This window comes from Homarus americanus, unplaced genomic scaffold (genome assembly GCF_018991925.1).
Source record: "Homarus americanus isolate GMGI-L3 unplaced genomic scaffold, GMGI_Hamer_2.0 scaffold25827, whole genome shotgun sequence".
NCBI lineage: Eukaryota > Metazoa > Arthropoda > Malacostraca > Decapoda > Nephropidae > Homarus > Homarus americanus.
Window position 1 is genome coordinate 4337671 of NW_024738300.1, and position 71630 is coordinate 4409300.

The window sequence follows — 71630 nt, forward strand, 5'->3', positions numbered from 1 at the left end:
CCTCCATTCTTATGTTCTTATAACTTGAGTAACACATTTAGTAGAAAATAGTGACATCGTTCAGTAATGTATTATGATAAAATTGATTCACATACATATATCTATTTACAACATCATGGAATTTAATAATTACAATAATACATTATTCCAGTGCACAAAATTCAGGATGGCTTCCATAATACACAATTCCCCACTATAGCCATTCCTGTTGAGTGTCACTTAATACAGAAATATTGTTATAGCAAAAATTCTGTCAATTATTAATTAACGATACAAAGGGACATAAATGTTGATTACAACAGTAGTATATAACCTAACCTAACTTAACCTAACCTAACTTAACCTAACCTAACCTATATAATCATGAAAATAAAAATTAAAATGTTTATTATCCATTCGTCATTGCTTTCAAGTTCATCATTCTCAATTTGTTGTACCTGTATAGTGTACTCGTTGTAACACACATTGTCTCCTTGGCAATCACAAAATATTTTACAAACTAAATTATTGTTCTTGCAGACACATCGTTGACTGTTGCAAGCCTGTTCACTGCTACACGAACACTGTTGTTGGGGACAGGCAGTTAGAGCCGTCTGGGTCAGGAACGGGTCGGTCCAACTCAAGTGAGTTGCGCCTTTTAGGAACCTGGAGATGCGCTCGTTCCACATTCTCCCGGAATGTCTCATTGGTGGGAGGAAGAATCTCTTCTTTTGGAGCACCAGCAGCCATACTCTTGCTCACCTTGGCGTACCACTCCTTTAGACGTGCTCCTGTCATCGAGACTGCCCATAGCAAACCAAAATGAACTGATCAACCTGGTCTTCAACATTGGGCATGGTCTTGGTTGTGTCCCCTAGGTAGTTGAGGTAGTTGAGGTGATAAGCACTAGAACATAGAACCTTCAAGACTACCCCCCCCCCCCGCCCCTTACCTATTCTGAAGAAAGCTGCAACGGTATTACAACCGGTTGTTTCATGAGCAGCCAGCAAGTCAGGAATAATGGCATGGTGCTTGAGTGCTGTGTCGTTGATGTTAGTCAGAGCCTGGCTTTGGGGTGTAGCCATGTCATGTCCTCTTACCACTATTCCATTGGCGAATTCCTGTTATGACAAGCTGTGGGGTGTGATGTCATCTGTGTGCGAAATGAGGTCTTTACAGATGAGAGTAATGAGTTAGGACTTGTTTGTAGAAACAATCAGGATGACCTTTTTGTGGTGGCAGACGAGTAGATTCACGTAATGAGTACACTCTACTGGCTCCCTGATCTCTCCAGGGACGCGTGGACTCTTTGATGCTTCCTTCTTGTACCTGTCAAACACAAGGTAAAGATCATTCTTCTTCTGCTAATTGGCGATGAAGCTTCGGAACAGATCCAAATAATCCTGCACTGTACCACCATATATACGAGCAACTTACCTGAACCAACGCAACATAGCGAACACATTATCTTTGCCGAAGACATCACACAAATCATATCATATCCCGGAAAATCAGAAGCAATGATGGCACTCCATACGGCCTTAGCAATAAAAAACATAAATGACTACGAAAAGAAATGGAAAATACGAACAAACATCAACAAATTAAAAATCATACCAATTGCCAAGAAAAAGGTCGAACCAGTAATAGTAGATGGAGAAATTTACCCATACACCAACGAAGGCAGCATCCTGGGACTGTGTCATGGTTTTATGTGTATCCGGTGGTATATGAGTGGATTATATTATATAAAGATAATAATATGTCGTATTTCTTATTTCTTACCGTAGAGTCCGATACCTTCACACTGATTACTTACAGGAGATTATGGCGTATCTACGTAGAAGTTCACTCCACCGCTCGACATTCCATGATTTATACTTGATAAATGATGATTTAATGAATTCATTTAATTTTCAACATCCATCTAAGTTACTGGTTATACTTTGTCATAACCAATCAGTCATTACCTTTAGTAATAATAAGATAGGATCACAGATACGGGCAGATAATTGCACTTACATTTATTTGTCAAGCTTCCATACAATGATTTACAATTTGCATGGATATATGATTCACTCACGTTCACGCTGTAATAAAATTAATCTTCTAAAAGAGAATTTTAACTTGGGGACACATGTGATTACTCTACTATGGGTATAACTTAACAGAGCCTTAATTCTTCAAGTGATACATTTACTGCCAGCCTGGATTGCTTTTGTTGCAACCAGGCTTCCGCACAAGAACTTCTTTCCACGGGCCACAGCAACAAAAAGTACTCTTGGGTTACCACACATGGTGTCGTGCAGGAGAACTCTGTAAGCGTGACTTGAATTAACCATTTAGGTGCAATAGACCAGCCTGGATTGCTTTTGTCGCAACCAGGCATCCACACGTGATATTTCCACGGGGATAACAACCTAGGTTAACACGCTTAGTCTCGCGTCGACGACGGTTCACAGGACGGAGTGGCGGTGGAGGACTCTGTGTGGTGTGGTGTCCCGCCCCCTTCCAGGAGCGAGAGGATGGAGACGACGTCTTAACTAACCCATGGCTCAGGGGATACTACTTAAAATGAGGTTTTTGGGTGTGAAGCGATGAACAGTACAACACTGTTTCACTGCCCACCCCCCTAAAGGCTGGCTAACATACACTAATTGAAAAATACATGTCCCAGTTATGCCTCGCCGGGCGTCTTATCTCTGGTAAAACAAACTTTGGAGTTGGTTGCATGGGTAAGCCTAACGCAACCCATGACAGACTGAAAAATGGTTACCAGAGCTTCATTAACGACAGTCCACAAACTACGTAGCAAACTCTGAACAATAAGAACATTAAAAATCCTGAACATACCAAACAAAAGAAAATTATACACGGCACTAATAAAATCAGTAATGTACCAACAAACTCATTAAGTGCAACGAGAATCAAGAAACTTCAAATGGAACAAAATAAAGCCTAAGATTCATATATAACATCAGTTACGAAGAAAGAGTAACAAACGAAGAACTCCATAGAAGAGCCAACATCAACGCAGTAAACGTAGACATCTACAGCCAAGCCAAAAGAACATGGGAAAAAGTACGAGAGTTAGACTCAGAAACTGTAGTTAACTGACTCGACAACGAACCAGTAAGAAGAGCAAGAGAAGAACACGCTTGGTTCAGATTAAGCAGAATAAGAGTCAACAATCCACCACCAATACCAAAATACAACTAAAAATTATTATATTTAATACAAAAACAAAAAGAACTGTATAGTCAACTAAACACTGTACCTTCAAGTCAAGCTTCAATCTTTCAATTAAACCAAAAGATAGGACCACCTCCTTTTGAACAAAATTAGCAAGTTGGATCTTACACCTCTTCTTAGAAATTAAACCTCCCTACTACAAACAAAAGGCTTCAATTTTATAAAACAGAAATATGTTTCATTAAAAAGATGAGTGACCAAAGGACACTATCCTTGGCCTCTCCAACACTTGTCATCTTGCCCCTTCCTTCCACTCTTATTAAAACAAAAGATACGTTGCTCAGCCAGCTCCACAAGAACCTGGCTAGAGGTCGTCACCCCTTCCTTGGAACAATGGCTACTGTAAAAATAAACATATATTTAACTAAATGAAAAAGGCTTGAGAGCTAGAACCTAATCACACAAGATGTAAGATCAAATATTATTATTATAACCTCAGCACATCTGGTTGAGCCCGGACACTGTTAACCTCTTACTTTCCTTCAATTTTCCTCCCTCTTTTACCTTGATCCTAAACCAGTCCCCTCCCTCCCCCCAATTGCCACCAAAGTACTTTGTAAAGGCCTGGGACTTAGGGATAGAAATCCCTTACCAGACTAATCAGGATCTTAATAAAGGAAAGTCAAGGACCATCTCTTTATCTCTTTACTATAAAAAATATAACACAAAACTCTGACACCACTCAACAAACATCAAATAACAATTACGGGAGTCAAACAATTAATGGAATCAAACATTTAATGGAATCAAGCAATTAATGGAATCAAACAAGTAATGGAATCAAACAATTACTGGGGGTCGACAACTGATACAATCAAACAGTAAAAGGGAGTCAGCAATTAAAGGAATCAAACAACAAAAGAATCAAACAATGAACAGATATTTCCTCCGGCAGTGGCCCTGGGGAAGGTTCCAGAACACAGTGATCCACTCTCAGGGGGAAGCGTCCATTCAACTCCTCACTCGAGCTACAGCGGCCGATGTCTTGATACAGCGGACGAAACACCGGGGCCCAGACGGTGGAGAGGAGCTGGCGGTCGTGGCGGCTGCGGTAGTGGTTTGGGGTAGGTGTCCAGAGATTAACAGACTAATTGTGAAGGTCTGGGCAAACAGCCCACGAGTCCAGGACCTATGATGAGATCACAGCCAGAATTTGACGAACAGCTGGGTAGCTAGATAGTGACTGTATGGCGGCTGGGGTGAATCTGACGGCGACACAGGTAGAAGCGCCGTTCTCGCCTCTGTCCAACCCCCCCCCCAAGTGTTGGTCGCACCAGCAAACGAGCGAGAAAGCAGCAGTAACGAGCAGGAAGATCGTTTCCGCCCTTACATACTTCAAATCCTAGTCTCCGTTCTCCCACCCAGCATTACAAGCAATAGCCCTCTACCTTATCTACAGACGTCAAGTCAAGTCACGTATGTGTCCAACCTGATCAAACATTGAGTTTGGATGAGGGATTAGCTCATGAGAAAGCCTTAAAAAAAACATGTATTATTTGTATTTACAGGATGTGTGGTTATGAAGAAATGCCGAATATTGATTTTCGGGAATACTTTCGTATTCTTGTCTGCCATCTTGTATATCTCAAATTGCCCGTTTCGTAAGTGCGTTTTTTTTTTACGGGGAACAGCTCACCCGGGCACTGATCATCGACTGACAACGGGGCCTAGGGGGTGAAAAAATAAGAGTAAAAATAAATTAAAAATAGAAAAGAAAAAGACTATATTAATCTACTTCACGAAGATGGCGGAAACCATCTTTTTAAAGTGAAACAGATTATAAGAGCATGGAAACACAGAAGAAGGCAGAGCATTCCACAGTTTGGCTGTGTAAGGAAAGAAGGGTGTACTATAACGGGATATTCTAGTGTGACCGACATCCACACAGAAACGGTGGACACCGTGGGCAAGACGAGTGTTACGAGTGCACGGCCTTACCGGCAGTACACAGGATACCAAATCCTCCGAACATTGCCCGTTAAAGTACCTGTAAAAGAAAGAGAGTGAAGCAACATTGCGGCGAAGAGAAAGGGAAGAGAGATTGTCGACTAAAGGAGGAGAGTGAGTGTCGAGGGTTTAGAGTCCTAGATGATTGATTTTCCCTAGGTTTATTAATTGATTAAGGGCGTTTAACACGGCGTTATTATTTGTATTGTCTAAAATCCTGTGTCTGGCGTTAAAGTCTCCTAAGATGTACATCGGATGACTATTGTTAGCCAATTTTAATAGGTCTTCTATAGGTAAGTAAGGTCGTCTCGGTGGCAGATAAGTAGTAGCAATAATTACGTCTCCTTGAGTTGTATTTATTTTTATTGCTAGAAATTCATCCTGGAAGTCATCAATTAGTTTAAATTTTAAGTTTCTTTTAACCGCTATCGCTACTCCGTCATTTTTCTCGCCCGATTTATTTCTTTGGTTTACATAATAGTTAAAGAGTTTTATGTTGTTGTTTTCTGTCTCACCGTGACTGTTTATTAGTATAATGTCAGGGTCAATTTCTTGATATATATTACTTAGGTTAATTCTCTCGGTCTTCCAGTTTCTTACGTTGTGTTGTATTATTCTTAAAGTTCTTACTGTTTGTCTATTGTCCATTATTTCTTATACTTGGATTGTGCAGTTGGAGTGGAGACCTATCGTCCTGTTTCCCGCTTCTGACTCTTCTAAACTCTGACGGGTCTACTATTTTAAAGTCATTGGTCGTAATCTTTAGTTTGTCCGTAGTAATTAGTGATCCAGACATAATCTTCACTTAGGGATTTTTCTTGATATGTCCACTTGTATATCCCTCCTTCACAGTTTTTTACTATTGTCCCTCCTGTTGGTCTCGATGTTGGGATTCCATGTTTTGTTGTAGTGATAACTTTTAATCCAATATCTTCAGCAGATTCAGGTTGTATATTGTGATCAGTCTCCATCTTATCTTCTCTCCTCCTTATCCTTTGTCTTGTAGTCTGTCCTTTTGTTATTTCTATCTTCTCTTTGTCACTTCTAGTCATTTGTCTGGGATCTCTATCAGTCGCTTGTGTTCCTTGTGTATCAGCTGTTGCTCCTTGCTCAAACCTTTGTTTGTCTAGCTGTAGTCGTTCTTTCAGTTCGCTTGAGTATGTTGCCTGAAATAATTTTTCGGATTCTGGATTCTCTGGGAATATCATCTCTGGTAGGTTATTCAATTTAAACATTTTCCTTAATTCCTCATTGTATGATCCGGGTGCAATGATATTGTGCAAATGTGCATGGATCATACTAATCATTACCTAATCATGTATTGGCTCACTTAGGTTTAATATGGTGGATTCTGGTCTGTGAGCCTCTTGGACCGCTCTCTTTGCTATTTCGACGTATGTCGTATCCTTCTTGCCTTGTTCCTTTTTCCTTGTTTCTTGTTCCTTGTACTTTATCATGTGTTTTTTTATTGGGCATGCCTTTGCTAACGTCCTATGTCCTATATATGCATTCCCGTTTCTCTTACAGTTGAGACAGCCAACATGTGTGTTCTTACATTCAGTGTAGGTATGGTCGTCGCCTGCACAATCTGAACAGTATTTTTTCTCTTTTTCTGGACAGTCTCTCGTTGTGTGTTCTTCATATTTGTAACAGGAAAAGCAAGTTTGCAGACTGATAAATGTTTCCTTCTTTATTTGATGAAGTGTTACTGACATGTTAAATATTAGAAAGCCTTGTTGTAATACTTTTTCAGCCATTGAAACTTCTTCGAAGGTAATCTTGAAAACATGAGTGTAGTCTTTTATCTTGATGACTTCCTCGATCTTCATCCAACTGTTTTGGCGTTCCAGTTCATCTTTCAGGTCTTCAGATGTCTTCCTCCTGATCTCTTGGTCAACTTGGCGAACAAAAACTGATCTTTTTGCTTTTTGTTCTGGTGGCATGACAACAACAAATCCTTCATTGTAAAAACATTTCTGGCTTCTTTTGAGAGGATTTTGTCTGAGTCAAAGTAATCTGTAAAGATGACTTTCAAACCTTCGTTGGTGCTAAATATTCTTGTTAATGGGACTTGTAATTTGTTATAAGTGATTTCTGCCACTTTTCCTCATCCAATAGAGTGTCCCTTATCTCTATGTTTAATCCTAATGCTTGTGGTCATCTTCCGTGATTACATCACAATCCTACCTATAACACAGGGCTCCTGCCTGGGAGCACTGACCCCTCCCCCCCCTCTTGGACGGGCGTGGGGCTCGTAGGGTTCTGCGCCCAGGTTACCTGTGACTATAAGTTAAGTCTATATAAATTGCCACCTACCGGTGACCCCCGGACAAGGGGCGCCCTGCACTATCACAGGTTCCCTTGCCGGATCGACCGTATCGCTAAGTCCCGCCTCCAGTTCAAGGAACGGAGTGCATGAGGGGGATGAAAAAAGGAAAGAAGAGGACTTAGAGAGTAGAGACAGTCTCCCTACCACACCACGTTCGATTAGCCAATCAGAGCACCGCAGTAAACGTGCATGTATCACTCCACCGTGGGGCACCGCTGATTGGCCAATCCAGGACGTAGACGCACGGGAAGTAGCCAAAATTTGGGGAGCCCAAATATATGTTTTCCAGAAGTTTGAATGTTGCTCGTACAATCTGAGATGGTAATTGCACAGTCGCTATGTTGGGTAAGGTCAATCACTAGGATTGAGTGTCCAATCACAACGAAGTTGCAACTGCTCAACCATGCAGCAGAAAAGGCAAATCTTCGCAGCTCCGGGTCTAGCAGTCCTCAAAGCCGGCTCTGAAGCACTCGGATTTTATGGGTTGCTGACTGACCCAAACATCGTAAATGACATAACGTCTCATTGTTAATGTTATTACAGTATTACTGACTTTAATAATATAAATCATTCACATGCACAGAAACAAAACAATATAATATATATATATATATAATATATATATATATATATATATATATATATATATATATATATATATATATATATATATATATATATATATATATATATATATATATATATATATATATATATATATATATATATATATATATATATAGAATTATATATTTTCCAGACTAGAATTACATATGTGAATAATTTATATTATATTCTATATATATATATATATATATATATATATATATATATATATATATATATATATATATATATATATATATATTATATATATAATATATTATATTATATATATATATATATATATATATATATATATATATATATATATACATACATATATATATATATCAAGAATACATACTCATTTACAGTACGTCTGGCAGAATACAGTTCATTTGGTAATTGGTTGTTAAGGGCAGCTCTATACTACGTTACAGGTAACAGTATTTATACAATTCTCCTGGCGTTGGTAAAAGGCATTTGCCTTTTACCAAAACAGAGCAGCCTACCTCTACCTGATGCAGAATATGGTAAAAGATGGAAATGTTTCTGTATCTGGTACCTTGTTGTGACAGGGCTTGAAAGAGTGAAAGAGAGAAAGTTAGCCGCTTCGGCCAGACGACCAATTAGGAGCAATGCGAATACAAGACCAAGAAAACACTCAAAGCTATTGATATTATTATTTAAACCAAAACTAATACAACTAATATTTTGACGAGACTTATCTAACGAACAAAATTTAAATTCTTCAAGTGCGATGCTGTAATATTGATCCAATATCTTTAAAATAATTTGTGTCATAATGATTTTGGATATATATAATATTCTGTCAGACAAGTACATACTGTAAAAAGGACTTTCAAGTAACTAAATAACTATGCTCTAAGTTTATTGTCAATTTTTTTTCACTCGTTGCACTCAGTTACTTTTCCTGTTTCCCAGAATAATTATTGTTGGCCTGAGGCGAGGAATGACTATGGTTAACATTCTCCGCCAACAGGGTGAGAATGGAGAGGAAGGCCCCTAGGAAAAGTAGGTAGAATGCACCTTGAAGATGATTCAGCCCCAGGACTACTTCCGCGTTGTCGTCCTGTCGAAAACAAATACCATAAAAAAATATATCCTTGCTTGTAACAGAACTCGTTTTGCTAATTAACCAGTGTGTAGAGCTGAATTTGTTAGTCAAGCAAACCTAAACCATCAGATTAACACGCTGAGTAAAAGTGTGATCCACTACAATCTGACCTAATGTTGTTGGAATCATATTCTGATATATATGCACTACCTCTTAAAGGTCATCTATAGACCTGCTTTATGTGCTGTTACAGGCATGGGGCAATTGTAATTCATGATTATGATTACTGGTACTGAATTATATGATTCATGTATTTGCAAAGTATTTGTAATTTAACACCTAGAATGCAACTGTACTTGTAAATAATTAATTATATTGAAAAAATAAGTTAAGTGATGCAATTACTTTTAAATTAATATTAAATAGTACCAAATAGTGTACATTTATGAAAACTGCAATTATCTGCAAATTTATTTCCAACTGAATACACTTAATATACTGAGTAATCTTAATTGTAACAAATTTTATCACCGTCTACTGTAATTTTAATTGTATTTAAGGGTAAGGTAATTGTAGTAACAAGATTGCCCAAGTAATAATGTCATGGTTGGTATTGGTGCACTTAAATGGAAAATGGAAGATATGTTTACTGTCGAAGTAATTTGGGAATAAGCTCGTGAAAATTGTTTTTTTTAATTGACAGTAAGGGAGTGTTGCCGCGAGAGGTAAGCAAGACTAAAACTAATCTCATAGAAACTTATGAGGTACAGCACATTTGTTCCACTGTAGATACAGGTCAAAGTTTTGTTTCCTTAACTTTGTATCATAAATCATTTTATACATCTACATGTGAATAAGTATATTACAAACAAAATTTATTACCTAGAAATGCTTACCAATCAGTGCAACCTGTCTTTTAGATCACTGTCATATATTAAGCTACCCAAAGATAATTTTCAAACACTATGCTTTTTCCTTTTTATATTGGTACCTTATGGTGTTTCTACTTGACAAGTGACATACAAGACATATAAGACCCATAATATAAGATAATATGCAGACAAAGGAAAGAGCAGTACTGTGGAGATGCTCACCGGCAGAGTATTTCCAACAGCTGCCCGAGTCTCCATTGCTGCAGCTGCTCTGTTTTCCTTCACTCGCTGAGCTTGTAACTCTTCTGTCCAGTAAGGTATAATACCACAATCTTCTAGCTGTAACACGAGCTGTCTAAAGCGCTGATAGAACGGAGCGCCTTTCCTAAATAACAAAAATATATATTATTATCATTCCAGTGTTGACAACTTTGGCATTACAGATTAATATACTGTATGAATTAGAGAAATAAACTCCTCATCCGTACCTGAATCCCCATCCAAAAGCAGCGATTAGGACGAGACCCTTTTTGCTTATGTAGAAAGGAGACTGGCCGTAATTGTCTGTGTGGTACGAGGCGAGCTCTACTTCTATTTTGAAATTGACAGCGAGAAACGAGTAGCCACCTCCCTTCACTTTCTGAAGTGCCTCCGCCAATGATACAGTCTAGTAGACAAAGATTTAATGGACACTTGTAAAAAAACAAAAACAAAATAGAAGAAAATCCTTTGACTAATATTAAACTTATTTCAGCCGAGCAGTAAGTGCAAATAACAATTATTTTAACAATTATTTTATATACTTGTCTATCACTGAGTGTGTGTTTGAATATGTTATTATGTAATTCAATACTTTATTGAAATATGACGTTATGTGCAATTGTGTTTTGTACACATGCCTCGTGATGCTCAAGTTTATCATTGATATTGTGTTGCTCGTTCTGCCGGTATATTGTTTTTAGCTAAATAAAAATATCTGTTATAGCTTATGAAACTTTCCAAGTAGAACACATATGTGACTCTTGCTTCCTCACTCATATGTGACTCATGTCTCCCTCACTTATATGTGACTCGTGCTCCCTCAATCATATGTGACTCTTGCTCCCTCAATCCTCAAAATAAATAATTTAGATCAAGGTAAGAACTTAAAATAAGTTGGACTGACAAATTGACATAATCTATCACTATCAGGAGCAAAGGTTAATTTGATATACTTGGTGGACTGAAGATAAGAGACGAAAATCAAACTAAGACATGTGAAAACGGACGATAATTGCAATGAAACTTGGTCAGTATAATGAATGTTTAACACTAAAAAAAATAGTTAATATAGGAGCGAGAGAGTATAGGATAAAATACACAAAAAAAATCGAAGTCAGGAAGAAGGTTTGACACTAACAAGAGCCGTAAAATAATTCCTTGTATTGAAGGAACTCCCTCTGCGCCTGTGGCTGATATAGTGGTGACAAAAATCTATTCATATATCTTTTTATGTGTTTTACTTCTTAAATGTTATAACAAAAATACAAAGACTACAAAGTATTGTAAATCTTCAAAGAGATTTATTACATGTTGTGTGTATCAAACACCTCACCCTGCTACTGACACATACAATAAACATACTGAAAACCGTATGACGTTATATTTTGAGGTCCGTGAGTCATGGGTTTACAAAAAGAATAACTATGAAGGTTGTACTATACAATATCAGTAAGAACACAGTCATTAGTAGAATACTGGCTGATCATTATTGGTCCACACTTTCGAATATAGACCAAAAATAACCGAAAGGAAAGTGAGCACCGAGATTTTGTGTCCTTCAGTTGTCTTCCTTTAGCTGATGTTCTCAATTTTGTTGAACAAACTTACTAAATCAAGTAAGGAAACATGTGATTTTGATGTTATATACATACGATATGCTAAGTTGTGGGGGCGATATAGAAAAATCTTGCACCAGTTTTTATGAATAATACAAAGAGCCCATTTTAAGAAGGAAATAAGGGTAAGATGAAACTAAATTTCTTTAATACTTACCTCTATTTCTCTATATATTTGCTTTACCACAGGGTCAGTGTGCCGTGAAAAATATAACAAAACCCCTCCACTTAGCAGCCAAGGTTCAATACCCCACTTCCAATTGTTCCGAGCCAGCAAATCCTCGAAGTTTTCTGGAGGCGGTGACTTCCCCTGGACTGTCAGGTGTGCGATTAAGGACGAACGAAACCCTGTAGTGATGACGAGACAGAACACCAGCCACCATCCCACCAGCAACTGTGAACAAAAAAGAGACATATTCTTTTGATGATCCTGACGTGTTTAAAACCTCGGGTAACAAAAGAAGAGACTATTTTTACCACACTTCTCTTTTAGAGATATTTCTAAAGATGTTTATCTTAAATGTTCTTTTCCGCAATATAAAATACTTTTAATATTAAGTTTTTCATGATAAATGTTTTATGGTCGAAATGTCTTTAAAGTTGATTTTCTATTTATACATCGAGCAAATTAGATGAATTTCATGATCAAGCCTATGCACAGCACATCACCCTTCAGATTATACGTAGGTGAAAAGAAATGCTTTCTCCACATTCGCTAATATCTGATTTTGTAAGTCCGTTTTGGTTTTCCAATGTGTTATTGTAAAATATATAACGTATCAGCAGTATGAATGACACTTAATCATCAGAAGTCATAAAAAAACACCAACTTGGCCCGAGATGTTGATGGAGGGGTCGGGTGGTGGTTTCTCCAGGAGGGCGCCCCAGCCATACAAGAGGGCGGTGTTGAATTGAACACCTCTACCTCTCGCCACAAACCACCAAGCCCTTTGGAGTATCCACAGAGTCGCACCCCACGCCACCACACTCACCAACAACGCCAGCCACAGTTCTCCTGAAGAAGAAATGCAGTAATCTACGGTTAAGGTTTAGGAGATTTGGTATCCATACATCCTCTTGGATTGAATTACCTACAGTTTTATTCTACTCTGCAGAATTTAAAGAATTTGAGACATATTTACTCCCACAACTAAACCATCATCACAAGGCTTTCGAAAGACCCATTTTACAGCGAGGCAGCCAACTGTGTGATGCACTTAAAGTTGATCTACCCAGAGCAGTTCACCTACAATGATTCCAAGCAAGTCCACTGAGATAGTCTTTTCACTGAGTAAAATAAATCAGTATTATAAGAACCATTTCTTAATTATGATAGAGCCTATATTTAAGCAGTGTTGTATAGTAAGCAACTGTCCCTTGGACACTGATCGCTACCTAGAGGACCTGGGTATTACTGGACTGTTACCACTCTATACCATGGCTAACCAGTACAATCTGCATGACCTCTATGGTGACATTAATGGCTCAATAAAAGATACTGTTATCAAAGATCGGTGTCCAGCTCAAACATGGCCCAGGTTGTGGTAACTCTAGTCTGCATTTAATCATTATATGCATAAGTAACATGAAGTATGAGACCCACCTGCAAAGGGTCTTATCAGCGAGAGGTGTTGAGGAAGGGGAGTGGGCTTAAGAGAAACTATGCTCATCACGTCAACCTTATACGCAGAGAGGAACTCCATGACTCTGATGCGCTCTGCTAATGTAGCCATAGGTCCAGATACGTCTATTTCTTCTCGCTGGAGTTGACCCACCATCCCGCTAAACCTGCCGTCCTTTTGTAGGCCCCAGGAACGTTCAGGCTGCTCACGAATCTCAAAGCTGTTAAGTGATATTGATAACTTAAGACTTTCACTTAAATGAGTAATTAGGCCCGTACAGAAGGATAGTTAATTCGACCTGCTTCACGATGTTTTATCCCGATTCCAACAAAACAGGATGGTTAGGTTAGGTTAGGTTAGGTTAGGTTGCAGATTAAAACTTTACCTAATACATAAGGAAATAATCTTTATGTTCTTTCTTTAGGCTCCATATTTGTAATCCATTAAAATAGAGTCATTGCTGTTATGAGCATTATTAACGTAATTGTTTAATTCCTTGAAGACGACAGAAAATGTTTTCTCGTATGTCGATGTACGAGTATAAAATACTGTACTGTGTCAGAGATAAATAAACTGATCAATATTGAGGCTGAAAGTGAGGTTGATATTCATCATTGCTCTCGAGGGACAGTTTGGACAGAACACATTGTATACTACGCCTTTGGTGCTCGCTCAAGGAGGTAGTGTAACCGACTCTAATCTCGACCGCCTTCACATTTACTGCTGGGTGGGCTGAACGTGACCCAGCATTAAATCAATTACCCCTTAGGACAGGAGGCGAAAGCTATGCCGCGTCCCATATTTAAGGTACTTGGCACATATTCTAAGAGGGAGAGAAATATATACCCTTACCTTATATTAAGCTTTGTGGCGAAGGTAGAGAGTAGTCTGGCGTCAAGAGAGTCTTTGACTGTGACTATAGTGCCCGGCTCTTCACTGTGTCGAGTATAGTCCATGTAGGGGAAGTATGGTACTGTTGAGAACTGCATCTTGTGACCCATGAAGTTATGAAACGGTTCTGTTGAAAAGATCATTATTCTTGAGAAATATAATAAAAGCACTGCTCTGGAACCTCCAGGAAATACGAACACAAATTCAAGATGTACAGTCAGCCAAAGATGCACCGACCCCACCCTGGGTCTCGTGCTCGCAATTTTACCTGGCAATACTTGGTAAAGGAAGGCTGGATGTAAAGGTGATTGTGATTGGTGGATCTGTTTTCGGCTGTATCAGTCGGGATAATTATTAAAGAAACCAAGGTAGATTTTTTTTTTAATAATAAACTATTCGTTGTTATTTAAGTTCATGAGAAGTTTCCATTTTTTGTATATTTGCTTAAATAATGAAGAAAATTATATTTATGAATTGGCAACTCAACTAACACAGCTGCCACAAGATTCTCACATCAAATTTTCTTAATTATTTAAACAAATATACGTACATTTGGAAACTTTTCTTGACCTTAAATAACAATGAAGAGTTTATTATTATAAAAATGTTACCTTTGGATTGTTTAACAATTATCCTGACAGTGATACAGCCAAAAACAGATCCACCAATCACAATCACCTTTACATCCAGCCTTCCTTTACCAAGTATTGCCAGGTAAAATTGCGAGCACGAGACCCAGTGTGGGGTCGGTGCATCTTTGGCTGACTGTACATATTGCACACGTCGAGAAGTATTTTTTTTCGAATTTAATGGTTGGTTAAAATTGTTGAGCAAGAAATAGTAAAAAGACTAAGTAGGAAAACAGAGTTTTGGATAATGGGGAGATGCAGACTTAGTAATTCGTGGATGAAAATTTATTAACATAACTAGACAAATGTGTACGGGAGTCAAGTGGTGGAAAAAGATGCCGAAAACCTTTCTAATGGTGACTGAGCAAAGTGTTATCTTCAAGGTGTCTGATAATATGTGAATTAATTACAGTTTATTTTTTGGGGGGGTTACTGTGGAGGCGAGGTAAATAGGGTGATAATTCGAAGTGTTGGATTTATCACGTTTCTTTAGAGTTGGATGAATGCTAATACATTTCAAGAGGAGGCGGAGGCTGAAGTGAAAAGAAATAGTCTCACATCTCTCAACAGGACAAGAGACAGTTCAGTAGAGCAGTTTTCGAGAAGTCACTTTTTAAAAGTCTGTGATTTTTTTATACATATTTTGTGTTAATTCGAAGGGCTGAGATTTCAGACACCATTAGATCCAATTGAGTTACAGGTAAAAATTTTAAAGGAAAATTGACTTCATCGTGGGAATCTGAGGTCCATGAACCATCAAATGAGTTGACTGCTGAAGTTGGAGCTGACTGCATTAGGTAGACCAGAAGAGTGTACCATTATTTCTGGTGATATGAGCAAATACCGTAGTGCTCATCCTACTTTCCAACTTCCACTAACGTGAATGTGAATGTACAGTCTTGCTGCATTCACCAGGTTTCCTCACTCCAAATAAGACTGAAAGATGCAATTTACTTTATTTATGCACCCAGCATGAAGGCGAGTTGATAGAACCTCGTGGATTGAAATACCTTACCGTGATAGAAGAGGTCATCAACATATTGAGGAAAGGAGGTAATGTTCCTCTTGTGTATAAGTTGGACGTCCGCCTCCCCGTTGTTGCAGTACAGACACCGCCGGTACACCCACACACGCTCACTCACTGATGCTGCCAAGAGAAGGGGAAAAGTTGTCAAGTGTTTGTGGAAAAAAAAAGTATGCGTTAATGATTTTTGTAGACATGTTTACAAATTTACCTATGATTGTTGCCCTTATGAGAACTACTAAACAAAGACAGACCGTTATCGTCTTTTCATTTAAGTTTACAGGAACTTGCTGACCTTCTTGTTGGAAAATCTTCCTGAGGCGTGTGTTCCTGTACAGTAGTGGGGCTTGGAGGGGGAAGTGGACTGCCAGGTAGAGAGCGTGGACGATGTTGCGGAAGCTATTGTGGAGAAGGATGCCTTCCACTTCTTCTGTTCCACCCACCACCACTACCCGCGTCTCAGGCATCTTCCACAATTCTGCCGCCTCTGCCAATCTACGGAGGGGGTGAAATCATTAGTGACAACACATTGAGAGGAAAATGTTCTCTAATGTGTAATGATTCTAGATCCTGATGTTCCTTCATTTGGTTAAGTTACACCAGCACTAAATTCAACATAAATCATGAACGTGTTACTTCACAGAATAACCATTATATCGTTTTACTGTGCGTCTTTATATCCGTAAGCATTACCTGAAGGTAAGGTGAGTGTTATTGTTGCTGGTGGTGACGTCAAGGATGAGTGCCCGGCAGGCGGTTCTTGTGTCTCCCCAGAGCCCTTTGAGTAGGTGGTCTTGGGTCAGCTGGTCCTGAGACACCCAACCTGCCTCCGCTACCACAATAGCCTCCACACTTACACTCATGAGTCTAAGGGACACAAGTTTACTGTTTTATCGTCCACTTGTCAGTATAAGTTTTGAAGATAATTAGTAATCAATAAAGAAACAGAAGGTAGTATCATGAAGATAACTGAGCTACTCTTGGAACTGCGTGAGACTAACACGACTTCCACGCTACCTTATGGAAAAACAAGAAGTGTGTTGGAACTTTCACAACCACCATAATTATACAGTGTGGAGTCAGGGGGTCATCGTGTAAGATGGTAGGGAGAATTGACACAAAACACTGAGAGCATATTAGATGAATACAATATTATGGATATACACAACTGGAGTATCCCACTAAATAAATTAACCATTATAAGCTCAGCAATGGTCTGTATGTACTTTGTTTACCTTGTGTCAGTCACAGAGTTTTTCAGGATACACAGTGTTATTTGTAGCACCTTTAGACCAACACAGACAAGCTTTTTGGTAAAGGGTAATGAAGGAATATGACATACACATAGGTTTATGACGACCGAGACACCTTTTGTATTTCACCTGATTATACTGGAGAACACGTGAGAGTGTTGTGTAGTGGTGATGAGCACCAGGTGACAGCCAGTGAGATGGTGCTCCACCACCTGACCCACCATCACGCCCACATCCACGCCCACCTGCTCCACGGGTCCACCCATCTCCTGACTAATTAAATGCGCAGCGCTCATCACCGTGGCAGCCAACACCACTATGTGATATCCGAGTGGCATCATCATTACCTAGTGTGAGTGAGGAGACCGGCTGTCTTAGTATGGTCATTTACATTATCGTTATCAGTCTGCGTCACTCCCACTGCTGGACTAGGCCTCCCTAAACACACACACACACACACACACATCATAAGGTGAAGAAAACATCCAGTTTATAATGTGTGTGAGCAACAATATAGTTTATTCAATCTTTTTGAATAGGTTGATACGTGGGAGAACCTTTTTTAGTTTTATTCAAAATTATCGATTACAATTTTTTTTACAAAAATTAATAATCAGAGACTTAAGCTGATTAGCTTAAATGATAATACACAACAACGAATTATATAATGTAAGGCTGGTTACAAATATTGTAAGGTATATAAGGCAAACATAACTTACTTGTATAGATTTACAATAACGTAAACGTAAACTACACAATGAAATCGAAAACGTAAATTAAATGTAATCCAGGTTAATGCTCACTGACATCCTCTTCACTTGTGTGTTCAAGAGTGAGGCCAGAGAAGAATAAACATATGTACACGTACTGTATAAGACTGTTTCTGGGGTTAGATTACATGTTGACACTTACATCATAATAGTGACCTGGCCTAAGTGTGGTAACATGGTCTTCGTAGTGCTCTTATTACCAAAGCTTACAAAAATAGTTCTTCTTTGCACATTACTGTTCACTAGAAATTAAGAATTTTATACTTATGAATAAATGTTTATCAAAACACTCACATATGTAGACCTTTACCTTCCTTTCAGTACATTGAATGACTAATGTGTACATCATGTCAATATATCAATATATACATTGCATGCCACAAGTATTAGTCTCGAGATCTCTCCCAGTTGCACATATGTAGATTAAACCATAATCACAATATAATGTTATAAACACCAGCCTTACTTTCTCTATTGTATTATTTCGTGAATATTTGAAAGATATCTATATATTTATCTTATGGCCTCTGGTGAACTGATAGGCGTGTTTCCACCACACAGGGTCTCCTTCAGAGTACATTACAAAAGACCCCAGAACTATGGCTTCCCCTTTACTAACTTGACATGTTATATTGGCTAGACATACAAATCCATCTTTATGGTTGATAGTTTTGTAAACAAATACCTGCCAGTTTGGTCAGTGACCAAATTCATCAATGTGGACAACTCATGAGTTGGAATGCCTATGTGCTCATACATTATTCTTATGCTCAACTACACACCTCTCCACCCCACATCCACTTTCAGTAAGTAGGAAGCTGAACAACTGTTACAAGAAATTTGGTAAATTACACTGAGCTTGTTTACATCACCCATATCACCCATTTGTTTATCTTCATTTTTTTCACAATTTCTCCCATTTTTGTGCCAAAAGCCTTTGTCAGAAACTTATAACAATAGTTTTATTGGGCCTAGAGACTGTGACACAGTCTCCTTTAGTTTTCTCCTCTTTGTTATTTTTCGATCTTCTATATATCTCAATGGTTTAGTTTCTTTCTGTCACCTATATATCAGTTATCAAAAAAAAAAAAAATATATATATATATATATATATATATATATATATATATATATATATATATATATATATATATATATATATATATATATATATATATATATATATATATATATATATATATATATATATAGAGAGAGAGAGAGAGAGAGAGAGAGAGAGAGAGAGAGAGAGAGAGAGAGATGTGTGTGTGTGTGTGTTATCCCAGCAGCCTTCAACAGTTGCTGTAGTATAAGATAAATTTTAAACTGTGGCTCATCCTCAAAACTATCTAATCATTGGGTCTTCTTTTTATCGGTATGTTTTATATTTATTTTGTATAATACAGTATATCATATATCTTCAGTTAATGTTTAAATAATTTAGATAAGGGTCTGCTGTATCAATATCATTGAAATGCATAATTACGTCTCAGATTCTCATCTTTGTTGAACTGACTGAACAAATCTAAATATTGAAAAAGTAATAATTTTGAGAAATATTGAACATATTTGGAGTTATAGGTGAGGTGCCAAATGTGAGAGAGTTCATCTGCGTTACCAAGACGTTGCTGTTGCTGCATCGAATTCAACACGAGTGAATTTTCAATGTATGAATCATAGTGACGGTTCCTCTGGAATGGTTCACTTTTCACTGTCCCTTCCTGCCGCCACTGTTGTATACATCTATATACGGTGGACACACTGGTTTGAGATTTCAGGGAAATTTCCTTCGCTGGTATACCATTCTGCCACAGCAACACAATCTTGGCGCGGTCTGCTAACATTGCTCTCTTCTACCTATTCTGTCAAAAGATATATGAATATAATGTACATAAATATCTCACATTTCAGGATGAGTACAGACTAGAGAAGTACAAAAGAAGGTATATATATTTATATGTATATATATATATATATATATATATATATATATATATATATATATATATATATATATATATATGAGGTGAGATCAGGTCCACAATGGTCAGGACTTGATCTCACCTCTCTGTTTATATATATATATATATATATATATATATATATATATATATATATATATATATATATATATATATATATATATATATATACCTTCTTTTGTACTTCTCCTTAGTCTGTACTCACCCCTGAAGATGTGAATTACACGAAAGCGCTTGGGAACTTCGTTTCTTTTCCTTGTTATCAGCATATACCTGGATCACGCGCACCTACAGTGATTTACTTGCATAATGTACATGTATCTGTCACCTTAATTAATGTCCCGTTTTATTCTTGAAATTCTGTGCAATGAAATTTTGTCAATATTTTCCAAAAGCGGTATCAAGGGAGGCTTTGTAATTAGCTCTTCATATATATATATATATATATATATATATATATATATATATATATATATATATATATATATATATATATATATATATATATACTGTAGCGCAGCTGGCATCCCGGTGAAGGTGACGCAGGAAGACAACGACTGGGAGACACGCACCTGGCCTTTTCGCTGCTCGCAGTTGTATTTGTGCATTTTCATTGTCATAGTAAACATTCTGTTTTGTGTCGATTTTACCATACATAGTCAAAGCTTATATTACTATAGGATATGTATTGTTCCAGACTTATATATACAGCCAGATCACCCCTAGTAGTCACCCCAGCCACTTGGATCACCCCTGGGTCACCCCAGCCAACCAGGCCACCCCTGGGTCACCCCAGGCAACCAGGCCACCCCTGGGTCACCCCAGCCAACCATGCCACCCCTGGGTCACCCCACTCTATCAGGTCACCCGTGGACCTAGCCTGGGTCACCCCAGGGCGACTAGTCACCCCGGTTGAAAAGCACTGCCCTAGACTTTCCACACCACCCTACCAAATTTCAGTTTTCGGTGCCCACTGTTCTTCTGGTTTATTTTTAGAGTTATGAGGTACCACCCTCCTTGAGTATGTATATGAAAAAATCATATCTCAGTTCTGGATGGTAAAATTCAATTATTTGAGGAAAAAAGTTTCATTACATCTTGCTGTCCTTGCTGGGCCCTAAATCGGTCGTATCGCCTTATTTTTACACTCCACTAATCCCTGGTTATACAACAGTTCATCTTACATTAACATAGCTTTTTTAAGTTCAGTTATTTCTTTTGTAGATAAATTATTCTTTTTATTTGTTTTGTCGACCCTTCCCCCTAATTGGCATAAGCCCTCTAAATATCAGCCCACTTTCTTTAAGCCATGGTTCTACTGTATATAGAAGAAGAAAAAAATATCTTAATGAGGGATTCCACCATTGAGTTTGGTGGGCGACCACTGAGCGAGCACTGTGTGTGTTTGTGTGAAACACTGAATATTTATATTACTGAGGCTCAATGGTTTTATGAAAATTATTAAGCATCGATAAAACTATTTTCTGCCTAAACCTGCCATGAAATTATATAAATGAGCTGTTATCTAAACAAATACAGACACAGCAGTATAGATAACTGTCTGGGCTATTTTTGTTGACGTAAAAGTTTACTCACAAAATATCCACAAAGCAATAATGATTAATGTATCTTGAGCACAATACTTACAGTGTACTTCCCGCTGCTGGCTACCACAAGCAAGTGTCCCCCACCAGTGTCAGTCTGGAGTATTTATGGGCAGGGGACAGTAAGGACGAGCTGAGCCTGGCAACTGACGTCACGTTGAGCTTACACTACTTTGTTTTTAACGGTTATGTTTTGTTCTTGATTGTTGTAACATATGTTCCTATCTCTTGTATAGTAACCTGTAAGGTTATGTTTTGTTCTTGATTGTTGTAACATATGTTCCTATCTCTTGTATAGTAACCTGTAAGGTTATGTTTTGTTCTTGATTGTTGTAACATATGTTCCTATCTCTTGTAAAGTAACCTGTAAGGTTATGTTTTGTTCTTCATTGTTGTAACATATGTTCCTATCTCTTGTATAGTAACCTGTAAGGTTATGTTTTGTTCTTCATTGTTGTAACATATGTTCCTATCTCTTGTATAGTAACCTGTAAGGTTATGTTTTGTTCTTGATTGTTGTAACATATGTTCCTATCTCTTGTATAGTAACCTGTAAGGTTATGTTTTGTTCTTCATTGTTGTAACATATGTTTCATCTCTTGTATAGTAACCTGTAAGGTTATGTTTTGTTCTTCATTGTTGTAACATATGTTCCTATCTCTTGTATAGTAACCTGTAAGGTTATGTTTTGTTCATTGTTGTAACATATGTTCCTATCTCTTGTATAGTAACCTGTAAGGTTATGTTTTGTTCTTGATTGTTGTAACATATGTTCCTATCCTTGTATAGTAACCTGTAAGGTTATGTTTTGTTCTTCATTGTTGTGACATATGTTCCTCTCTGTATAGTAACCTGTAAGGTTATGTTTATTCTTGATTGTTGTAACATATGTTCTATCTCTTGTATAGTAACCTGTAGGTTATGTTTTGTTCTTCATTGTTGTAACATATGTTCCTATCTCTTGTATAGTAACCTAAGGTTATGTTTTGTTCTTCATTGTTGTAACATATGTTCCTATCTCTTGTATAGTAACCTGTAAGGTTATGTTTTGTTCTTCATTATTTGACATATGTTCCTATCTCTTATTAACCTGTAGGTATTTTTTCTTATTTGTATATTCTCTCTATATAGTATATTTTTCTTCATGTTGATATTTCCTATCTCTTTATATAGGTTATGTTTTGTTCTTCATTGTTGTAACATATGTTCCTATCTCTTGTATATATGTAAAGTTATATTTTTTCTTCATTGTTGTAAATATTCCTATCTGTATGTAACCTGTAAGATGTTTTTTCTCATGTGCATATGTTCTCTCTATTAGTGGGTCTCATATATTTTACCTGACGTAACATGATTAGTTATGTCGCCCGTTTTAATATAATCTTCTTATGTTTGCTGTGTGGTTGGTATTAGTATGTCATATGTTTCTGGCGTCCTGTTTTGTAAGTCACTCTGTGTACATAAGCTCTCTCTCAGTCTTTGTAATTCAGTTGCACTCTGAAGATGTCTTGAATAAAACACTTAGGTGCTTCATTGTTTCCCTTTCTGTGCGATTTTATCCATATATATATATATATATATATATATATATATATATATTTGTACTGTGTATATATGTATTATATCTGTCTGAACTTTTTATTGCCCATATAATACACGTCCTATATCCAGAAACATAAACTACCTTTAAACATTATGTTTTATATATTTAATGACGTATCAATTTGTTTTAGTCAATTCTAAAAAATCAGTTTACAAGTTTTCAAACTAAATTGCACAAACTTTTCATTATAAATTAAACATGTTTATGTATCGTATGCAAAATATTAATGTGAGTAAAGCCCAACGCTGAAACTAGGGACCATCATTCTCGGTTAACGGTCTGGTGATGCTCAGGGCGTTACTAAGGCGAAAACGGCAGTCTCCAGCAAGTAAAATAAGTGGTACCCACAAACAACAGGTAGAAAACGCCCTGTAGATGATTCATCCCCAAAACACCTCTGTCTTCGTCCTTCAGTGTATGTGATAAAATATTCTACTATATATTATGTTATCATTGAGCACTACATATTCATTATAACTCAGGAATAGATAAACATACGTAAAAAATCATGATACAATGCTTTTATGGGCTTCATGTGGGTGTAAAATATAATAGTGTATATTTATTCCTGACTTGCCCTCTTATAACCTAACACCCACCTGCTGACCTCTCCAACACCTATATTACACCCCACCACCCACCCACCCATCATCCCTCACTGAGTATGTCTCTCCCTTTCTTTGTCTCACAGCCCATCTCTGACCAGCTCACCACCCCACACTGCCCATCTCTGACCACTCACCACCCCTGCCCATCTCTGTCTGCTCACCACCCCACACTGCCATCTCTGCTGACCCAGCTCATCACCCCCTGCCCATCTACCCAACTGCTCACCCACACTGCCATCTCTCCTGCCCTCCAACCCCACACTGCCCATCTCTGACCTGCTCACCACCCACACTGCCACCTCTGACCTGCTCACCCCACACTGCCCATCTCTGACCTGCTCACCACCCACTGCCCATCTCTTGACCTGCTCACCACCCCACACTGCCCATCTTGACCTGCTCACCACCCCCACTGCCCATCTCTGACCTGCTCCCACCCACTGCCCATCTCTGACCCCACACTGCCCATCTCTGACCTACATCACCCCACTGCCCATCTCTGAACCTGCTCACCCCACACTGCCCATCTCCTGACCTGCTCACCACACACCCATCTCTGACCTGCTCACCCCCACACTTACCTCCTGACCTGCTCACCCCCATCTCCACTCACCACCCCACACTGCCCATCTCACCGTCTCTGACCTCCCCACCCCACACATGCCCATCTCTGACCTGTCACCACCCACACTGCCCATCTCCTGACCTGCTCACACACTGCCCATCTCTGACCTGCTCATCACCCCACTGCATCTCTTGACCTGCTCACCACCCCACTGCCCATCTCCTTGCTCACCACCCCACTGCCCATCTCTGACCTGCTCACCGCCCATCTCTGACCTCTCACCACCCCACACTGCCCATCTCCTGACCTGCTCACCCCACTGCCCATCTCTGACCTCACCCCACACTGTCTCCTGCTCACCCCCTGCCCATTCCTGACCTGCTCACCACCCCTGCCCATCCTGACCTGCCACCACCCCACATCCAGTCCTCTGACCCACCAGTCACCACCCCCACTGCCCATCTCTGACCTGCTCACCACCCCACACTGCCCATCTCTGACCTGCTCACCACCCCACTGCCCATCTCTGACCTGCTCCACCACCCACACTGCCCATTTCTGACCTGCTCTACCCACACTGCCCATCTCTAAACCTACTCACCACCCCACTGCCCATCTCCTCCCCGACCTGCACCCCACACACCCATCTCCCTACCTGCTCACCACCCCACACTGCCCATCTCCTGCTCACCACCCCCTGACTCACCACCCACATGCCCATCCTGACCTACTCACCACCCCACACTGCCCATCTCTGACCTGCTCACCACCCCACTGCCCATCTCTGACCTGCTCACCACCCCACTGCCCATCTCTGACCTGCTCACCCACCACACACTGCCCATTCTGACCATATCACCACCCCCACACTGCCCATCTCTGACCTCACCACCCCACACTGCCCATCTCACATCCCTCCCCACACTGCCCATCTCCTGACCTGCTCACCCACACTGCCCATCTCGACCTGCTCCACCCACCCCACACTGCCCATCTCTGACCTGCTCACCCACACCCATCTCACACCTGCTCACCCACCCACACTGCCCATCTCTGACCTCTCACCCACCCCTTGCCCATCTCTGACCCACCACTGCCATCTCTGACCCACACCCCACTGCCCATCTCCTGACCTGCTCACCACCCCACTGCCCATTTCTGCAGTCACCACCCCACACCTGTCTCTGACCTCTCACCACCACACTGCCCATCTCTGACCTGCTCACCACCCCTACCCTGTCTCCTGACCTGACTCCACCCCACACTGCCCATTTCTGACCTGCTCACCACCCCACTGCCCATCTCTGACCTGCTCACCACCCCACACTGCCCATCTCCTGACCTGCTCACCACCCACTGCCCATTCCTGACCTGCTCACCACCCCACTGCCCATCTCCTGACCTGCTCACCACCCCACTGCCCATTTCTGACCTGACCTCCCATCACCACCCACTGCCCTCTCTGACCCTCACCCACCCACACTGCCTCTCTACCTGCTCACCCACCCACCCATCTCTGACTACTCACCACCCCACACTGCCCATCTCACCTGCTCCCCACACACTGCCCATCTCCTGACCTGCTCACCACCCCACACTGCCCCACCTCCCACCTCACCTCCACCACCCATCACCCCGTCTCTGACCTGCTCACCACCCCACACTGCATCTGACCTGCCACCCCACTGCCCATCTCCTGACCTGCTCACCACCCCACTGCCCATCTCTGACCTGCTCACCACCCACTGCCCATTCCTGCCACCCCACCCATCTCTGACCTACTCACCACCCCACTGCCCATCTCCTGACCTGATCCCACCCCCACTGCCCATCTCCTGACCTGCTCCCACACACTGCCCATCTCCTGACCTTACTCACCACCCCACACTGCCCATCTCTGACCTGCTCACCACCCCACACTGCCCATCTCCTGACCTGCTCACCACCCACACTGCCCATCTCCTGACCTGCTCACCACCCCACACTGCCCATCTCTGACCTGCTCACCAACCCCACACTGCCCATTTCTGACCTGCTCACCACCCACACTGCCCATCTCCTGACCTCACTTCCACCACCGCACACTGCCCATCTCCTGACCAGCTCACCACCCCACACTGCCCATCTCCTGACCTGATCACCACCCCCACACTGCCCATCTCCTGACCTGCTCACCACCCAACACTGCCCATCTCCTGACCTACTCACCACCACACTGCCCATCTCCTGACCTGCTCACCACCCCCACACTGCCCATCTCCTGACCTGCTCACCACCCCACACTGCCCATCTCCTGACCTGCTCACCACCACACACTGCCCATCTCTGACCTGCTCACCACCCCCACACTGCCCATCTCTGACCTACTCACCACCCCACACTGCCCATCTCTGACCTGATCACCACCCCACACTGCCCATCTCCTGACCTGCTCACCACCCCACACTGCCCATCTCCTGACCTGCTCCACCACCCCACACTGCCCATCTCCTGACCTGCCCACCACCCCACACTGCCCATTTCCTGACCTGCTCACCACACCCCACACTGCCCATTTCCTGACCTCCCACACTGCCCACCTGACCACCACCACAGCCCATCTCCTGACCCTACTCACCCCACACTGCCCATCCTGACCTGATCACCACCCCACACTGCCCATTTCCTGACCTGCTCACCACCCCACACTGCCCATCTCCTGACCCACTCATCACCCCCCCACACTGCCCATCTCCTGACCTGCTCACCACCCCCACACTGCCCATCTCTGACCTGCTCACCCCCCACACTGCCCATCTCCTGACCTGCTCACCACCACACACTGCCCATTTCCTGACCTGCTCACCACCCCACACTGCCCATCTCCTGACCCACTACCACCCCACACTGCCCATCTCCTGACCTGATCACCACCCCACGCCCATCTCCTGACCTGCTCACCACCCCACACTGCCCACCCTGACCTGCTCACCACCCCACAGTGCCCATCTCCTGACCTGCTCACCACCCCACACTCCCCATTTCCTGACCTGCTCACCACCCCACACTGCCCATCTCCTGACCCACTCACCACCCCACACTGCCCATCTCCTGACCCCCTACTCACACCCCACACTGCCCATCTCCTGACCTGATCACCACCCCACTGCCCATCTCCTGACCTGATCACCACCCCACACTGCCCATCTCCTGACCTGCTCCACCACCCCACACTGCCCATTTCTGACCTGATCACCACCCCACACTGCCCATTTCCTGACCTGCTCACCACCCCACACTGCCCATCTCCTGACCTGCTCACCACCCCAACTGCCCATCTCTGACCTGCTCACCACCCCACACTGCCCATCTCTGGCCTGCTCACCACCACACTGTCCATTTCCTGACCTGCTCACCACCCCACACTGCCCATCTCCTGGCCTGCTCACCACCCCACACTGCCCATTTCCTGACCAGCTCACCCACCCACACTGCCCATCTCCTGGCCTGCTCACCACCCCACACTGCCCATCTCCTGACCTGCTCACCACTGCACACTGCCCATCTCTGACCTGCTTCCCACCCCACACTGCCCATCTCCAATCTGCTCACCACCCCACACTGCCCTTCTCCTGACCTGCTCACCACCCACACCCATCTCCTGATCTGCTCACCACCCCACACTGCCCTCCTGACCTGCCCACCACCCCACACTGCCCATCTCCTGACCTGCTCACCACCCCACACTGCCCATCTCCTGACCTGCTTCCCACCCCACACAGCCCATCTCCTGACCTGCTCACCACCCCCACACTGCCCATTCCTGACCTGCTTCCCACCCCACACTGCCCATCTCCTGATCTGCTCACCACCCCACACTGCCCATCTCCTGACCTGCTTCCCCACCCCACACTGCCCATCTCCTGATCTGCTCACCACCCCACACTGCCCATCTCCTGACCTGCTTCCCACCCCACACTGCCCATCTCCTGATCTGCTCACCACCCCACTGCCCATCTCCTGACCTGCTTCCCACCCCACACCTGCCCATCTCTGATTTGCTCACCACCCCACACTGCCCATCTCCTGACCTGCTCCCACCCCCACACTGCCCATCTCCTGACCTGCTCACCACCCCACACTGCCTGTCTCCTGACCTGCTCACCACCCCACACTGCCCATCTCCTGACCTGCTTCCCACCCCACACTGCTCATCTCCTGACCTGCTTCCCACCCCACACTGCCCATCTCCTGATCTGCTCACCACCCCACACTGCCCATCTCCTGACCTGCTTCCCACCCCACACTGCCCATCTCCTGACCTGCTCACCACCTGGCAGTCACCGATCAAGTTGTCACTAGGTAACGGGTAGGAGTGAGTCACCATAAAGGCTTAAGGTCCATATTGTGTCAGATTGCCAAACCTCCGCTGGAGTTTTTAATGTTCTGTCTTTATTGTCAAACAATTAATATCAGTATAAAGTAAGTTATAAGAAGTATAAAATAACTCACAAGAGTTATAAGAACATAAATATCACGTCTGGAGTTTATGAGCATTGTGAGACATGGCTTTCAGGAATTCAATTGATTCAAGGGAATTCAAGTCTACATCTTTCTTCTAGTTTTTGTGTTGTCACCTCGACCAAATTCTGCTTATTTTTCTTTTGAGACAATGAGGCCTCTTTATTCAAAGCTTCAATGAACTTCTATATACTAGGTAGTGACATAAGATATAATGCTACAACGGATCATGACAAACATCAATGTTATTATTAATCCTTTTAATATAATTCTTATTTCTAACATGCTCATTCATGCTCACTGACACATTCATTATAAAGTTTTTTCAGCACATTTTATGCAATGCTTTCTTGCAGCTTCAGATTTAATGCTTTAAATTCTTAATAATGACTATCATTGAGCATGAAAAATTATCATTAACATCAATACTACGAATAATCATATAAATTATTTTCAAAAATTTTACACATTGCTACTAATTAAGTTATATACAAAAAATGTATTCTTGGGCAATCTACGATCATAATTCTCAAATAACTAGCTATTTAAAGCATATAAGAACATAAGAACATAAGAAAATAAGGAGTCTGCACTAGGCCGGTTGGCCAGTGCATGGCAGCTCCTGTCGAGAGTTACTACCACTCTCTATCATCCATAAATCTATCTAGCCTCCTTTTAAAACTTTTCAGCGTTCCAGCACTTACTACAAAGTTGCTAAGCTTGTTCCACTCGTCCACCGCCCAATTTGTGAGCCAGTTCCTTCCTATCTCACTCCTAAGCCTAAGCTTATCAACTTAAATCCGTTGCTCCGGAGTCACTCTCCTGCTCGGCGGATATTATAAAATTTATCTATATCCCCTTTATTGATTCCTTTCGCCCCACTTTAGTAACTTCTATCATATCTCCCGCACTCTTCGTCTTTCTAGGAATGCAAGTTTAGTTTTCTTCAACCTATCTTGATATGATGGTTTAAAGTCAGAATCACATTTTCGTCATTCTTCCGCTGCACCGACTCCGGTAGAACAGTATCCATTCTATAAAAGGGCACTAGAACTGAACGGCACTCAATCGAGGTGCGGCACAATGGCGCAAGATATAGTTGCAATAAGACACTCTACTCTTATTACTTACACTTCTAGATATAAAACCTAATACTCTGTTTGCCTTATTTCGAACATTAACTCACTGTTTTAAAGGCCGTAGGTCCGGGCTTACAAGTGCCCCTAAGTCTCTTTCACAAGTCGACTTCTCTAGGTTGATGTTGTTAAGGCTGTATACATTGACAGTACTTGTTCTTCCAATATTAAGTACGCTGCACTTGCTGGTGTTGAATTTCATTTGCCATTTTTCAGACCACACCTGCAGTTTATTTAAATCCTCCTGTAGTGCATTTGCATCCTGCCCTGAATTAATCTGCCGCCTTATTTTGGTGTCATCCGCAAACTTGCTTATGTCACTGCTGATCCCAGTATCTAGATGGTTTATGTAGATTATGAACAAGAGTGGGCCTAGTACTGACCCCTGGGGAACCCCACTGGTTACACAGCCCCACTCAGATTTAACACCATCTACGCTGACCCTCTGTGTTCTATCCGTGAGCCATGATTTTATCCAATTTAAAACTTTCCTCTCGATACCATGAGCTTTAACTTTTCTCAGAAGCCTCTGATGCTGTACTCTGTCAAATGCTTTGCTAAAGTCTAAGTAAATAACATCGTAATTTTCGTCATTATCTACTACCTCGAAGACTTTCCTAAAAAGTCAGCAGATTTGTTAGACAAGATTTTCCCTTTGTAAACCCATGTTGAGAGTCGTAGAATAATTTGCTTTTCTCTAAATGCGATCGGATGCTATCTGCTATAATTGATTCAAGAAATTTCCCCACTACTGACGTCAAACTGATCGGCCAGTAATTTGACGCTAATGCTCTGTCTCCCTTTTTGAATATGGGTACTACATTTGCTAGTTTCCACAAGTCTGGCACAACTCCCGTGTCTAATGATTTTGTAAGTAAATTTACGATTGGTCCGCTAATCTGCTCCTTACACTCTTTCAAGACTCGAGGGAAAGTTTCATCCGGCCCTGGGGATTTTGTCTTCTTTAATTTATTTATCCTCTTAAGAACATCCTCTTTTCTGATAGTGATATTCTTTAATTTCTCTTCTTCCTGTCCCTTAAATATCAGTTCCACCTCTGGAATTTCCTCGAGAATTTCTTCTGTGAAAACTGTTAAAATGTAGCTGTTCAATGCTTTGCTTTTTTCCTCACAGCCATTGATCACTTTCCCCCTCCCTGACTTTAAAGGCCCAACTTTGTCTTTGACCTTTGTTCTATATACCTGGAAAAATCCCTTGGGATTCGCCTTGGATTCACTTACTATTCTGATTTCATAGTCTCTCTTTGCTTTCCTTACATTTTTCTTAGCATTCCTAGATCGTTCATTATACCTATTTCTGAGCTGCTCCTCCCCTCCCTTTAATTTCTTATAAATTCCTTTCTTTATTCCTATGTCATATTTAAGTTTTCTGGTCATCTACCTTGGCTCATTCTTATTTGACCTAATTTTTCTGTATGGTATATTTTGTTCTTGTGCTTTATGTAGTATACTAGTGAATATAATATAGCCATGATCAATTGTTGTGTCATCTATGACCTCACCCCTTCCTACTGGGGACTGACCTGACTGTTTCCAGTTGACCTCACTTAGGTACCTTCTTAACCCCTGATAATCCGCCAACCAAAAGTCATTGTTTTTCGTTTTCCAATTTAGGGTGGACCAGATTTCTCTGTTATCACTATTACCTAGTTCTTCCCCTACTGTGATAGCTCTGATAATATTTTCTTTATCTGTCAACTCCTCCTCCTGCTGACCGCGCTGTACATACTTAATAAGTGGCACCTATTATATCTATCATAATAGCTGAAAAATTATTATCCAAAATTTGGCAATGATATGCAGACAAAGGAAAGAGCAGTACTGTGGAGATGCTCACCGGCAGAGTATTTCCAACAGCTGCCCGAGTCTCCATTGCTGCAGCTGCTCTGTTCTCCTTCACTCGCTGAGCTTGTAACTCTTCTGTCCAGTAAGGTATAATACCACAATCTTCTAGCTGTAACACGAGCTGTCTGAAGCGCTGATAGAACGGAGCGCCTTTCCTACGTGAGACAAATAAGAAACATCAGTAAGGCCGTAAAAACCCTCGTAGTTGACGGCCAGGAAATAATCTGTAGTAGGAAGAAAGAAGAAATACCAAACATCTTGAATAATACATTTCATTTTACAGATTATTATGCAAATTATCGCATTAAACATAAAAAGGAGCCATATCCGTACCTGAATCCCCATCCAAAAGCAGCAATTAGGACAAGCCCATTTTTGCTTATGTAGAAAGGTGATTGGCCGAAGTTGTCAGTGTAGTAGGAAGCAATTTCGACTTTTATGTGGAAATTGATAGTAAGAAATGAGTAATCCCCCGCCTTCACCTTCTGAAGCGCCTCTTTCGCTGTTAGTGTCTAGTGGACGTGGATTTGGTAAGTTACCTTACTCTAAGATATTAAATGCTATAAAATGTGTTATGTTTGTGTTAAAAATACAGTGAGTATAAGTTACATCAGATGATTTGACAAGTTAATGAGAAAATCTGAGTATACTTACGAGCTGGAATCAGGCATCTGCTAGTATACATTTTTAGATATGTGAGAGTGAGTCTAAGAATAGTCATCTATATACAATGAACTTTTCCGCCACATGGAATTTCATTTATTTTATGTAAAAATAATCCTCTGTATACTGACCTCCATTTCCTTATATATTTGTTTCACTATTGGGTCAGTGTGCCTCAGGAAATACAGCAGGACTCCGCCCTTTAATATCCAGGGTTCAATACCCCACTTCCAGTTATTCCGAGCCAGCAAATCCTCGAAGTTTTCAGGAGGTTGGGACTTCCCCTGGACTGTCAGGTGTGCAATTAGTGACGAACGAAACCCTGTGGTGATGACCAGACAGAACACCAGCCACCATCCTACCAACACCTGTGGAAATTAAGTAAAGATGACGGACAAAAAAACATCCACCAGACAATTCGTGTAAATATAAAGGCAACCATCACACACCTTAGCCAGTGTTATTCTGTCGTTTGTGCTGTTCCAAGTTCAAAGAATTCTGCACATTAAGGGGATTCAGTTATTTTCCATAACGTATTCTTTCCGAATTTAAATTACATAACAAAACCAAATGTATTGGGTATCATATATCTAGTACATTATGAAAATGGTTAGGAAGGTGTTCGTCTTTTTACAGAGTATAATTATGTGAAAAAAGTTTCAAATCTAATAAAATTTTCAGTATTTTTTTTTAAAAAGTTACCATTGAGTCACAGGGAAATGTATGGCATATCAGCAGACGCTAAATCACCAGAAACTCACACAAAACATCTACCTGGCCTGAGATATTGATGGAGGGCTCGGGTGGTGGCTGCTCGAGAAGCGCCCCCCAACCGTAAAGGAGTGCGGTGTCAATCTTCACACCACTCCCTCCCGACACCCAACACCAAGCCTCTTGCAGCATCCATAAAGTCACTCCCCAGGCAAAGACACTCACCAGCAGCGCTAGCCACAGTTCTCCTGGATTAGTAGTGAGGTAATGTGCTGTTATGGCTTCAGAGATTAATTTGATATCCTCGTAGACTCTTAGACAGAATTTCCTAGACGATTATCCTACTCTACTTCGCAGCAACAAAGGATTTGGTAGCGGAATCTGTTGCTACCTCTACACAGAAGCTCTTAAGGCAGCGGTTCTTAACCTGGGGTAAGTATATCCCAAAGGGTTAAAAAAAAAACATTGCTAGGGGGTAAATAAGCCAAGTCTAAAATAATGCAATTTTAACTCCTTCATCGGCAAAAGACTGTATTGACAAAAGACAAATAAAGGATAATTTTTAGCTATAATTTTCACCCTTCTGTATGATAACCTCATTGAAAGCGTTTCCCACCCTGCTACTCAGGTAATTTACAATGTCTACTCTAGTCTATTTCCTTAAATAATAGCTTATTACTCCTATGCCATGGGGATGTTTTTTATGGAGTGCATGGGGGTAAATGACTGCTCATGCCAACATTATGGGATAAATGGCAAAAACAGGCTAAGAACCCATGTCTTAAGGTGTGTAAGATACAAAGTATAATGGGGAACCATCTATGGTTCAATTTCGCTAATCAACCACCTCAAGGCTTCACAGACAAGCCGTCTGAGACATTAAATACATTTTATTGTGACCTTCCCGACCTATCTTACGGACACCGAACGTAACCTAGAGGACTTATGTATGAGTATTAATAACTCTTTCCCTCACCACCAGTATGGGTCTCTCATCTTTCCCTCACCACCAGTTCGGTCTCTCATCTTTCCCTCACCACCAGTACGGTCTCTCACCTTTCCCTCACCACCAATACGGTCTCTCATCTGTCTCTCACCACCAGTACGGTCTCTCATCTTTCCCTCACCACCAGTATGGTCTCTCATCTTTCCCTCACCACCAGTACGGTCTCTCATTTTCCCTCACCACCAGTACGGTCTCTCATCTTTCCCTCACCACCAGTACGGTCTCTCATCTTTCCCTCACCACCAGTACGGTTTCTCATCTTTCCCTCACCACCAGTTCGGTCTCTCATCTTCCTCTCACTACCCAATGCAGTCTCTCATCTTTCCCTCACCACCAGTACGGTCTCTCATCTTTCTCTCACCACCAGTACGGTCTCTCATCTTTCCCTCACCACCAGTACGGTCTCTCATCTTTCCCTCACCACCAGTACGGTCTCTCATCTTTCTCTCACCACCAGTACGGTCTCTCATCTTTCCCTCACCACCAGTACGGTCTCTCATCTTTCCCTCACCACCAGTACGGTCGCTCATCTTTCTCTCACCACCAGTACGGTCACTCATCTTTGCCTCATCACCAGTACTGTCTCATCTTCTTCCCTCACCACCAGTACGGCTCTCATCTTCCTCACCACCAGTACGGTCTCTCATCTTCCCTCACCACCAGTACGGTCTCATCTTCCCCACCACCAGCATGGTCTCTCATCTTTCTCTCACCACCAGTTCGGCCTCTCATCTTTCCTCACTACCAGTACGGTCTCCATCTTTCCTCACCACCAGTTCCGGTCTCTCATCTTTCCTCACCACCAGTTCGGTCTCTCATCTTTCCCTCACCACCACTACGGTCTCTCATCTTTCCTTCACCACCAGTAAGGTCTTTCATCTTTCCTCACCACTAGTTCGGTCTCATCTTCACCACCAGTCTGGTCTCTCATCTTTCCCTCACTACCAATACGGTCCCTCATCTTCCCTCACCACCAGTATGGTCTCCCATCTTCCTCACCACCAGTACGGTCTCTCATTTTCCCCACCACCAGTACGGTCTCTCATTTCTTCCTCACCTCCAGTTCGGTCTCATCTTCCTCACCACCAGTACGGTCTCTCATCTTCCCTCACCACCAGTACGGTCTCCCATCTTTCCTCACCACCAGTACGGTCTCTCATCTTTCCCTCACCACCAGTACGGTTCTCATTTTTCCTCACCTCCAATTCGGTCTCTCATCTTTCCCTCACCACCAGTACGGTCTCTCATCTTCCTCACCACCAGTACGGTCTCTCATTTTTCTCACCTCCACCTGGTCTCATCTTTCCCTCACCACCAGTACGGTCTCTCATCTTTCCTCACCATCAGTACGGTCTTCATCTTTCCTCACCACCAGTAATGGTCTTCATCTCCTCACCATCAGTACGGTTTCTCATCTTTTCCTCATCACCAGTACGGTCTCTCATCTTCCTTTCACCAATACGGTCTCTCATCTTTCCTCACCACCAGTACGGTCTCTCATCTTCCTCATCACCAGTACGGTCTCTCATCTTTCCTCACCATCAGTACGGTCTCTCATCTTTCCCTCACCACCAGTACGGTCTCTCATCTTTCCCTCACCATCAGTACGGTTTCTCATCTTTCCTCACCACCAGTACGGTCTTTCATCTTTCCTCACCACCAGTACGGTCTCTCAACTTTCCTCACCACCAACACGGTCTCTCATCTTCCCTCACTACCAATACGGTCTCTCATCTTTCCTCACCACCAGTACGGTCTCTCATCTTTCCTCTCACCACCAATACGGTCTCTCATCTTTCCTCACCACCAGTACGGTCTCTCATCTTCCTCACCACCAGTTCGGTCTCTCACTCTTTCCTCACTACCAGTACGGTCTCATTTTTCCTCACCAGCAGTACGGTCTCTCATCTTTCCCTCACCATCAGTACGGTCTCTCATCTTCCTCACCACCAGTAACGGTCTCTCATCTTCCTCACCACCAGTTCAGCTCTCACTTTCCCTCACCACCAGTACGGGCTCTCATCTTTCCCTCACTACCAGTACGGTCTCATCTTTCCCTCACCACCAGTTCAGTCTCTCATCTTCCTCACCACCAGTTCGGTCTCTCATCTTCCTCACCACCAGTACGGTCTCTCATCTTTCTCACCACCCTGGTCTCTCATCTTCCTCACCAGTACGGTCTCTCATCTTTCCCTCACCACCAGTACGGTCTCTCATCTTTTCCCTCACCACCAGTACGGTCTCTCATCTTTCCCTCACCACCAGTACGTCTCTCATCTTTCCCTCACTACTAGTACGGTCTCATTTTTCCTTCACCACCAGTACTTTCATCTTTCCTCACCACCAGTTCTCTCTCATCTTTCCCTCACTACCAGTACGGTCTCATCTTTCCCTCACCACCAGTACGGTCTCTCATCTTCACCACCACCAGTACGGTCTCATCTTTCCTCACCACCAGTACGTCTCTCATCTTTCCTCACCACCAGTACGGTCTCTCATCTTTCCCTCACCACCAGTACGGTCTCTCATCTTCTCACCACCAGTACGGTCTCTCATCTTTCCCTCACCACCAGTACGGTCTCATCTTTCCTCACCACCAGTAGTCTCCTCATCTTTCCTCACCACCAGTACGGTCTCTCATCTTTCCCTCACCACCAGTACGGCTCTCATCTTCCCTCACCACCAGTACGGCTCTCATCTTTCCCTCACCACCAGTACTGTCTCATCTTTCTCTCACCACCAGTTCGGCCTCTCATCTTTCCTCACTACCAGTAACGGTCTCATCTTTCCTCACCACCAGTTCGGCCTCATCTTTCCTCACCACCAGTTCGGTCTCTCATCTTTCTCACCACCACTACGGTCTCTCATCTTTTCCACCAGTAAGGTCTTTCATCTTTCACCACTAGTTCTCGGTTCTCATCTTTCCTCACCACCAGTTCGGTCTCTCATCTTTCCTCACTACCAATACGGTCTCTCATCTTTCCTCACCACCAGTACGTCCTCATCTTTCCCTCATCACCAGTACGGTCTCTCATCTTTCCCTCACCACCAGTACGGTCTCTCATCTTTCCTCACCACCATTACGGTCTCTCATCTTTCCTCACCACCAGCAGGTCTCTCATCTTTCCCTCACCACCAGTACGGTCTCTCACTCCTCACACCAGTACGGTCTTTCATCTTTCCCTCACTTCCAATACGGTCTCTCTCATCTTTCCCTCACCAGTACGGTCTCCCATCTTTCCCTCACCACCATACGGTCTCTCATCTTTCCTCACCACCAGTACGGTCTCTCATTTTTTCCTCACCTCCAATTCGGTCTCTCATCTTTCCCTCACCACCAGTATGGTCTCTCATCTTTCCCTCACCACCAGTACGGTCTCTCATCTTTCCCTCACCACCAGTACGGTCTCTCATCTTTCCCTCACCACCAGTACGGTCTCTCATCTTTCCCTCACCACCAGTACGGTCTTTCATCTTTCCCTCACTTCCAATATGGTCTCTCATCTTTCCCTCACCACCAGTACGGTCTCTCACTGCTAAAATACCGGCATTCAAGGCTGCCAAACTAAATTTGCACGTAAAATTTACAAAATACTGTAATTTCGTTTTTCAGATATTTGTAAAAGCTACATTTCATGTATATATTGAAAAAAAAATACTGACTGCTTGACTGTATTATGGTGGGCATAATAATAATGAATATAGGAACACATGTAGGTAGGTTTCCTATAAATGCTGAATTTAAATGTGTTACCTACTATGTGGTGCCGACAATTTACACTCACTTTATAATTCCACAGTGAATTTGATCGAGAGGCTAAGTTGTTAAGTAGTGGTAGAAAGGCTTTTAGGTCCTCATTACATGGCCAAAGACATATTACACCATCTACATATCTAAACCAAGCTGCTTAAGGTGGTAAAATATTACTGAGTAGTTTCTTCTCAAAAAATTCCATATATAAGTTGCTTAATACTGGTGAAAGCGGATTACCCATTGCCATATCAACTTTTTTAGCATAATATTCTCCATTGAATTCAAATTTACAATCCTTAACACATAGTTTGAAAAGTTCAATGAAGACATTGTTTGTGACGGGCAAGAGAATCTATGAGGAACTCCAGTAAATCATCAACTGGGACCTTTGTAAAGAGTGATGTTACATCAAAACTGACCAGTTTAAAATAATAATTAATGTGTAAGTTATTGAGTTTATCAACCAGATCCATATTATTCTTAATATTAGAGCCAGAAATGTTGCCAACTAGGGGATTAGTAAAGAAACTAACCATTTAGACAACTTATAAGAGATTGACCCAACTGAGCTGATGATGGGTCTTGCTGGGTTATTAGGCTTGTGGGTCTTGATAAGACCGTACATGTATGGCAGTGGAGGGGACGTTGAAGAAAACTGTTTAATGAGATTATCTTTACCTCTCAACAGAGACTTAAGTTTTTTGTTGAACTGGGTGTTAACGGTGTTGAGAGGATTATTTATGAGCTTAGAATATGTTGCAACATCACATAAAAGGTCATTCATTTTAGAAACATAATCATCTTTGTTTAAAATCACTACTGTGTTGGCTTTATCTGCTTTATTAACATGTAAATCCTTATTTTTCTTAAGGGCTTGGATTGCTTTGGTAAATCTTTCTGGACAATTTAGAACACAAGGCTTAGACATAGATTAAACTGTATTTTCTATCATTTAACAGTTTTGATAAGACAATTACTTTCACAACCTGAGTACGAATTCGAAATATAAAACCCACCTGCAAAGGGTCTTATCAGCGAGAGGTGTTGAGGAAGGGGAGTGGGCTTAAGAGAAACTATGCTCATCACGTCAACCTTATACGCAGAGAGGAACTCCATGACTCTGATGCGCTCTGCTAATGTAGCCATAGGTCCAGATACGTCTATTTCTTCTCGCTGGAGTTGACCCACCATCCCGCTAAACCTGCCGTCCTTTTGTAGGCCCCAGGAACGTTCAGGCTGCTCACGAATCTCAAAGCTGTTAAGTGATATTAATGTTTAAGGTATAGTTAAATGGGTAATTATATCGTGAAAAGGAGCACGACAAAATGTAAATATATAGTTATGTAAGATCAATTAAATATTCTTTACACAAAGTACTAGATTATTATAAGTAGCTGAAATGATTATGTACAATACATATTAGCTCGGAGGAGTTTGCAAAGGAAGTGAATTTGAACGATCCACTTGAGTTACTAGTTCCTTCAGAATCTGCGATTGGGAGTCATGTGAGGAAATCTATCTTCGAAACTAAGATTTGTTTATTTACCGAAAGTTAGAATAAAACTACCTCATAGTAAATTAGTAAAATTACCAAATATAAATAATTATAGTAGTTCAGGAGAAAATCATATGACAATTAGTTTTTTTCGCGCGCTAACAACCCACGTGACGGACAATGAAGAGAACGCCTGTCACCCACCAATGCAGTCAGACGCGCCGGTTACCTCTCTTAATTATCGGTGGTCCATGGACTTCAGACAACCAATAAATACATCGGTATTATTTAAACTGTGTATGGACCCATAGAAGATAGAATATCTCCAATCAAGACTTCCGAAGCCATGATGTAGTGAATTATTACCATCCCTACAATCGAGAATGTTCACCATACTCAAGGTAAAGTATCCTTTACTTATTTTGTGTCTGTAGATTTAAAGCTAACTAATTCTGGCTTTATATCGTTCGAGTGCAAATCTACAAGAACAGTCGAGTTCAGTTGTGTTGTGGCCCTAACATCTGATAGTGTAAAACGACTACTTTTAACATCTGCGATACGATCAAAAGGTAAAGGGTATCTTTTCACTTGTTGCCACTAAACAAATCTTGTGAATTTTATAGTTGCAATTAATAATTTTGAAAATTCTAAGACACTTTTCTTCACTGGTATTTCCGGCGCGAATTACGTTTAAGCGAAATATTATGTATGTTCGTACGTGGCGCTATACACCCTGAGCATCGAACAACGTAGCAGTACACACCCTGAACAGTATACATCAACGACTGTGGAGCGCCCCCCGTCAGGTTAGGTTAGGTTAGGGACAAAATTGTTTTCCCATGTTTTGTTGTGTTTTGAACACTTTTTTACCTTTATTTTTATCGCAAATCTCTACATTCTGATTTATTTTTATTTTTTAGGGGATTAGCTCACCTGAGCACAGAACTGACCCGCATCTGGGCCTGGGGGAGAAAATATAATAATAATAATAATAATAATAATAATAATAATAATAATAATAATAATAATAATAATAATAATAATAATAATAATAATAATAATAATAATAATAATAATAATAATAATAATAATAATAATAATAATAATAATAATAATAATAATAATAATAAATAAAAATAGATAAAAATTATAAAAAAAATATACAAATAATAATAATAATAACCATAAATAAATACAAAAACGAAAAAATCAATCAAGAGTGAGAAACGATATACAGTATGTATGTTGTGTTGTCAAGAGTAAGAGAAACAATTGAGACCCTGCGATTGTGTGTAAATGAGGCAGAAAGTCAGATTAGCAACCTGGGACTTGGTCACAATTTTTGTGATGCCATATAGCAACAGGGTCTACCATTAGACAACACATTATGCTTCCAATATCTTCCCAGGCGGTAGTTTGGTAGCTGCCTACTACCTACTGCCTTTATAGTGGCACTCGTAGACCTTTTGTTATGTACGTATCCCAGAGTATTATTGGTGAAAATATTTAGAACTAGGGTAGAGTAAGATCTCATCTTTGTACCTCGCGTATTTGTAAGGGGTTGCGGTTGCTTCACTAAACCCTTTCCGGCATACTATATTAATTTTTGACAAATTATGCCCATAAAAGTCATAGGGTAATGTAAGTGGGATATAAAACTACGCTGCTTATTAAAGATGCCACAGTTAAATAAGGAGGCATACAGAACATAATTAGTAGGTAATGGAAAGGATAAAGGATTATAATTATTCTCTCCAACTGTATGTCTCCAATTTCTCCTGCACTCACAACGGCATATAGACTTTATTAGCATTTATTAACACACTCGTGTGTTTCCTATGTGACTGTGGAAGAGGGGCTTGCATTGTCATGTGGAAAACGTCAAACAGGCAAAACAAATCGACAATTCTTGATAAATATAAATTCTATAACTCCCCAATATCTTATTATTTATCTGTAATTAGTGTTTTGATTATCGAAAATCTTGAAATTCGTGATTACTACATACGTACAGGAAAGGTTCATCAACCAAAAAATTACCTTATATTAAGCTTTGTGGAGAAGGTAGAGAGTAGTCTGGCGTCAAGAGAGTCTTTGACTGTGACTATTGTGCCCGGCTCTTCACTGTGTCGAGTATAGTCCATGTAGGGGAAGTATGGTACTGTTGAGAACTGCATCTTGTGTCCCATGAAGTTATGAAACTGTTCTGTTGAAAATAGCATTATTCTTTCAATATTTCTATAGGGACCCCGTGATTAAGTTACTACTATAATATAACTTCTAGGAATACCAGAGCATATAAAACCTAATCTGAAAGTGGAATTGTAAATTGTGTATGTCCTTTGTTGAAACAGACTTCATTCTTAGAAATAGAAATTCGCTTAGTAATACAAAGCCAGGATTACTGAAGCAGTACTAACTTAGGAAACGGGATGAAAATATACAACATATTGAAATGGTCGCATAAATCGAGCCAGGGAAAATATGGACGACACTGCTAATGAGGCAACTTAAGCAGTAACTCAGTCAGCATTAACTTCATTACACAAATTAAAAGATACGATCAAACTATGTTAAGTTCTTAAAAAAAATGTAACATGACCAACTATCTACAATATATATTTTCATTGTTTTACGATAAACGATCCACCATTTACTCATCTCAAGTTACTTCAGTCTCATCGTGTAAATATAAACTTCACCCTTGGCTCACATCACTGTACAAGTGAGTAGAGCGGTACCGTTCTTGCCTCTCAAGCAAGATGTCACGGGTTCGATTCCCGGGCCGGCGGAAGTTGTTTGGGCACTCTTCCTAGCCCCCATTAGTCCCTGTTCACCTAGCAGTAAGTAGGTACTTGTTGTAAATCGAAAAGTTGCGAATTCGTATTCAGGGAAAGTTGTTGGAGCTTCTAAACTTGAACTGACACAATCCGGAGGAGTGGTGACCCGAGGATCACACACCCAACACAGACAAAACACCAATACGTGCGCTATGCGCTAACCAAATAAACGCAGTCGTGTAAAGCCACGGCTCTATCTCTCCCACTACAATTCCCTTCCTAACCTCCTGCTCCTTCCTCTGTCATCTTCCCTGCATGACTTTCGCTACCAACAACCTTTGGAGCTTCTAAACTTGGAAAAAAGTGAGAGAAAACAGTTCCTACATAGAGATAAAGTGAATAAGGAAATAGATATATGATAAGAAAATATATGGTTTAAGGATAACGGAAATGTGTGCCTGCACAATTTTGTCGAATTTCTCAAAGTTTGTTATGCTACATAAACATTGAAAATTGTTCCACTATTTAATTTAAACATATTCTTCGGGCAGGTCGGTTTTAAGTCAAATGAATTAAGAAATTTCACAATTAATGATAAAAACTTCACCATGAAAGAAAAGGTTATCAGCGTGTTGGGGGAGAGAGGTGAGGTTCCACTGGTGTATAAGTTGAACGTCCGCCTTCCCGTCGTTGCACGCTCACTCACTGATGCTACCCGGGGAGGAGAGAGGTAAGTGTTTGTATATATTCATCTGAAGAGAAAACATATTTGACCAAGGTAGACTACTATGTCTACAAGACTCTACATGGTCTCCGGCAAGATGGCGACCAAGTTATCTTAAGTGAAGGAAAAAATAAGGGTGTGCATCCCATAAGTTCACAGCAAACGTCATTGTTTTAAAGACGTACTGCTGACCTTGCTGTGTTAGGATCTCCCTGAGGCGTGAGTTATCGTAACGCTGTGGGGTGTGAAGGGGGAGGTCGTGGAGGGCCAGGTAGAGGCCGTGGACGGTGTTACGGAGACTATGGTGGAGGAGGACGTCCTTCACTCCTGCCGTCCCACCCACCACCACCACCCGCGTCTCTGGCATCTTCCACAGTCCTGCCGCCTCTGCCAACCTGCGGAAGCAGTGGTTGTATTGGTGCGACCTTTTGTAGTATGAATGATGTCTATTTGAAGATGTGAATTACACGAAAGCGCTTGGGAACTTCGTGTTTTCTTCTTTCCTTGTGGTTATCAGCATATCAGCTTGGAGAAGGTCGTGCCGATCGTGCTCCCGCTAGAGACCAAGGAAAATGGCCGCTTTGGATCGTTGTGCCGTGGGGGAAGAGGAGGGGAGTGTGGGGAAGGACGACCTCCTTGCCACGCTGTTAAGGCAGCTGGGGCAGTTGATGAGTGAGGTTGACACTCTAAAGGGGGAAAATGAAGCCCTCAGGACGGAACTCCTTCAGGTAGGTGTCCTGCCTAGCAGGACACCTGCGAAGGAGGAGCAGGCGTGGAGAGTGGTTGTCTCCAAGGGGACTAGGGTCAGGCTTAGGAAAGCTGACCAGGGTGTGGAGTGCAGTAACCCTTACCAGGTGCTGCAGGAAGCTGGAGAGGAAGAGAAGAGGCAGGACAGTATGGATCAAGGAGAGGAAAGGGCAGTTGTACAAACCCTGCCCACAGGTAAGGTCGTGGTAGTTGGTGACAGCCAGGTGAGGTTTATGGATAGGGCTTTTTGTGTGAGAGATAGGAAACGTAGGACTAGGGTATGTTTTCCTGGGGCTGGAATAGGGCATGTAGCCGAGAGGTTAGACAGAGTTTTGTCAGGGGAGGGTACCAATCCAGTAGTGTGTCTTAGTGTGGGAGGAAACGACATTGGTAAGGTTAGGAGTGAGGAACTTTTCAAGAGGTATAGGGAGGCGCTGGGGAAGATTAGAGATAGGGGAGGGATCCTGATAGTATGTGGTGTCTTGCCTAGAAGAGGGGTTGGTCGTGAATGGCTGTCCAGGGCAATAAGCTATTAATTGCCGACTGGAAAACATTGTGCAAACAATGGTTGGGCATTCATTACACGGCAACGATTTTATGGCAACGACTACCTGTACTGTCGCGACGGAGTACACTTGTCTCGTGAGGGGTAAAGACGTTGTCTGCATCCCTGAGCGAAATTGTCAATCAAGGGGCTCGCCAGCAGAGAGGGGTCGGGGAAAATGGGAGTCAAAACAAGCAGGTCCTGGGAAGTAGTGAAACAGAAGTAGTATAATGCTGAAAATATAGTTATCATAATAACAAACATCAAAGTAATAAATGTAAACAGATAGAAACGGAAGAAATATATTGAGTGTTTATTATACTAATAGTAGAAGCCTGTGTAACAAAAATGTCGGACCAGCTCAGGCCATTGTTAGTAAAGAGAACATAGATATACTGTAAATAACGGAAACATGGATAAATTCAAACAGCAAGCATTTTTTAGCAGAATTTCATATTCCAGGATATAACCTATTTAAATTTGACAGAGTAGGAAGGAGAGGTGGCGGTGTAGCAGTGTCATTAAAAAGCTACAATAAATCAAACATTAAAACAAATAGCGACAATGAAAGTATTTGGGTAGAGATTGGTGAGGGCAGTGAATCCGTAGTCATTGGTGTCATATATAGACCACCTAATTTGAGTAGGAACGATGGTAAATTGCTATGGGAGGAAATAAAGAAGGCATCTGATAGAAACAATATATGTATTCTAGGCGATTTCAACTTTTCAGGCATAGATTGGAAAAATCAACTTAGCGATAATGAATCTGAAGATTTTCTAGAAGTAGTACAAGATAGTTTTTTATATCAATTCATAAACTCGCCCACTAGAGGAAATAATATCATCGATTTAGTTCTCAGTAATAATGAAAATCTAGTAAAAGATGTTGGGATTGGAGACGAACTAGGAAACAGTGATCATAAAGCCATATATTTTAACATAATGTGGGATGGCAGGAAGAAGGAAAATTCGGCCTTGATCCCGGATTTTAGGAAGGCTAATTACTGTAGCTTAAGGAGAGACCTAAGGGATGACCCTATGGTCAAAAGATTAATCCCCCCACACCTCCGGAAACTGTCAACTTAGGACGGGATAACCCCGAATTTAATTTAGCAGCTACTTATGAACAATTTATTGCGACAATCAATAATGCCCAAAATAAACACATCCCTAATAGAAAATTCAGATCACTACGGAACCAACCAAAATGGATGAATAATAGACTCTTAGATCTTCTAGGGAAAAAGAAAGGAGTATATAGAAAAGTTAAGAAAGGCGAAAATCACTTACTTGGTTACTATCAGAACCTAACAAGACAGGTATAAACAGAAATTAGGAAAGCAAAGAGAAATTATGAAATCATGGTAGCAAACGAATCGAAATATACCCCCAAAGCTTTTTATCAACTGTATAAATCAAAGGTTAGAGATACAATAGGTCCCCTAAAAACTACGACAGGAGAAATGACTGATGATGAGTTAGAAATGTGTAGTACGTTAAATAGTCATTTTCGCTCAGTATTCACAAATGAAAACCTAGCACAGTTTCCAGAAGTTCATAAGGTATATAACGACAGTATAGAAAATATGTTGATGAATATCAATATTACTAGTAACGATGTGCTTAAAGTAATTAACAAACTGAAGCCTCATAAATCGCCTGGTCCAGACGAGGTATATGCTAGAATATTAAAAGAATGTAGAGATGAGTTGAGTAATCCATTAGCAGTTTTATTTAATAAGTCATTAGAATCGGGCCTAGTGCCAGAAGCTTGGAAACTTGCAAATGTAGTTCCGATTTTCAAAAAAGGTGATAAATCAATTGCATCAAATTACCGTCCCATTAGTCTCACGTCAATCATAGGCAAGTTGCTAGAGTCAATTATTGCTACGAAAATCAGAAGCCACCTCGAAACATTCAACTTAATTCATTCTTCTCAGCACGGGTTCACCCAGGGACGTTCTTGTCTCACAAATTTGCTTAGCTTTTTCTCAGAAGTATATGAAGCGGTAGATAATGATAAGTCATATGATATATAATTTTATTTAGATTTCAGTAAAGCATTCGATAGAGTCCCTCATGAGAGATTGATGATAAAGGAAGGTAAAGCACATGGAATAGGTGGATCAGTATTACAAAATGGATTAGGTCATGGTTAGCTGGTAGGAAACAAAAGAGTCCCAGCATAAATGGATTAAAATTGAACTGGGGTGCAGTCAAGCGGAGTTCCCCGAGGGATCTGTATTAGGCCCTCTGCTGTTTGTTATATTCATTAATGATCTTGATTTAGGCATAACTAGTGAGATTAGTAAGTTGCAGTGCAGTACGAATGGGAGAGTGATAGAAATTCAGACTAGTGACTGAACACTTTAAAGAATCAGAATACCTTGGTAATTCAGTAGACTGGCAAAATGAATTTTTAATACTGATAATAAATGCAGGTACTGCAGATGGAAGCGAATACAAACGTTGAAATTATAAACTAGGTACTTACAAATAAAGAAACTCAGTTTGTGAAAAAAAGATCGGTGTGTATTTGAGCCCCACTTAACGACTTGAAACCCTAAAGAAAACAAGTAATATTAGCGTTCATAACAAAGGCAAACAAGTTCTTGGGGGTTCATATCTAGGTCTGTGAGTAGCAAGACTGCTGACGTTATCTTGAAACTTTACTACTTAATGGTAGGGCCACACATATGGATTATGCGGTTCAATTCTGGTGTCCTTATTTATAGAATGGACATAGATTCTTTGGAGAGAGTACAAGAAAGAATGACAAAATGATCCATAATATTGAAAGAAACCTTCCATATGAAGAAAAGACTGAAAAAAGCAAACTTACATTCATTGGAGAGGCGGTGGGGAGATATGATGAGAGGTGTAGAGTGGGTAAGTGGGATTAGCAAAGAGGGGTAAAATGGAAGATGTTCTGAAGCTCAGTAATAACAAAATAAACTAGAACAAATATTTCAAATTAGATAAATTCCGATTCAGAAAGGATATGAAGCAGAAACACTGGTTTGATAATGGGGAGTTGTGGATATGTGGAATAGGCTACCGAGGTGCTATAGTTAATAGAGTTGTGGATATGTGGAATAGGCTACCGAGTGCTATAGTAGGATCGGGGACGCTAGGGAGCTTCAAGACGAAGTTGGATAGGCACATGGAAGTGCTGGGATGGGTGTGAAAGGGATCTGCCCTGTATGGGCCAGTCGGCCTCCTGCAGTATCCCACTTTCTTATGTTCTTATATGAAAGCATTTTAGAAAAAGCCTGTTCAGAAAATAATTAATATCAATATTTTTAAAAAGACAATTGAAAAATAACATCATTTATAAATAGTACTGAACCTTATAACCAATATATGAAATTTGACAGTGAAATGAAAAGCTTTGGTTCATATTATAAAACAAAACAAAAATAAAGGAAAGGAAAATAAGCAAATTTTGCTGAGTGAGACTTTTGCTGCTGCACCAACAGATATGTTATATCAGGCTTGTATTTGGTTGTGAAGAGAGCTATGCATGCAGCACTAGTTTCATGAGTAAGTCAACTCCTATAATTTGACTTGACAAAGTTCTTCACTGAAACAATGACTCACATGAATATGTAGATGAAAATACTGTTAATACTGCCATTGCTAAATTTTTCAGACAGTCAAATGTTTCAGGAATGGAATTCTAGAGTTTCAGAACCTCATTTACTGCAATTCTCGGCGCTAATCCAGTCACTAACCGATCTCTTTCAATATTTTCTAGTTCAGCTCTTAAGTCGACAAATTTTTGCCTCCAAATTGAGTTGTTTTGTAAATCAATCAATTGTATCTCAAAATTATCCATATCAATCCACTGCAACATTTCCAAATTCAGTTTGTCTAATGTTACAATGTCTGCTGCACAGTTTATGAATTTTGCACTTTCTTCAAATGACCTGAACTTAGTAAATCTTAAAGAAAATTGTCCAGTAGTTGAATCAATGATGCTCAAAAATTGCATTTGAAGGCTCTGAATGTCTGCTTTCTTATTAATTTCAAGATCAGTCATGTGTTTTTTTAGGTTTGGGAAATATTTAAATTGCTATTGTCGATATCACTTTTAAAAATTTTCAGTTTGATTTCAAAGGCTGTTATGTTATCAAACATAACATCAAGTGTTTTGCAGGATCCCTGTAATTTGGTGTTCAAGTCATTTAAATGTGAGGAGAAATTTGTAAAAAAAACATGAATCGTTTTCTTCTATGTCACAAAATATCCAGTGTTCACTCACAAACAACTGAAGGAAAATATGAGCAGAGCGAAGCCAATGCCAACCGTTCACTTCTATTGTTACCCGAATACTGATGTGTACACTGGGTCGGCAGGGATTTAAAAACGTGTCATCCGAAGTAAAGTGTTCTCGCAACCGCCCAGCTGACGCCAAACTGGCATGAGACGTGTCCTGTGAACGCTTCTCACTGCTCCTGGTTGGTAAAAATTCATTCGCAGCAATATTATGGGTGAAGTTTAAAAAATCTTGGGGCGGCAGTTCATGCCTCCTGCCAATAAAAAATTTTCGCGTGCCACCTTGGGCACGCATACCATAGGTTCGCCACCCCTGCCCTAGTGACATCGGGATTACGCTTTACAATGCGATTTTTTATTGTAATTATTACCTGAGGGTAAGGTAGGTGTCGTTACTGTTGCTGTTAGTGAGATCAAGGATGAGTCCCCAGCAGGTAGTTCTATCGTCTCCCCACAGCCCCTGCAGGAGGTGGTCCTGGGTCAGCTGGTCCTGGGACAACACCCATCCTGCCTCAACTACCACGCCAGCCTCCACACCCACACCCATGTGTCTGATAGACGGAAGTTAACAATATTGTCATTCACACTCAATTTTAATCGTAAATACCATGTACAGAAGCAGAAGCATTATTGTAACAAGCAGGCAAGTGGGGCTATTTAAGCAATTATTTGAGCTGCATAGGGCAAATGAAACTCCACGTTGTAGAGTCTGACATCAACAATGCTCTAGCTGACTTAACTATATGATGACGACCAGGAAGGTTGCTGGAACACTATAAAACGATTATGTAAAGTATGGTATCAGTTGATCAAGATATACAATGGTAGAGGCAATTGACACAAACCATAGCCACTATTATAGGTTAAAATAATATTAGGGATATAGCCAACTAAAGCATAAAATAGAGTTACCTGTCCATTAGAGGCGTGAGTGTATTATGGAACTACACTTACTAGAATTCAGCAGGGTGCACGTTGTTCACAATATCTATATTATTGTTCACTTATAAAGTGTAGCATCACCAAATTAAAGCCTTTTGTGAATCACTTAAAAATGGACGTAAGAAACCAATAAGAAGCTTTGTTTCACTTACTTTCAACTTATTTATATATCCCCTTTTCAACGAACAGCTGTATCAGATGTTATAGAAATGGGTACTAGAATTATAAGAATCCAAAGGCATTCTAAAATCTTAAAAACAAAGGAAGCGTAGTTACCTACATAAAGATAACAGAAAATAAAATACGTCAGTATCATAAACGAAATAGTACATATGTTTCACCTTATTATACTGGAGAACACGTGTGAGTGTTGTGTAGTGGTGATGAGCACCAGGTGACAGCCGGTGAGATGGTGCTTCACTACCTGACCCACCATCACGCCCACATCCACGCCTACCTGCTCCACGGGTTCAATCACATCTTCAAACGATACGGAAGTAGTGCTCACAACCATAGCAGCAATCATCACTATATGATTGCAGAGTGACACCATCTTTTTCTGGAATGTGGAGGGACATTTGGATTCAGTATGGTCCAATATACTTAATCCTGCCCATATCATATTGTACACTTCTACACCCCCATACTCCCTCTCTTCACGCGCGCACACACACACACACACACACACACACACACACACACTCACACACACACTCACACACACACACACACACACACACGCACAGTCACACCAGAAGAGACTGGTGATTCAAGGACAATTGGGATTATTTTCCGTGAAGTCATTGTAGATGTTTTCTTTTCCTTCCAGTCTTCTTTTATATTACTATATAATGTTTGTTTATTCTCATTTAAAAACACGCTCCCTTCTGCTCATCAGGTGAATAATGAGAGCCCAGTAATCATCGAGTAATCCCTCTCTAAATCGCTACGTGACATTGCTGGGATAAGTAATTCAGTGTTCTGGAGTCTCCGGTGGTTTCAATAAGCCTGGAGTCATTGCTGGGGCCCAGGTATACAACATATTTGCTTTTCTTTGTTTATTCATCTGATGTAATAAATTCTAAGTTTCTGCTTGTCTTTGCAATTTCGCTCTGTGTATTTATATATAGTAAATTTAAAAGATTAACAATTTAATGTTTTGATGTTCATTGATAAAGAATACTGTATGTTCGTAAGACACTCATGCTGGCATACTAAGGTTATTTCATGTTTTAGGTCTAATATCGAGAGACATTGTCAAGATGTATACCAAATAATAATGTTGCTCTTATCCATATGTGGTGGGTGTTGTCATTCATATATATATATGCAAGTAAATCACTGTAGGTGCGCGTGATCTAGGTATATGCTGATAACCACAAGGGAAAAAGAAAACACGAAGTCCCCAAGTGCTTTCGTGTAATTCACATCTTCAGGGGTGAGTACAGACTAAAATAGAAGTGCAGAACAAGTTAAATATATATATATATATATATATATATATATATATATATATATATATATATATATATATATATATATATATATATATATATATATATGTAATATTCAGAAATTTCAGAGTAATTTCAAATGCCCCGCCATTAGCGATACTGAGCGTTCAAGGTCATCTGAGGGGAGAGAGCGCTGCCTGCTCATAGCGAGAGATTGCGGAACTAGGCCTATATGATATTAAATGTAATTCACCGAATTAATAATGATGCGATTCATGAAGTAAGGGACTATTATTGAATTTGAAATTATTATAGATCGTTTATCAGTCTGAATAATGTTACGGGTGTCCCAAGGAGTTATTAGTTAGGCGGAAAATATGTCACGTAGACCTAAGCTAACGCCTTGAGGAGACGCGACGCTGGCTAGGTCTCAGTCGCGGGAAGCATTCACACAAACAAGACGTCCCTGCGCGTCTGTCACAGAAATAGTCACGTGGCCTAGTCACCTGTGTTGCGCTATTGCCGTATAACAAGTAAGTCTCATGCGATCTCAGACAGGGTTAGATAGGGCAGTGGTAAAGTAAACTAGAGCTAACAGTGAGTTAATTTCAGGGTTTCTGTCAGAACCCACTTGACTGGAGTTGACTGGAGTTGACCGGAGTTTGACTGCGAGAGATTGACTGCCGTTTGAGACTGCCGTTGATGATTGAGGGTGGCGATTGTCGCCATTGGACCGATCAGAGTAGGCCTGTCACTGTTTAGCGGGGTACCAAAGGATCTCTTGAGGGAATCTAGCCGTCTGGGTGCCCAGCTGACGTCGGCTCACAACACCACATGTCCCGAGCCGCTTAGTGAAACCCTCTTGCTAACGGGAAGCTAAAGCTCCTCTCAACTGCACAAGGTCTGATTGGCTCACTCTCTTCCTGCCCATGGACGCACTGGGAGTACACTGAGGCTATCTGAGTATATTAATGGTCACACACTGAGACCGTGAGTCTAGGACTCTAGGAGATACCTAGAGGAACATTTTATCTTCCTTATTACGGGTGTAGTTAACACCATTCCTCAGACTGATATTATCTTGACGTGTGTAGTTTAATAGTCCTAAATAATTTTGATAGTATTGTTTTTGAATGTTTGTGCCATTAAGTGGAACCAGAGTGATGCTGTGATTTGATTCTTTTAATGCATCTAATTGTTCTTCATAATTCTGATCTCAGGTATAACCTTGTTCCCCAGAGTAGTGGTTAAGTTAGGTTAGGAAGTGTGCATCTGTTGGGGTGCTATTATTTTGTTGAAAGCCCTTAAGGCCTATTCATTGTAGAGTATTTAATTTCTTAATTTTTATTACCATTTCCTCAGTGACTGATATTATTTTGTTGAAAACCCTTAAGGCCTATTCATTGTACAGTATTTAATTTCTTATTTTTTAATGCCATTTCCTAAGTGACTGATATTATTGTGTGAAAGCCCTTAAGGCCTGTTCATGTGTGCAAGCAACATTTCTTAAAACTTCAAATTTATTGTTGCCTGTGTTTCTAATAATTTCTATATCATGTATAACTTTTATTCCCCAGAGTAGTGTTTTAAGTTTAAGTTTAGAGGTGCGCATATTGGTGTACCATTATTTGATTGTGTTTGTAGTGTTGGAGGGAATATAAGTGTCTAAATTTTACAGTGTGTCTCATTCATCCCAGTCACAGACGCTATCCTTCCACGGGTCACGGACAATTCATTTTGTTTAGTAGATTTAAGTGTTCTTGTGCTGGTTCGGGATTTTTCTCAAAGGGGCGCTTCCACTGCCATTACCATCTATTAAATTTTAATAAACCCCAAGTCAAGTGAGAAATTAAAGTCCAGTAAATTCCGACCGGTTACATATATATATATGTATATATATATATATATATATATATATATATATATATATATATATATATATATATATATATATATATATATATATATATATATATGTATATATATGTATATATATGTATATATATATATATATTGTAAATTTTTATGAGTTTAAGGATTAAAAGGAAATGATCTTTATATTTAATTTTAAGATAACTGAATTACAAACATTAAGTCGAGCGACACTAAATGCATAACATATTATCATAAGTAATAACATCTTAAATGAACCAAGATGTGGCTATGAGGCTTCATAGCTTAGGCTAACAGTGCTCCAAGTTTTCTTGTTTTTTTAATTGGGATCAGTCCACCCGGGCACAGGTCACCGACCCACATCGTACAACATAGAAAATAACTACATCATGTGAACACAGTAACATAAGCGTATAAAATAAGCAATCCTACCACACAGTTGATGGATTTCATGTAGGCAACAAATCTATGAATATGTTAAGACAAAGGGCGTTTTATAATTGTGCTATATACAAATAACGAGAAGATTTATAATGAGTCTAAATTCGACTTTATTTGATTTAATTTGATTTTCTCCAATTTATCTGTATTATGGGAATTATTAAAAAAAATCAAGTTAATATCAGTTTAAATAACCTTCCCTGCCCTACAAGGTAAGCTTTTTCTCAGTCTAATATCACCGAAACCTCGCTGGTTCACCATATATTGACTCCGTGACACTTACTACAATATTAATAACAAAAACATATATATTTAGCCTCTTTACAAAATTCTCTCTGGATATATAAACATGGTATCAGATAATAATTTGTCCCTATACAGAAATATTCTCTATCTCATATAACACAAAGCTTGAACTATGAAATATCATGGCAAAATGTAAAGATTACTTCTGCATCCACTACATCACCAGCGACCTACACTCATATCTAGTGAGTCATACTTCCTGACTCACCTCATCACCAGCGACCTACACTCATACCTAGTGAGTCATACTTCCTGACTCACCTCATCACCAGCGACCTACACTCATACCTAGTGAGTCATACTTCCTGACTCACCTCATCACCAGCGACCTACACTCATACCTAGTGAGTCATACTTCCTGACTCACCTCATCACCAGCGACCTACACTCATACCTAGTGAGTCATACTTCCTGACTCACCTCATCACCAGCGGCCTACACTCATACCTAGTGAGTCATACTTCCTGACTCACCTCATCACCAGCGACCTACACTCATACCCAGTGAGTCATACTTCCTGACTCACCTCATCACCAGCGACCTACACTCATACCTAGTGAGTCATACTTCCTGACTCACCTCATCACCAGCGACCTACACTCATTCCTAGTGAGTCATACTGCCTGACTCACCTCATCACCAGCGGCCTACACTCATACCTAGTGAGTCATACTTCATGACTCACCTCATCACCAGCGGCCTACACTCATAATCATTCACCTTTATTCACTCTAGTGTTGTAAATCAAACTCTCACTCGTAGACGATTACTTCTTTATATACAGCAGATCAATGTTTTTAAATTACACATGGTCGTCTCAGTCTCTCTTCTCGTACATACTGACAGAGAATATTTGAATAATGCTGAATTTGCGTCAGTAACCAATTCTCTACATATTTGGAGCAGTAGATGAGTTGATGACTGCGGGAGGGATCAACTGTTGCTGCCAGGGACTGGTGTTGAGACACAAGCGTATTCTCCTCGCATGAATTCTGGTGAAACTTTTTACGGTAAGGTCTTCTCTCCACTGTACCCTCCTGCCTCCACTGCTGTATACATCTATACACGGTGGACACGCTGGTCTGTGATTTAAGGGAAATTTCTCTAGCTGACATACCATACTGCCACAGCCACACAATCTTAGCGCGGTCTGCTGAAACAGGTCGTTTCTTCAGCTTTAGCTTCTTCATGCGGCTCTGTCAAAAATATTTGCGATGTACTGTACACTGCATGTGTCTGTACTGAAAAAGTCTTGTTGTTAGTATATTAATATGTATTCTATATTTCTGTAATGAATTAAATCTTTGTTATTATTTAAAATCACGAGCATGAGACTGTAGGTACAACTATTGAAAAAGAATAATCACAATAAAGGAATTGTATTATTTTTATATATGATTGTTTAGTCATTTGTCCGTTCTTTTCATTTCCATTTTTCTGGACCGTATTATTTACTGTAGTTATTACTATACAAATGTACATTCAAAAGCAGTTCTTTCATTGGTTGTCTGAGGACCCTGCAACTCCGAAGGAAATGCTTTGGTTTAGTTAACTCACACACCTATTAATATTATTTTCATTATTAGTACTAAAAGTACTGTAGTATTAGTATTATTACCTGCTATATTTGCTTTACTTTTATCATAGGGTTGACTTTATTACTCTGTTATTAGTACAATCTGGTTAATTCTATTAAGCACTATTCAGATTCCAGATTGGGAGATCGATATCGCAAAAGGTTGACCTGCACTTACCTTATATTTTCACGAGTCATGGAATTATTTTTCATAAACAATAGGGTCCCCGTAAGCAGTAGTATATACGTCTCGATAAATAGGGATACTTGCGAAATAGGGATAATTTAATATTTTTCCGTTAATAAACGAAGTACTCTACATATAATCATGATATAAACTATATATGAACAGAATCATTACTATATTAATTGATTTAACTTACCCAACAATAATATTACCTTATTTTATTTAGGTAAAATTTATCATTTTATGTTAGTAAATAAACGCTTTCTTATATGAAACAAATTGTTTACCATATATGAAACAATTACAATTCACATCGGTAATACATAAATTAAGCCCCGGTTTGTCGCCGCACACGTAAGTTCTAGGCTCCATCTGGACGATTCTCCCTATTTTACCGATATATATATATATATATATATATGCAAGTAAATCACTGTCGGTGCGCGTGATCTAGGTATATGCTGATAACCACAAGGAAAGAAAACACGAAGTTCCCAAGCGCTTTCGTGTAATTCACATCTTCAGGGGTGAGTACAGACTAAAGAAATACAAACCAAGGTGTATATATACAGAGGAGGGTGAGACCAGGTCCACAATGGTCAGGTATTAGGTAATGACCCTACTAATCTTTAAATAGCACACAACGGTTGGTGGTCAGGTCAGATGGTCAGGTGACCCGACCTTCTCACCTGGTTACAAATGTTCTTAATTACAAAATTGTCCAGCTTGTACATGCCGTTACTCAAATTCATGTCTTATTAAACATACCGAAGCATTCAACATGAATTTGAGTAACAGCATGTACAAGCTAGTTATTAAAACATTATTCAGAAAGTCGAGTCTGTGTATTCTGACAACTGTTAAGATTAGTAAGTCATTACCATACCTGACCACTGGGACCAGTCACCACTCCTCTATACATACACCAATGGTTTGTTTTCTCTCTCTGTCACCCTGAAGATGTGAATACAGAAGCGTTATCAGCATATATATATATATATATATATATATATATATATATATATATATATATATATATATATATATATATATATATATATATATATATATATATATATTATAAACTTTTTTAGTTTGAAAAGCATTTACAAAATATTCACAAAGTAAAAGTGAATGATGTACAGTGTCTTGAGCACAATACTCACAGTGTACTTCCGCTGGCGGCCACAAGCAAGTGTCCACCACTAGTGTTAGTCTGGAGTATTTATGAGCGGGAGCGGGTAGGGACGAGTTACACGTGGAACTTTTTGACGTCATGCTGAGCTCACACCACGATACTTGGTATTTATAAATTGAAAAAAAAATCGTTTATCGGTAGTGCAATAAACCTGATATATGTATCCGTACATCACTCTAAACAGGGATAATCGCCGATTAGGCTATAACAATGAACTAGCGTGTTTCACAAAGAGGGATAACTTTTTATTTTTTCAACATAATGGATATTAATTTTTAAACTATAAAATGTGCTCTATTTTATCTAGCACGTCGTTTATCATCATAAAATAGCAAAATTAGTGTTAAGTAAGCTTCTACAATGTCGGTTCTGTGAAACTGTCCGTTTACATGTGTCATAATAATCTATGTGATGTTTATGGCCAGTTGGATTAAAAAGACGAAATACGTATAAATTATCGCTATTAGATAATTATCCCTAATTAATATAACAATAAATATCTATGTTATTGCAAATTTGTAATGTTGCTAAATATAATATTAGCATCTATATTTTTTGGCAATTTTTTGCTTTGCTACAATTTATTATTGCAAATAATATTATAACAAACGATTTTAAGAATTTCTACTAATGATTATTGGATGCAGTATTTATACTGCAAAACATGTGACTTAGATAAAGAAGCTTTTTCATCTCACTTACAGTTAATGATCTATTTCCGCAAGGAAGCAGAAGGTGGTCAAGCCAAACTTTACCCTACAAAATTCAAGCAGTGAATCAGTTTCTGGACCCGAATAAAGAGAAACGTGTTGCCTATACCGTGAGAGGCTTCAGAGGTTGGTAAGAGGTCAAGACGTGTTGCCTATACCGTGAGAGGCTTCAGAGGTTGGCAAGAGGTCAAGACGTGTTGCCTATACCGTAAGAGGCTTCAGAGGTTGGTAAGAGGCCAAGACGGGTTGCCTATACCGTGAGAGGCTTCAGAGGTTGGTAAGAGGTCAAGACGTGTTGCCTATACCGTAAGAGGCTTCAGAGGTTGGTAAGAGACCAAGTCGTGCTGCCTATACCGTGAGAGGCTACAGAGGTTGGTAAGAGGTCAAGACGTGTTGCCTATACCGTGAGAGGCTTCAGAGGTTGGTAAGAGGTCAAGACGTGTTGCCTATACCGTGAGAGGCTTCAGAGGTTGGTAGAGACCGAGACGTGTTGCTATACCGTGAGGAGGCCACAGAGGTTGCAGAGACTGAGACGTAAGGTTTAGTACCGTGAGAGGCTTCGAGAGGCTGGTGGTGAGGTCAAGATGTGTTGCCTATACCGTGAGAGGCTACAGAGGTTGGTAAGAGGTCAAGATGTGTTGCCTATACCGTGAGAGGCTACAGTGGTTGGTAAGAGGTCAAGATGTGTTGCCTATACCGTGAGAGGCTACAGAGGTTGGTAAGAGGTCAAGATGTGTTGCCTATACCGTGAGAGGCTACAGAGGTTGGTAAGAGGTCAAGATGTGTTGCCTATACCGTGAGAGGCTTCAGTGGTTGGTAAAAGGTCAAGATGTGTTGACTATACCGTGAGAGGCTACAGAGGTTGGTAAGAGGTCAAGATGTGTTGACTATACCGTGAGAGGCTACAGAGGTTGGTAAGAGGTCAAGATGTGTTGCCTATACCGTGAGAGGCTACAGAGGTTGGTAAGAGGTCAAGATGTGTTGCCTATACCGTGAGAGGCTACAGAGGTTGGTAAGAGGTCAACACAATGCTTTGGATGTTATGTTTTCTTTTTTTTTCTTTTTTGCAGTCGGCAAATAGCCTAGTTATTGGCCCAATATTCTTCTCAGAAACTGTCAGCTCAGAACTTTACATCAATATTATCTAAGAGTTTCGTGGGCACCTTACAGATGACGATATCAACCAAGATTGCTTTCATTAAGATGGTTTCCATAAGTCACACTCCGCGATACAGCGTTAACAACCATAGGCTACTCTTTGGTGACTGTGTAGTGTCAAAGATATTATGGCCACCTTGATCCCCAACTCTTACACCGCAAGATTTCTTTGTGGGGATATATAAATCCACGCACCCTTGGTTAATGAAAAGCAATAATTCATCTGTGACATAATCAGCAATATTCCCCAAATATGTGATACACTGTGTCGGAGAGCTGCGAAGAATCAATTTATGGCTGCAACATGGTGGGTGGTGGACACTTTCAGCACTTCATTTTAGGTTATCAAGTGTGTGGATTATGTCACCTCTTTCTGTAACATTAGGCTATATTTACGCCAAATAATAGGTTCCTAACGGATAAACTGTACTTTTTAGTCTATGGGATTTATTTAATTATTTAGGGTTATCGGATAAATAGCAACAACATATATATATATATATATATATATATATATATATATATATATATATATATATATATATATATATATATATATATATATATATATATATATATATATATATATATATATATATATATTTATATATATATTTATATATATATATATATATTGAGGGCATGGCTAGCCAGATTATAAACAGCAAGCATTTGATAAAGATTACCTAAAGTGAGAATGCAGAGTAGGTCACTTAATTGAAAGAAGCTTACAGTATAAAAAGAGAAGAAACATGGAGTGAACATACAAATTAACTACACATATGGAAGTAATCTCATATATCGTAGGGCAGCCGGTCTTGTAAACTGTCAAGGGAGTTAATAATGGCGCCTTTCACACCGTAGAGAAGGTTTCACATCTTGGTACAATCTTGATCTTCGGTTTGTACCTCTGTTCACATTCCCTGGTGGAGTTGGGAGCCCTCGTTTCTCTCCTAGTGTCGATGAAATGTATTATATCTCAAATGGGGATGATTTTTTTTTTATTGGGCACCCCCCTACATCCTTGTGTAAGGTGAAGCGCAGAAGCGTTTACAGCGCCCAACAGGGAAGCATGCTAAGTTCATGCTTGCCTTTATGTCTCATGAGTCAAGGGCGTAGAAGCCTGAAGAGTCAATGGTTTATGTCATCATGTTATTGGAAGCTCCAATAACTTTCCCTGAATACGAATTCGTAACTTTCGACTTACAACAGGTACCTACTTTACTGCTAGGTGAACAGGGACTAATGGGGGCTAGGAAGTATGTCCAAACAACTTCCACCGGCCCGGGAATCGAACCCGTGACATCTCGCTTGCCAGGCAAGAGCGGTACCGCTCTACCACCAGGTCGGGGTGGCCGTGACCTCTGACCACAGGGCATCGACTTGTCACTGTCAAACACATAAGAACAAGAGAAGGAGGTAACTGCAGCGGGCCTCATGAACCGCTGCAGTCCCGTTTACACCCAACCCATATCGCTCATATATCTGCCCAAGCTATATATGAAGCCATTTATAGCTATCCAGCGTGTCAGAGTTATTGATGATGTTTGGTAACTTGTTCCACTCATCCACTACTCTGTTTCGTAACCAGTGTTTACCTATCTTGCACCTTAATCTAAATTTGTTTAATTTAAAACCATTGCTACGAGTTCGCTCCTGGATGTATAGTTTAAGTACCTCTGTTATATGACCTTTGTTTAACCCTGACTTCCATTTATGCACCTTGATCATATCTCCCCTCACTCTACGTCTCTCGAGGGAGTCTGGACATGTCTCGACCCGTGAACTGATGAGGTCAAGTCTGTGAGGGGCAGAGGTCCTGTACCTTAAAGCCAAATTAAGTGCAAATTAAGTTTAATCTGTCTCTGTATTGAATGTTCCAATTGCGCGGGATTAGTTTTGTCATTCTCCTCTGTATGCTTTCTAGCGATTCTATGTCCATTCTGTAATACAGTAACCAGAACTGAACTGCGTGATCCAAGTGAGGTCTCACAAGCTCAAGATATAGTTTTAGACCTCACTATTCTTGTAACTAACACTCCCTTGTATGAACCCAAGTACTTTGTTAGCATAGTTTCAAGCAAATACTCATTGTTGTCAGGTTTAAGATTCTACATATCATTACTCCTAAATCTTTATCACAGTCGGATTTCTCTATATCAACGCTGTTCATCTTATATCTGATTTCTCTGTTTACATATCTTAGACTAAGTACTTTACATTTGTTCACATTGAATTTCTTCTGACATTTTTCGGGCCATGCGAAAATTTTGTTTAGATGATTTTATACTTTTGCAGAGTCCTCGTCAGATTTAATTGGACGCCCTATTTTAGTGTCGTCAACATATTTACTTATGTGGCTGAGTACTCCTATATTTATGTCATTTATGTATATATTAGATAGCAGTTGTCCAAGTTCTGAACTTTGGGGTACTCCACTAGTGATGTTACCCCAAAAGCATTTAGTGCCGTTAATGTTTACTCTCTGTATCTTGTCCTGTAACCACGTCCTAGTCCATTTTAGAATATCTCCTCCAATTCCATGAGCTTCCATTTGTCGTAGTAGTCTTTCGTGGGGAACTCTGTCAATTGAAAATAATGATAAAAAATTTGTCAGACATGAACACCCACTTGTGAAGCCATGTTGGGAATCATTGCTCAACATGTGCTTCTGGAGGTGATTTCGAATAGAATTTGAATTTATGGCTTCCAGCAATTTGCTCTACAGTTTATGTTAAACTGATTCAGGTACTACACCCGCTTTTAATGACATCTTAAACAAATTTGCTAAGTGCATACTAAGTTCTTCCTTACATTCCTTTAGTACGCTGGTACTTATTTCATCGGGACCTGGTGACTCACTAGGCTTTAGTTTGTCTATTTGTTTACTAACATCATTACTAGTCACTACTATCTCGCTAGTATGCTTAAATTCTCTGTTGTGAAAACTGTTGACAAACATTTATTCAGATTATTGCTCATTTCTCCGTCGTTATCAGTTAGCTCGCCGGTATCTGAGTGCATTGGTCTAATCTTGTCTCGTGTTTTATTTGATACATTTGGAAGAATCCCTTGGGGTTTGACTTCGCCTCCCTTGCTACCTTCAATTCATTATTCCTCTTTGCTTTTTTTTATCTCATTCTCAACCCTACTGGCCAATGCTTTATAATAATCTCGTAGGTAAACTTCACCACGATTTATTCTCCTACCTATAGCCTTCCTTTGTCCAATAAGATTCTTTATTAATCGTTTATCCATTTGGAGTCATTGTTATTTGATCTGAATTTTCTGTATGGTATATTCTGCAACTCAATATTTAAATTGCTATGGAACTCGTCAACCTCAGATCTCGTGGTCAGGTCACCCTCAGCAGTCACATTTTGTGAGGTCATAGTTGTTAGGTCACCAGGTAAAGGTTACCCTCTATGGATACATTGTCTGAGGTCACGTTATTTACCACTTCACCTGAGGTCATAGAATTCACCCCCAAACGTGATAGCCTTTCTCTCAGCTGCCTTTTCAACCAAGCAAAGTTTGCCCTTCTGAAATCTGGGACTTTAATGGAATTTTCCTTGCGACTGATATAATTTTCTACCCCGAACTCACGATTTTTGTGATCGCTGTTGGGAAGTTCGTTCACTCCCTCGACTTTACTAATGAGGTTTTCTCTGTTTGACAGAACTAAATCTCGTATATTATTACCCCGGGTGGATTCAGCTATACGTTGACTTAGGAAACAGTCCTGAACTGTTTCAAGAAAATCTTCTGAGTTTGAGTTACCCGTAAGGTCGGTCCAATCTATTTGACTAAGGTTAAAGTCGCCTTTTATACAGACTTTGCTATGTCTGGACACCTTGCGTATTTCATCCCAAATAAGTTGTTCATTAATCCTATAGAGATAAAGAGGTCTATATACTACCCATATGATAATTTTTTCCCTACCATCGGTTAATTCTATCCAAACTGCTGTGTATTCAATTCAGTTACTATTTCCTTATTGATTTCACACTTCAGATTATCACTGACATAGATTGCTACTCCACCTTTTTTTTCTGAATCTGCCTCTTCGTATGGAATAATTTGTAACCATTTATTTGGTATTCAACAGGTATCTCATGAGTGTACGTTTATCCATGTTTCAGGGAAGTCTATTATGTAATTTTTTTCGGTACATACCAACCCCCTGATTTCATCTATTTTATTCCCTATACACCTACTACTCGTGTAGGAGACATTTAAGTTAGTCTTACTCTGAGTCCTCTCTTTGTCACATTTTGGTTTTAACTTCCTGCCTAATTTAGCCTTGTTATCATTCTTATCACTATTTCTCTGTAAATTTTCGCTTTGTTTACCCACGTCCACTGCAGTCTCCTCGACCCCCGTGCTCACATGCTCCCTTATCAGTTTAAAGTCTTCAACACCTTTTGAAATGCCTTTTCGAGAGAGTCAGCCAGGGTTGCTACCCCTTCCCTATACAAATCCCTTCTACCATAAAAGTTGTCCCAGTTGTCAATGAATGGGAATGTTATTGATTCGCAATATCTGCCAAGATGGCCGTTGACAACACCTGCCCTTGACAACCATTCACTGCCAACTCCCCTTCTAGGGAGGACACCACATATGATAGGGATATTTCTCTTCATCCTAATATGTTTGATAGCTGCCCAATATCATTGCCTCCTGCACTGAGGCAGATAATGGGTTTGTTCCTATTTCCAGACAAGATATTGTCTATCCTGTCAACTATATTCTCTACCCCAGCTGCTGGCAAACACACCTTCATCCCATTTTTTTTTGACACAGAAGGCTCTATCTTTGTGCCGTACCTGGGAATCACCAGCAATAAAGATTGTCATACCGTCCTTGTCAGTCATGTCCTTGACTATGTTACCAACGGACTAAGATGGGTAGTACACTTGGTTGTTGTTGTTGTTTTCTTGCTGTTTTTTTTATTCCCTTTGAGTTAAAATTGTCACTTTAGTATATCAGTTGTGGGTTGAGTGTCAATCTTTTTTTCTGTTTTGTTGGTGGGAGGAAGTTGATAAATCCTGGTGGGGAGGAGGAGATGGGGAAGGGAGAAGGCCTGACATACCAGGCTAGCAGCTTTCTCCATGGCATAAGAGACCTCTGCTGTCTTAGCGGAGCAGCGCGCCGAGTATGTTACATATTTCGTGTGGTAAATAGGGCTAAATAAAAATGAATTCGATTCAATAATGTGAACAACTACAGTTCAAGGAGCGTATTCTAATCATGGTGCTGCTTATCTTAGCATTTCAATTGCTGTGCAATTTGTTTTCAATAATTTTCACATATTCAGTGTCATCATTCTGGCCAGAGGTCATGTTGTAATAAATGTGCTTTTATTTTTACTTTTATTTTCTTCGTCTTAGTTCTTATTACTCTTTTTTCTTTCTTTCCCTGTATACTCATGAAATGGAGGCGGTGAAGGTGAAGTGAGAGGAGGGAGGAGGAACAAGAGATGCTAACAGCTGGTTTGTGGTTAGGGAGGTGGAGGTTTACCTGTGGTCACTCCCCCACCAGAGGGTAACTGATATGAGGGGAGGATGAGGAAAGAGAGAATAACTAGAAGAGAGGGGAGGCTGATAACTAAGGAATAACTGAGAAGGGGAAACAGGCGATAGGTGTGTTGTTACTCAGGACTCACTGTATCACTGCATACCACCAAGACACTCAGGGGGACATACTCATACACAAGGGAGCTGAGAACTAATCACAACTGTTCTTCGTTCATTAACGACGTTATTCAGAATGAACAGTACACTTTTAAAACAATAAACCTATTTTCCAAGCTAGTTAAACAGGAGTGACGTGAATACCAATGTATTTCGTGAAATGGATAAAACCTTAAGGGTACTTATATATATATATATATATATATATATATATATATATATATATATATATATATATATATATATATATATATATATATATATATAAATATACATACACGAGTATATCGCCTTGCTGAGGACCTGCATACCACACACACGTCTTTACTTAACCAATTCTAACCAGACTCTGTGTTTGAAAACCGAGTGCCCTCTTGTTGAGGCAAGAACTCAGCTTCCAGCCAATTAGCACAGTTAGGCTTTCGACATCACACTCACAGGCCACTGTGATTGGTTCATGCCTCAGGCACTCCTGGTTTGGGCTGGGACACTGTTATGGCGGGTAATCTTTGTCTAAGTAGGATTTTCATGTATTTCCTCAAAAACATGACACAATTTACTCCTAAAGAGATGGTTTTGTTATAATGTGATGGGTAAGGAAGACGTTACTGAGGTGGTGAGTGAGAGTGAACGAGGTTCTCTCCCAGCAGAGTAAGGAAGGAAATGCCGCAGCCCAGAAATAATAGGTAAAAGGCCCCCTGCAGTTGTCCCAACCTGAGCACTAGCTGCCTCCTGTCCACCTGGAGAAAGATGAGACTACATTTAGTTGATGTATTTAAGGTGAAACATAATTTGAGGCATATATAAGGTCACACACACACAAACACACACACACACACACACACACACACACACACACACACACACACACACACACACACACACACACACACACACACACACCCTTGACCTTATCTTAACTGACTTAGCGGACCAGTACCAACCACCTCAACCAATGCCTCCTATCGGGTGTAGCACACACTTATCAGTGCTCTGGTCCCCAGCTGCCACTCCCACTCAAATACAGAGACCCTACATCAAGACCTACAGGCCGATTACTGACTCTGCAGTGCGCCTCTTTGGGCAGTGGATTGTTCACCATCCCTGGACTGAAGTACTTAGCGTGGATGACGTGGAAACCAAATGGATAAATTATACCAACACTACCACGGAAGCTCACCACCACTTCTTCCCGAGAAGTCCGTCAGATCTCACCCAGCTGACTTGCCCTGGATCACACCTCGGATCAAAAGACTTATGCAACAGAGAGACAGAGCCTTTCATCTCAATGACCACATCCGCTACAGGTCACTTCGCAACAGAGTCATCCGCGAAATACGCACTGCAAAGAAGTCCCACTACCCAACCAAATTACAACACCTGAAGCAGACCAACATCAGTCAATGGTATGGTAAGCTTAAAGAACTCTGTGGACTAAACAATATGACACACCCCCTCCCCTTCCTTAGCCATCTCACTAATGTTGACGCAGCTGAGCAAACAAATAACCATTTCGCTACTATATGCCAGACGCTCCCACGGCTCGACACAACCACTCTCCCTGCCTACCTACCAGCCCCCCTTCCCACTGACTTAGTAGAAGAATTTGACGTAGCAAAACGCCTGGACAAACTAAAATTAAAACGCTCTACCACCCCCATTGACTTACCAATGAAACTCTTCAAGGAGTTCTCCCCGGAGCTTGCTAAACCCCTCTGCTCCATCATCAATGCTTCTCTCAGTCAAGCCAGATGCCCAGCTGACTGGAAGACCTCTTATGTATCACCAGTGCCCAAGTCAACCAGCCCACAATCCTTAAATCAGCTACGACCTATTGCAATCACCCTAATACCCAGCCTAATCTGTGAAAGTTTTGTGTTTGACTGGGCTTATGCTGATATTGCAGGAGTCGTAGACCCTCAGCAATTTGGCAACATGAAAACTTCCTCCACCACTCACTGTCTTGTCAGCTTTCTCGATTACATATACCGCCATCTCGAGAAACGAAAAACGTCTGTAGCTGTCGCCTTCATTGATTTCACTAAAGCGTTCGACCTAGTCGACCACAATATAATCATAAACAAAGCTATTGACCTCGGGCTTCGGAGAAGTCTCATACCATGGCTTACAGACTTCCTCAGTGACCGACGCCAAGCTGTACGCTTCCGAGGGGCTGTCTCCACCTTTCAGTCACTCACCTGTGGCGTCCCCCAAGGCACCAAGATGGGACCACTCTGCTTCCTTATGCTCATCAATGATGCCCTAAGAGAAACCCCTGCTCGCTGGAAATATGTCGACGACTCCACCATTGGGATCAGCGTCAACAATTCTGCTCCCAACTATACCGCCCTTCAGGATTTATTGAACAGTCTCCAAAACTGGGCCACCAACAACCATGTCACCATCAACCATACCAAGACCATGGTTATGCACATCAACCTCTCCTCCGACATTGTCCCACCTCCTTCCATTACCCTAGGTCCGAACACACTCCAGGTTGTAGATTCCACGAAGCTCCTCGGCGTCACCATAGACAACAAACTAAATTGGAAACCACACGTCAGTGAAGTTGTCAAAGCCTCCAGTTTCCGTCTCCACCTGCTCCGCCGACTCAAGTCCCTCGGAGTTCCTGCACACGAGCTCCTCAGTGTATACACAACATTCATACTTCCCAAGCTCACCTATGCCTCCCCCACCTGGTCTTCCTCCCTAAATGCCACACAACGTAAACACCTAGAAAAAGTGCAAAAGAGGGCATGCAAGATTATTCTCTCCCCTTCCTACTCCACATATCAAGAAGCGCTCAACACACTGACCCTTTCGACTCTCACTGACCATCACCACGACCTCATCTACAAATTTGGTAAGAAGCTTCTACACCATCCCCGACACCGGCTCCTACTACCACCTGACATCCCCTGTCCGAGAATTGCTGTTCGACACCACAACCGCATCCAGCCCATACGTGCACGAACTGATCGCTATAAGAACAGCCCAGTCCCAACCGTTGTAAAAATTATCAATAACATGTAATAAATCAGTGTATTCACTCCCGGTAAACACTGCTCCTTACACTGTCACTATGTTGAAATGAACTGTAGTTTGAGCTGATCCCCATCTAAGTTATTATATGTCTTATTTGTGTCACTTATGTTACTTGTATATTATTTGTAATTCGTAACCCATTCCCCAAATATGTAACTGTAAATTTTCAGCCTTCTGGCTGCCAAGCTCTTTCAATAAACCGTTAATTATAATTATTATTATTATTATTATATTTAACAACAAAAACAAACTCTAAAATATGAAATGTGATCGTAAAGTGTGTGGAGCTCGGCTCTATGCTACACGAAACCACTAAGAATAAAGCGATATCAGTATAATTGACCTGTTGTGTGTACATCTGGTTAGCCTGAGTATCCAGGGCTGCAGCGGCCCTATTCTCCCTCACACGCCTGACTCTGACGTCGGCTTTCCAGTAGGCTGTAATGCCAGCATCCTCCAGCAGTGACATCAGTTGACTAAAACGCGGGTAGAAAGGAGCGCCCTTCCTGGAAAAGATTAAAATTATGAATTACTGAGAGTTTAATTGTTGTTCAGGGGTTGATAATCCCACAATTAAGTCCTGGAAGAAATCAATATGTTTGAAATTACAGTATGTATATAAAGAATGCTATGTGTGTTATCATAGTTTAAGGCCAGAGAACATTCTCTATACGAATTGTATCGTGTTGTTGTGTTTTATATGTATTTCGCTTTGACCTTTTGTAGTTGACGAAGATGAACAATTATATACTTGTGTTTGTTTGAATATTTCTGATTCATGTACATAATTATAATATATATTTAAGAACTTCCCTCTTATTGACCTTAGGTTAGGTGGGTAAACAAAGTTAAAACTATCAAGGTGCGGATGAAAATGTAAAGATAACTAAAATGTTTAATATCTACTTACCTCGTTCCCCATCCAAAGACAGCCACCATGGAAACGCTGATCTTGCTGACGTAGAAGGGGGTATTGCCGAGGGAGTCAGTGTAACGGGAAGCGATGATGATGCTGACGTACTCCCTGAAGGTGAGGAAAGAGAAGCCTCCCTTCTTGACATTGCTTAGGGCCTCGTCTACAGGGAGGATCTAGTGCACAGGAAATTCAAGTCATAATTTACAGTAAAATGTATACTTCATTTTGAGTGTAATTACTGTTACTATGGTTTTTTTCTGAAATTATTATTATTATTTATTCTCATTCTTAGTATTAGTATTATTATTATTCTTAGTATTATTATTATTTTTATTATTATTACCTCGACAGGTGTGGCATCTATTGAGAATTGTTGCTTAAATTATAGTCCTTAGAGGGTCAATGCTTAAGCCAGCACCATAAAAGGTTTTAATGATAACAATGACTTACTTCCATGCGCTTATATATCTGTTGCACCACGGGATCGAAGTGTTTAGAAAAATATTCCAGAGGGACGCTGGACAAGAGCCATCGCTCAGTGCCCCACTTCCAGACATCCTTATCCAACAGATCCTGAAAAGTCTCCAAGGTGGGCGATTTCCCCTGAACTGTCAAGTGAGCGATCAGTGACCATACAGAAAAATTAGGTCAAATAAGAATGAGCCAAAGTGGATGACCAGAAAACTTAAACATGACATAGAAATAAAGAAAGGAATATATAAGAAATTAAAGGGAGGGGAGGAGCAGCTCAGAAACAGGCATAATGAACTATCTAGGAATGTTAAGAAAAATGTAAGGAAAGCAAAGAGAGACTACGAAATCAAAATAGCAAGAGAATCCAAGGCGAATCCCAAGGGATTTTTCCAGGTATATAGGACAAAGGTCAAGTACAAAGTTGGGCCTCTAATGTCAGGGAGGGGAGAAGTGATAAATGGCAGTGCAGAAATAAGCAAAGCATTGAACAGCTACTTCTTATCAGTTTTCACAGAAGAAATTTGCGATGAAATTCCAGAGGTGGAACTGATATTTAAGGGAAAGGAAGAAGAGAAATTAAAGAATATCACTATCAGAAAAGAGGATGTTCTTAGGAAGATAAATAAACTAAAGAAAACAAAATCCCCAGGGCCGGATGAAATTTTCCCTCGAGTCTTGAAAGAGTGTAGGGAACAGATTAGCGGACCCCTCGTAAACTTATTTACAAAATCATTAAACACTGGAGTTGTGCCAGACTTGTGGAAACAGGCAAATGTAGTACTCATATTCAAAAAGGGAGACAGAGCATCAGCGTCAAATTACCGGCCGATCAGTTTGACTTCAGTAGCGGGGAAATTTCTTGAATCAATTATAGCAGATAGCATCCGATCGCATCTAGAGCAAAGCAAATTAATCTACGACTCTCAACATGGGTTTACAAAGGGAAAATCTTGTCTAACAAATCTGCTGACTTTTTTTAGGAAAGTCTTCGAGGTAGTAGATAATGACGAAAATTACGATGTTATTTACTTAGACTTTAGCAAAGCATTTGACAGAGTACCGCATCAGAGGCTTCTGAGAAAAATTAAGGCTCATGGTATCGAGGGGAAAGTTTTAAATTGGATAAAATCATGGCTCACCGATAGAACGCAGAGGGTCAGCGTAGATGGTGTTAAATCTGAGTGGGGCCGTGTAACCAGTGGGGTTCCCCAGGGGTCAGTACTTGGCCCACTCTTGTTCATAATCTACATAAACGATCTAGATACTGGGATCAGCAGTGACATAAGCAAGTTTGCGGATGACACCAAAATAGGGCGGCAAAAATTTATTCAGGGCAGGATGCAAATGCATTACAGGAGGATCTAAATAAACTGCAGGGGTGGTCTGAAAAATGGCAAATGAAATTCAACACCAGCAAGTGCAGCGTACTTAATATTGGAAGATCAAATACTTATAATGTATACAGCCTTAACAACATCAACGTAGAGAAGTCGACTTGTGAAAGAGACCTAGGGGTACTTGTGAGCCCGGACCTATGGCCTAGAAAACAGTGCGTTAATGTTCGAAATAAGGCAAACAGAGTATTGGGTTTTATATCTAGAAGTGTAAGTAACAAGAGTGCAGAGGTCTTATTGCAACTATATCTTGCGCTAGTCAGGCCGCACCTCGATTATGCGGTTCAGTTCTGGTGCCCTTATTATAGAATGGATATAAATTCACTAGAGTCGGTGCAGCGAAGAATGACAAAAATGATTCCGGGACTTAGAAACCTTCCATATCAGGATAGGTTAAAAAAACTTAACTTGCATTCCCTACAAAGACGAAGAGTGCGGGGAGATATGATAGAAGTATTCAAGTGGGTGAAAGGAATAAAAAAAGGGGATATAGATAAAGTTCTTATGATATCCGAGCAGGGTAGGACTCGGAGCAACGGATTCAAGTTGGATAAGTTTAGGTTTAGGAGGGAGATAGGAAGGAACTGGTTAACAAATAGGGTGGTGGACGAGTGGAACAAGCTTCGCAACCTTGTAGTAAGTGCGGGAACTCTGGAAAGTTTCAAAAGGAGGCTAGATAGATTCATGGATGATAGAGAGTGGTAGTAACTCGACAGGAGCTGCCATGCACAGGCCAACCGGCCTATTGCAGACTCCTTATTTTCTTATGTTCTTATGTTCAGTGAGGAACGGAAGGCTGTGCTAATGACCAGAACACCAGCCACCACCCCACCAACATCTGTTCGTGTAGTCACGGTGAGAGTGGGAGTGTTTATCATACACGCTATACTCACAGTCACACAAAAAGAGAAACTTTAGACGGGAGGCAGAGAGATATAACTATCAAGGCAAATATAACGCTTATAGTGTTTGGGACGATATCGGGGGTGTGCTTTGGCGCCCTAGACCGATAAACACTTCTTAACCAGAAGGCGTATTTGTGACGAGGTCCTGTTCTGATGGAGAAAGGCGGAGTGACGCAATTTTTCAGATTGTGAAATCAGCTGCGAAAATTAGAACTTTGACTGTACGTCAATGGTCAATATATTCAATCACATATTACGGTGCCCTCTCCTAATCATTATTAAAAAAGATCATTAGAGCTTGCACAATTATTCATGTCCAAGATTCATGCAGTTTTAGTTTTTTTAGTTTAACAAATTTATTGGCAGAGCTTGGAGTACAGTTTGCCTATTCTGAATAATTCAGTCAGGTCTTGACACTGAGGGTGGTATCACTTCTCACTGTCACGCAGGACAGAGGTTCACACACAAAGAAATACATCATGTTCATTAACAACTATAAATGTATAGAGGTCAGATTCATATGGATAATGTCACTGTTCACTGCCATGCAGGACAGAGGTTCGTACACAAAGAGTTGCATCATATTCATTGACAGTACATATACATATATGTAAACACACACACACACACATATACATACATATT

The 71630-nt window shown here is 40.7% G+C and overlaps 3 protein-coding genes and 1 pseudogene across 3 annotated transcripts; all 4 read right to left on the reverse strand.

Moving 5' to 3' along the window:
* Window positions 1-8495: 8495 nt before the first annotated feature.
* Window positions 8496-21771, reverse strand: LOC121873798. The gene is made up of 12 exons (XM_042377501.1): window positions 21756-21771; window positions 17486-17703; window positions 16797-16970; window positions 16399-16598; window positions 16095-16226; window positions 14412-14577; window positions 13541-13779; window positions 12768-12952; window positions 12095-12331; window positions 10549-10727; window positions 10283-10445; window positions 8496-9203 (listed from the first exon to the last, which is right to left on the reverse strand). Exons 2-12 carry the CDS (start codon window positions 17698-17700, stop codon window positions 9036-9038), a joined length of 2058 nt encoding a protein of 685 aa, XP_042233435.1. The 5' UTR covers window positions 17701-17703; window positions 21756-21771; the 3' UTR covers window positions 8496-9035.
* Window positions 19870-43087, reverse strand: LOC121873938 (probable glutamate receptor). The gene is made up of 8 exons (XM_042377818.1): window positions 43006-43087; window positions 41659-41824; window positions 39140-39378; window positions 33427-33611; window positions 32784-33020; window positions 32323-32501; window positions 31982-32144; window positions 19870-19983 (listed from the first exon to the last, which is right to left on the reverse strand). Exons 2-8 carry the CDS (start codon window positions 41805-41807, stop codon window positions 19870-19872), a joined length of 1266 nt encoding a protein of 421 aa, XP_042233752.1. The 5' UTR covers window positions 41808-41824; window positions 43006-43087.
* LOC121873939 lies at window positions 41899-56691 on the reverse strand. Its single transcript, XM_042377819.1, has 6 exons — window positions 56659-56691; window positions 49977-50194; window positions 49065-49244; window positions 43315-43517; window positions 43006-43109; window positions 41899-41928 (listed from the first exon to the last, which is right to left on the reverse strand). Exons 2-6 carry the CDS (start codon window positions 50186-50188, stop codon window positions 41899-41901), a joined length of 729 nt encoding a protein of 242 aa, XP_042233753.1. The 5' UTR covers window positions 50189-50194; window positions 56659-56691.
* Window positions 56692-64589: 7898 nt separating this feature from the next.
* On the reverse strand, window positions 64590-70918 carry LOC121873940 (annotated as a pseudogene).
* Window positions 70919-71630: the final 712 nt, after the last annotated feature.

Excerpts from the sequence above, each read along its gene's own strand:
- LOC121873798 (XM_042377501.1), bottom strand. The coding sequence starts at position 17,700 with ATGATGATGCCACTCGGATATCACATAGTGGTGTTGGCTGCCACGGTG. Across the intron at positions 16,599-16,796 it reads AACACTCACCTTACCTTCAG|ATTGGCAGAGGCGGCAGAAT; the intron begins GTAATGCTTACG and ends CCCCCTCCGTAG. Across the intron at positions 13,780-14,411 it reads GCCACAAAGCTTAATATAAG|CTTTGAGATTCGTGAGCAGC; the intron begins GTAAGGGTATAT and ends ATCACTTAACAG.
- LOC121873938 (XM_042377818.1), bottom strand. The coding sequence starts at position 41,807 with ATGGGACACAAGATGCAGTTCTCAACAGTACCATACTTCCCCTACATG. Across the intron at positions 33,612-39,139 it reads GCTGATAAGACCCTTTGCAG|GAGAACTGTGGCTAGCGCTG; the intron begins GTGGGTTTTATA and ends CTACTAATCCAG. Across the intron at positions 32,145-32,322 it reads GCTTTTGGATGGGGATTCAG|GAAAGGCGCTCCGTTCTATC; the intron begins GTACGGATATGG and ends TGTCTCACGTAG.
- LOC121873939 (XM_042377819.1), bottom strand. The coding sequence starts at position 50,188 with ATGGTGTCACTCTGCAATCATATAGTGATGATTGCTGCTATGGTTGTG. Across the intron at positions 49,245-49,976 it reads GTGTTCTCCAGTATAATAAG|ACACATGGGTGTGGGTGTGG; the intron begins GTGAAACATATG and ends TCCGTCTATCAG. Across the intron at positions 43,518-49,064 it reads GACACCTACCTTACCCTCAG|GTTGGCAGAGGCGGCAGGAC; the intron begins GTAATAATTACA and ends CTGCTTCCGCAG.